We start from the raw sequence: 66,110 nt of genomic DNA, 5'->3' as shown, positions 1-66,110 counted from the left end.
AGTTGTAATTTGTAACCCCAGTTGTGGCCTGTTATGGGAACGAATTGAAGAAACAAGCATTGAAGAATTTTTTTTCAACTTATTTTTATAATATTCGTTAATGAATCATTCGTAAAATTACGAGTACCTTAAAAAATAAATATGCATGGAAGTAGCATCTTGCTTATGCCTCATGAGTGGAAGGAATAGGTTGAAATCCTTATGAGATTTTCCTTTCTGATGACTACTGGTCCCCCTGGCTTGTAGAATTTTTGTTGTGTTATTAATTTTTTGAATCAAACCAATTTGAAAGATAAATATTTCTCCGTGTAGGTACATTGAAACCCTCTAGTAGGAACTTCAACTCTGTGATTGTGTCCTTTGTGAGATGGTAGTTAGCAAGGGGAGTTTAGAAAAAGGAAGAAAATCCGTAGATGTGAATAAGTTGAAAGGTTCACGAGGTTTCAACATTCTAGGATGCATCCAGTGGCAGATGGCTCAAATTCTTTTATGCTTGATTTCCAATTGAACTGTGTTAGCAGGCTAAGAATTGGTACCATGCAGATGTTGATTACGAGACCTTCAAGTTGCTTCAGGTTGCTCGTCTTTTTTGTTTATGATCAGTCTCTCTCTCTCTCTCTCTCTCTCTCTCTCTCTCTCTCTCTCTCTCTCTCTCTCTCTCTTTCTCTCTCTCTCTCTCTTAATACCACTTCATTGATTTTACTTCTTAAATTGATGTATAGAATGACAGCATGATCATGAAGGCTATCAAAAAATACGTGTTTTTTAAGGCACTTCATTCCATCGTTCCCATACTATATTCCATATATCAGCCAGGTCATGTTTCAAATACTTGCAAAAAAATTAGGACAAAGAGCCTGACCTTAGGGCTTCTTTAAGTATACTCTCCCTGCACTTCCAGGTGTTGACGAAGCCTATAATTTTATTGTTATTTTTATCTAGACCATAAACGACCATGCATTTTTCTTGGGATTTGATGCATTCTTGTACTTCCTTCTCTTCCAAACTTGGCATTTTGCTCAGTTTGACAATGGCTGCTGACTCCTACGTCTAAGACCCTTTTTGTCTTTTCTTTCAGCTTGAGAAAGGTCAAAGCTTAGTTACATTTGCAAGGGAAAATCAACTAAAGCTATCGTGCAACCTTCAATTCTAAATGACTTTGATCCTCGGAGATCCAAGCTTTTATTGGCTTCGCGTGTGCTTCCAATGCCCCTTGTAGGTCTTCTCATACTCGGAAGTGTCTGTGCTGATGTAGGAAGCCTGCCATCCGAATATCCAGACTAGAAGCATTGTCTATGCTTCATTTTGGTGCTGCAATGAAGGTCTTCCTGGGAAAGCGACTAACATCAAAGTAAGTACTAATCAGTTATTTTGGTTTTTATGTTGTTTTTTACCTGCTTTGTGGTGTGATGACTAATTTCTTATGTTATATGATTTACCAGTTTCTTTGTATGCTGGAGTTAAATTCATTTATTAATTTGTTTATGCAGGTCTAATAATAGTGGTTTCTTGGTTAATAACGAAATCATGAGAGTGACTTATCGTGGCCATGGATGAAAAATGATTTTAAGCATGCTGAAGTTTGCGATCATTCAGTTCTAAGAGAAAAATCTCTGACAGGAATACTCCGACATTCCAAACACTTTTTATTTTGATCTGTTGGTGATTTTCTTATAGTCATAAATATGTAACCTTAAAGGTTTTTAAGCTACTTGTTTTAGGTTATGTTCGTGATTTAGACGTTATGGCTTTTAAACCATAGTCATTGTGAAATAGATGGATGGTAAATATTATCTACCTTGTAAAAGTAGGTTTTTTTAATGAAATAACTTAGTTGTGGTGCTTTCAAAGTTAATTTCAAGCATAGCAGTTCTAAACATACCCTTAAGGTCCTTGGCATACCTGCATCCATTTCCTACAGAGACTGCTTATTTGCTTACTATATTTTATCTAGGTACACCAATTGCATCCTTATAGGAAAATGTTGGGGAAGGATGGTGGGTGGAGACAAAAATGATGCACATTTGTTGTGCTATATATGTGTTTTTTACTTGGGGTAAAGGTTCGCCAATTAGTGAATAGATCAAAGTATCTATTGTACAGGTTCACTCAAGTGACTGCGGATGTGGAGGAGAGCTCTGGTATCATTGGTGAGAGGAGCAGAGCTGCAATTGAAGCTCTAAGAAGAGCAATTGACGAGAGCCACCATAGGATTGCCATCCTTATGGTGTTGGCCACATGCCAGACTTGGGAAGGCAACTACGGGAGAAGTTCGATCATTTTCCTTCCGGGATTCAATGGATAATAGCTTGGTCCATAAGTAACCGTGATTTGAATGGCAATTCCCTTTCATTTCTGAAGACAATGGCTAATGTTTTAGGTTGGCCATTGAACAGATACTAGACTTCAGCATCATTTTTTCTTCAGTCCTTACACTGGATCTCTGGTTCTAGGAAGTGAGACCTCTTTTTCGGATTTGAAATTTACCGGTATGTTGATAATGCTAATCCGCTGTGGAAATCTCAATTGGTTTTTATAGTCATTCAAATTCACGAGGCCAAAGGTAATCTGCGAATGCCTTTGTAATTATCTTCGTTACCATCTCATATCAAAGGTATCGTGATTTGTTTGTCAAACTAAAATTCTAAAACTGTAAATCTAATTGAATTTATTTGTCTTACCAATTAACATCAAAGTTGACATTTTCTTTCTTCCGTCCGTCCATTGTTTTCTTTTTTCCGGTATAATTTGTTGCTTATAGTCGCATTTAGATTATAGATGTTGTAACCATTGTTGAACATAAATTTGAATCCAAAATCTCTAACAACAAGGGTGGAGTGTCGGCATATTTCTAAGAAGATCATTCATACAAGTCTTAATTAAAAAAATTACACACACATATATATAGAGCTTAAACACAAGTCGATGAACATTACAAACAGAGAACTTCAATATTTGGTCGGTTCGTCTCAGCAATTCCTCATAATTAAAATCCATAATGCTCACAGTCTCAATCTTTTTGTTCCAAGCTATCGATAAGGAAATATACATCTTAAGTCAACATTCTAGAATACTCATTCATTCAAATTAAGATAAGAGATACATGTAAAAACTCAAAACAAAGAAAAAGAGTAACTAAAAGCACAGAAACAGAACCTTAACCTATGCTATAGCTTAATTGTAGGTCATTCAAAGGAACATCCAAAACTAGAAGTCAAACTTAACTACATAATCCTAATAACAAAACCCATGAGGTGTTAGACCAGCTTATTATGCTGAACAGAAGAAGGTGCAGACTAAGGTGAAGAAAATACAGAGCAAGTGTGTTAGCAGTGCAAGCTCGGCTGACAACTCAGCAGATTAGTTAAAGATGGTTGTAAGCATGATGTGCATTGTACTGAAGTTAGTTATTACAGTTAGTCTTTGGATTAGTTAAATGATGTTGCCGTGATTGCATTGTATATAAATAGATGATACTTTGTAATCATAAAGTTAAGTAAAATAAGAATCGAAGTTTGTTAAGAAATAGCTCCATAATTATCAATTTATTTTCTTAGTAACCAAACAGCTTTATTTCGTTTTCTTTCATGGTATCAGAGCCACTCTAATGGCTAGTTCCAGTAGCACAACATCAAATCCAAATCAAATGAATATAAATCAATCATCACATATCTCCTTTTCATTCAGCACTCCGGTCAAATTAGATCGATCAAATTTCATGATTTGGCGAAAGCAAGTTCTTACTACAATAAGAGGAAATCGTCTTGAAGATTTTATTTCTGGAAATCAAATCATACCAGAACAATATATTTCTAATACAGTAGCTGATGGATCAGTACAGAGAATCACGAATCCAGCTTACATCAATTGGCGAGCTCAGGATCAAACTTTGCTTGGATGGATTTTATCCTCCATAAGTGAAGGTATCTTAAATACTGTTCTTAATTGCGAAAATTCATTTGAAGCATGGAGATCAATTGAAAAACAGTTTGGAGTACAATCTGAAGCTAGAGTTATGCAGTTGAGATATGAAATGAATGTCCTTAGAAAAGAGAATATGTATGTTGAGGAGTACTGTTTAAAAGTAAAAGCTGTTGCTGATAAGCTTGCTTGTGCTAGTAGTCCTGTGTCTGAGAAAGATCTGCTAATGCAAATTTTGAATGGCCTAGGACTTGGATTTCTAGATCTTGCTTCAATAATTACTGCTAATAGGATGTCGTATGATGATGCTTGTGCATTACTCTTAACACATGAGGCAAGACTGGAACAAAATCAGAATACTAAAGATCCGTTTAATGCAAACTATGGGATGATGAATGCTAGCTACTCTCAGTTTAGAGGAAATAATAGGAGATGTGGTTATAGTGGATATCAAGGACAATTTAATGCTAGTAATAGGAATCAAAATGGAGGAAGATGAATGTCTTTCAATTCATTTTCAAGAGGATTTCCAGCTGGTGGATATACTGGTAATGCTGGTGGCAGAGGACAGCAAATGAATGCATGTGCTTATAAACCTATGCTTAACAACATGCATAATTTCAATATGAATCATGGTTCAACTTCAATGTCCAATGGAAATGGATCTGATGATAGTGTGCCTATTTGTCAAATTTGTCATAAAGCTAGACATGCAGCTGATGTTTGTTGGCACAGACACTTTGATAGCTATGTTCCTCAACCTAGACAATTTGGAAGGGGCAGAGGACATAAGTCTACTTATATGGCTAACTTTGATCCACAAATTGGCTTTGTTTCACAATTTGAAGATTAATTTGCTACAGAGTATCCTGGTTATCATGGGTATCATCCACCTGATATAAATGCATTAGTAAATCATCACTCATTTGATATGCATTCTGCACCTGGAGCAGCTTATATTGCAAACTTTGAAGGACCAGCTGATGAAGGATGGTATCTTGATAGTGGAGCTACACATCACATCACTAACAACATGGCTAATATGCATATCAGAGATCAATTCACTGGAGCATATCAGCCCATTATTAGAAATGGACAAGGTTTGCCCATAACTCATGTTGGTGATGCATTCTTTCTCTTTAAAAGTTCCAATTCTACACACAAACACTCACCTATAGCACTTAAAGATATTCTATTGGTGCCTTCCATTACCAAAAATTTGTTAAGTATCTCAAAGCTTACCACTAATAACAACTTGTCTGTTGAATTTCTTGGAAATGTTTGTTTTGTGAAGGATTCTCTGAAGGGACAGGTGCTTCTGTAGGGTCTTGCTGAGAAAGGATTATATAAGTTGTTATTGAAATCATCATCATCCTCTTAGTTATCACACTCATCTTTTCTTTTTCACATGTGTTTCAATAAACCTTTGTCTATGCTTTCTTGTTGTTGTTTCAATTCTGTTCCTTCTAGAGTTATTACAGAATCTCAAAAATCATGTAATCAAACTGATGATTCATCTTGTAAAACTTCAGTCAATAAAGTTATTTTACTTCATAGAAAGTTTGGTCATCCCAATCATCAAATGCTAACACATATACTCAAGACAGCAAAATCTATTCATTTACCTACATATCAAAAACAACAAAAGCATCAGTATATCTGTGAGGCCTATCAAATGGGCAAAACACATAAACTTCATTTTCCAATTACTGAAACCAAAACCTCCAAAATTCTAGAACTTATACACACTGATTTATGGGGTCCTTCTCCCATTATTTCTAGAGATGGTTATCAGTATTATTTAAGTGTTGTAGATGACTTTAGCAGGTATACATGGATTTATCCTTTGAAGCTAAAGTCTGAGGCATTAAAAGTCTTTAAGCTCTTTAAACTGCAGGTTGAAAATCAGTTTAGCACAACCATTAAGATGCAATTTGATTGGGGGGGAGAGTATAGACCATTCACTGAGTTTTAAACCAATCTGGTATCATCTTTAGACACCCTTGTCCTTATACTCATCATCAAAATGGGTTAGTTGAAATGAAGCATAGGCATATTGTTGAATTGGATCTGACTCTCTTAGCTCAAGCTCAAATTCCCTTTAAGCTCTGGTGGGATGCATTTCATACTGCTGTATATCACATCAACAGACTTCCATCTCCTGTTTTGCAACTTTTAACCCCATATGAAAAGACATTCAAACACAAACCTGATTATGATTTTCTCAGATGTTTTGGGTGTGCTTGTTATCCTTACTTGAGAGATTACAACAAACATAAATTTGCCTACCATTCTAGTAAGTGCATATTCATTGGTTACAGTCCTTCACATAAGGGCTACAAATGTTTACACTCCTTAGGTCAAGTCTATGTGGCAAGACATGTTACCTTTGATGAATCAGTTTTTCCTTATACCACTGAGTCTATTTTTCATAGTCATGCTAAAGCTGGTTCTCAAACTTCTCATTCCCTTACACCACAGCAAATCCATCATATCTCTTCTTTGTCTGTCAATAACAGCATTGGTAATCTGAACTCTGTAAGATCTGGAAGCAGCAGTTCAAGTCACTCAGATCATCCAGAACAGACAGCAACTGATTAGAATTCACAACAAGCTACCATAAATAACAGGACAATTTCTCATACATGTCCAATAATTGTTGAACCTATGCAAAATATTCCAGAACCTCCACATCACTCTTTACCTATACAAAGTCTGAAATGCAAGTAACGCAACCCAAGAGGGGGGTGAATTGGGTTTTTAAAATTAATGCAATACGATTCGCACAATAAATCAATCTAACGCCTTAATGAAATAGAGAACAATAAATTCAAGTAAGCGTAAAAATAAAAGAGCAAGGGAAGAGAAAAACAAACACGCAGATTTTTACGTGGTTCGGCAATCCCCGCCTACGTCCACGCCTCCAAGCCAACCGAGCTCGAGGATTTCACTATCTAAGCCTCCCAAGGCTTCAAGTTTTTACAATTGACTTCCAAGGTGTCAATGAACCTTTACAACCAAGAGATTATCTCCCCAATCTCTTCACCCCAAGTGTTTCCCACACTTAAACACTCACAATTTGATAAGGAATGAAAATTACAACAAAAACTCTCTTTAAGAGTTGATATGCAACTAATAGCTCAACAATGATTCAATCAATAATGATTTGCGTTTTGGAAGCTCAATATATGTTGTATGATCTTATATTTGCGTGTATTGGTGCTTAAAATGAAGTTTGAGTTGAGTTTTTATAGTGGAAGGCCAAAAACTAGCCGTTATAGGCAAATTCCAGCGCTCAAGCGGTTAGCCGCTTGATTTATCCGGCTAGCCGCTCAGGAACAGTAATATTACCGTTATTTTTGAATTTACTACAGTAACATTGTTCATTGAAATTACACTTTAGCCCAAAACTTTCTATAATTATACTATGGCCCAAAACGTCAGAAAACTTTACAAATATGTCCAATTTCAGAACTTCCCAAAAATAATTTTCTTTCCCAAACTTCCTAAAATTATGATATGGCCCCAAAGATTTTATTGTTTCGCACAAAGGTCCTTTTCAACATAATACCCATATTTTTCAAAGTTCTCAAAACCTTTCACTTTAGTTCAAAATATTCATAAATTATAGTATGGCCCAAAACATTTAAAATATTTGTAAAAACATCCAACTCCGAAATTTGATACTTATTAAAATCAAAGATTTCAAATCTTAACATTTAAGTCCAATTTACTCAAATCCACAAAATACTTTACTTTATAAAAATAAAATATTTTAGTTTATGAAAAGTATTTAATTAAATTAATCTCTTGAGCTTCTCAAATGCTAAATCATGCATCAATTAAATCATACCGGCTTTACAAGAATTTGTCGCAATAATTCGTCCGTTGAGCTCTAAGCTTTATTCTTGATTTCGCCGTTGTCCGTTGAGTGTCTTCAATCTTGATTTCACTTGATTCACTTGCATAAATATTATCCTTAAAAAACTAGTGTAAATGTGAAATACAATATTTATTATTGTTACTTAAGACACATGTTTGTTATCATCAAAATTACATTATGTGTAGCCCTTTAGGCTAACAAAGTCATCATCCTAGCAATAGTTCTTTCTATCCATATACTCAACCAAATACACATCAGATGATAACCAGACGTAAAGCAGGGATTTTCAAGCTCAAAATTTATACTGTTGTGCTTACTCATAAGGAACTAGATATTGTGCAAGAGGCATTGAATGATTCAAAGTGGTTACAAGCTATGAGGGAGGAATACGATGCCTTAATTAAGAATAATACATGGACATTGGTTCCAAGACAAGTTTATCATCATTTGGTTGGGAATAAATGGGTGTATAGAATCAAATATAATACAGATGGAAGTGTAGCTAAGTATAAAACTAGACTTGTTGTAAAGGGTTTTCAACAAGTGGCAGGGGTTAACTATTTTGAGACATTCAATCCAGTTGTGAAGTCAGCTACAGTTAGAGTAATACTCAACCTGGCAGTGATGAATCAGTGGAGAATAAGGCAAGTGGATGTTAATAATGCCTTTTTGAATTGAGAGCTAACAGAAGAAGTATTCATGTTTCAACCTGATGGCTTTATTGATGCTCAGAGATATGATTTTGTATGCAAATTACATAAGTCTCTGTATGGACTCAAGCAAGCTCCTAGAGCCTAGTATGACAAACTTAAAGGGTACTTAATGAGCTGGGGTTTCACTAATACTAGTTCTGATACCTCATTGTTTGTTAGGAGGATTAAGGCATTTATGATCATAGTTCTTATATATGTTGATGACATACTGATCATAGGTCCAAACACTGCAGAGTTGGAAGGTTTCACAACTGAATTCAGCAAAACTTTTGCTCGAAAAGATCTGGGAGTGTTATCTTATTTCCTTAGAATTGAGGTATTATATGATGTAGATTGTATGTACTTGTCACAGAGGAAATATATCAGAGACTTGTTATCGAAGGTAGAAATGGCTGAATGTAAGGGCATTGATATACCCATGAGTATTGGCTCTAAGCTGCAAAAGATAGTTAAGGGGGAACTTGGATACTATCTTGAAGATCCAACTAATTATAGGAGCATAGTTGGAGGAATCCAGTACCTGATACTTACCAGACCTGAGATTGCGTTTGCTGTAAACAAACTCAGCCAGTATGTAGCTGCACCAACACTGCAACATCTAATGGCATGCAAGAGAGTTCTAAGATATCTGAAGGCAACTCAACATTATGGTTTGAAATTTTTCAGAGAAGGAAGCTTAACATTCACTAGTTTTACTGATGCAGATTGGGCATGTGACTTAGATGATAGGAAATCAGTTGGTGCTTAGTGCATTTATTTAGGCAACAATTTGATATCCTCGTCTTGTAAGAAACAATCAGTGATAACCAGATCAAGTGCTGAGAGTGAATATAGAGCCTTGGCATCAGTAAGTGTAGAGCTGACATGGTTGCAATCCTTATTTTCTGAGTTGGGAATAAGTTGTACAGAAAAGCCAATCATATGGTGTGACAACATCAGTGCCACTGAACTAGTAAAGAACCCTGTGTATCATTCAAGAACAAAGCATATCGAAATTGATATGCACTTCATTAGGAATAAAGTGAAGAACAAATTGCAGACATAATGACTAAGCCTCTCTCGTTTGTAAGGTTCAACTACTTGAGGTCCAAACTCAATGTCCATCTTTGTCCTCTGAGTTTGAGGGGGCTGTTAGAGTAGTTCGTTATGCTGAACAGAAGAAGGTGAAGACTAAGATGAAGAAAATACAGAGCAAGTGTGTTAGCAGTGCCAGCTCAGCTGACAACTCAGCAGACTAGTTAAAGATGGTTGTAAGCATGATGTGCATTGTACTGAAGTTAGTTAGCTTTGATTACAGTTAGTCTTTGGATTAGTTAAATGATGTTACCGTGATTGCATTGCATATAAATAGATGATACTTTGTAATAAAAAAGTTAAGTAAAATAAGAAACGAAGTTTGTTAAGAAATATCTCAAGAATTATCAATTCATTTTCTTAGTAACCAAACAGCTTTATTTTGTTTTCTTTCATGAGGATACTAAAGCAGTTGCAGCTTCCTCATCGTCTTTGCTTAAGCTGTAAAAGACAATAATTATTTCTTAAAGATGAGAGGATCAAACTTGTAAAGGTATTACAGTTTATTTTTTTTTTAAACTCATACAAAAGTCTAGCAAAGCTCTGAATGACAGGCGTAGAGTTACATCTTAACATGTAAATCAAGAGTTAATCAAGTCAAATAGCAACTCAAGGTTACAATATCTCTCACAGAATTTTTGTATTGATATTTTGTGCTCTAAATTGGTTATTTCCTAATTTGTTCATGTGCTATACATCTGTAGTTCATAATGAAATTTGTTCTTCTGCAGGCAGTTTTGTTGTATGGCAATCTTGCTGCAGTTTACCAATATAAAATCACATTCAAACTAAATTTTATGCCAACCTTTAGAACAAGCTAACTCAACCACCAAAAATAGTTGCCATTATTTCTGGAGAGTAAGTTGTGTTCATCCCGAAATAACTACCATCGTCACTGAGGAAAACATCCTCACAAGCTGCTAAATAATCTTAAAAGGGGGAAAATGGTTACTAGCTTTTATGCAAAGAGTCAAATATATGGATTAATAGAATGAACCAACAGATTCATTAAAGTTCAAGAATATAGAATAAGACAAATTGCAACACAAATTCAGGTCATAATCCGAATACTCAGGGGCGGAGCTCGGGAGGAAATTTTAGAGGGCCAAATTTAAATTTATAATTTTGATGTTATTAGAAATAATAAATTACAACCAGACCAAATCATCAAAAAACACATAGTAAGTTACTATATGAAAAAAAATAATTTACATTTATAATTCAAGAAGGAAGATGATTACAAAGCAAAAGAGCCTCCACCCATACAAAATTCCAAGTCTTAAAGTACAGAAGCTATTAAAAGAAAACAAAAATTAAACCAAAAACCATCATAACTGTAGAGGGAAAAAGCTTCCTCAAGCAACAAAATATTCTTAACATAAGATACTAAATCCAACAAAATCAGGATCTCCAATATTAAAATGGAACACGACATTCTTTGATATCTTGAAACTCATTGACTATTGGTTCAATACTTAATTTTTCTGCAATTTACCTTTCAATGTACATAATCAATGAATTTGTAAGAAATTCATCCTCCATTTTATTGCGAAGTCTTGTCTTTACTATACGTGTAATACCCTAATTCTCCTAAGGATATTTAAGTCTTTTTAGTTTTAGTGATCATTTTTATCCTAGTATAAATAGAACAAGATATCTTTTCCATTATGGGAGAGGGAGAAAGAGAAAGCGGCTAAGGAAAAAAAAAAGACAGAGAGAAAAAAAAAGATGATGAGAAAATAGAGAAAAGAAAAGAGAAAAAGAAAGTTTTCTTCTTTGTTCTGCCATGAGCAACACATGTGATTAAGTTGCATAATTTGAATTGGGTATTGTTGAGAGAAGATTTGGACTTGGGGGTAAGCTTTAATTCTTAGTTTTTATTAATTTGTTGTGGAGAAGCATGATTGCAATAGAAGTAGAAACCTAAGATTTTGCAGAAATATGCTGACAGTATATTATTACGAAAATCATAGTAATTTGTACAAATTGATTTTGATTTTGATTTTTGGATATGTTAAACTAGACATCTTCTATAATGTTTTGAAACTTGTTTCAAATTGATCGGATAATATTTCAATTAATTATGATTTTTCAAAGTCAAGTCTGAAAACCTGAAAATTTCTGATTTCATTGAATAACGTGAATTACGAAATTATTTTTACCATAGTTAGACTTCTTCAAAAATTATGAAATTTGGATCAATGATTTTTATGTATGTCTAGTATGATTCTGTAAATGTTCATGATTTTATGATGAATCAATAAATTGTTTTGTATTTTTAAACTAAGTGTGTTCAAAACATAAAATTGTTTGACAGCATTGATGATGTCTGAAACATCAATTATTTTCAATAGTTTTTTTAGGAATCAAGTTATGAAATTTTTTATCAATGAACTTTCAATATGTCAGCATATGGTCTGTAAAATTTGAGAGTTTTCCAATAACGGAATAATTTATTAAAAAATCGGAGAATATGGACTGCTCTATTTTGAGGGCCGATTACTGAGGACATTTGAGGTTGAGCTTATGAGATGTTTAAATTGAGATAGTTGAGGACATTAGAGTTTATGATTGAGACTTGATTACATCGAATAAGAAATTTATTGATAATTTTAGGTTGATGATATCAATACGCATTTGTTGCATGAGTATTCTAAGAGATAAGTAAACTAGACCTCAAAACGAATCACAATAAACAATATATATGTTGGACTTGTGTGAAAAGCCTATTTTGATATGTACAAATATGGATCTATATGTCTTTGCCCTATTGTTATGCATATGTATGTGTGATGGTTCATTGGCATGTGCACAAATATGCATTGAGTTTTCTATGAATGAGAAAGTGAATTTTAGCAAATGGAATTTCTGTTTTATAAGATTTTGCATTGGGGGCCATCTCTTGAAGTTGTGTAGGGACCACCTCTTAAGACTATATGGGGGCCACCTCTTTAGGGCCAGAGCACCGTAAAGTGTCATGCATGGTGCAAAGTGCCACGCACAGTGCAAAAAGCCACAATTGCAGAATATGTATTGGCATGTGCACAAATATGCATTGAGTTTTCTATGAATGAGAAAGTGAATTTTAGCAAATGGAATTTCTGTTTTATAAGATTTTGCATTGGGGGCCATCTCTTGAAGTTGTGTGGGGGCCACCTCTTAAGACTATATGGGGGCCACCTCTTTAGGGCCAGAGCACCGCAAAGTGCCATGCATGGTGCAAAGTGCCACGCACAGTGCAAAAAGCCACAATTGCAGAATATGTATTTTATTGAAAGAAAATGAAAAAGTTTGAAAGCGAAAAAAAAAAAAAGAGATTTTTATGAATTTGTTTACAGTATTTCCAAAAGATCATGCCATATCATCCATTTGCATTATTTATAAGTATGTATGTATTTTGGTATAAGAAAAACAAGTTTGCTTACTGGGTCTTATATCATTATAATTTATTATGATTCAGTTTACAAAAGTCAGGATTGATTCGGAATAAGTGAGAAGATGGATTTGAATTGAGGATGGTAGATGGTTTAGTTAAATTTTTAAGTTATTCCACTGGCTTTTGTATTTGAGGCTTGAATTTTATCAGTTGTAAAGAGTTATTTAAATTCATATGTGAGTTGTGGTCAGATTTGCCCTCGGAGTTTGAGTTGGGGTGTTACAATAGGCATAGCCGAAAATGATCATTCCGTAGTTGTAGTAGACACTGGAAGAGTTAGCACAAGAACAATTATTCTATAGACAAGGGGCAATATTGTTGCTTTTCTAGTACTAACCAACCATTGGCTCAAGTCAAAAATAGTCGACAAGCTTTTGAACTTTGGATGTTGAACTACATTGTACTCATAATGCTCAAGTTGAATTTTTAAATTCATTTTATCAACGTCTGTAAAGTCTGCTAGGTAAAACTTGTCAACCAATTGACAAACATCACCAATTCTAAACGACTCCCTACATTTACGAGGATCAAGTGTTGAACTCAGTATAAGCAACTGCACTGCATGTTCATTAAATCGACCACTTAACTCTTGTAATTGGTAATCTATAACAGCATAAAACAAATTTACCCTATAATGTTCAGCAACAGTAAAGTTATCTTCTTGACGCAGAGCTTGACCTTGTCTTGCAACATAATGAGCATTCATTTATGGAATATCTATATTTCTTGCCTCACAAAATGATTTCACTTGATCAAGCAAATTAATCCACCTATCATCTCTAAATTTCTGAATAAGTGCTTTAGTTGATGAAACAAGATGCATAGCATGTAAAACATCTTGAGATTTAGATTGCAAAGCTTGGCAAAGTATATCAGTGATTGCCATAATTTCTTTCATAAGGTGCAAGATAAAGACAAACTCAAAAGTAGTCATTACCTCATATGCAGCATCAGCATCTCCTCATTAGAAAGCATTAGTGCCATCTTCAATGATATTAAGTAGAACAGAATATGTTGCACTGAACATTTTTATTAAATTGGAGACTGATCTGAAGTGAGAACTCCACTGAGTATCCCCAGGCCTTCGTAAAGTGCCAATTTGATTAAACTTTCTCCCAATCTCAAGCTCATCAATGGAAATCATGTACTCAATATCAGCAGCTTGAGCAAGTTTCAGTTCATCATTGCGCTTACAAGAAGCACCAACAATATTCACAACAGAAGTCCGTTTAGTAAAGAAATGATGAATAGGAACAATCTCATAAGATACGGTGACTAAAGCCAATTGCTGTCGATGAGCCAAACAATGAATGTAGTAAGCGTATAGAAAATCTTTCAAAATTAAAGCTTGTAAACAATTCCACTCACCCTGCATGTTACTTGCACCATCAAGTCCAAAAAAAGTTCTTGCTCAAAACCATCTTTGTCGACAAATCTCAAAACTACAACCATCTATTCTTTCTTCGATTCATCGCGTGATTTGTCCACAATTAAACAAAACTTGTGACAAGATATCATCTAGGTCCACTATTAAGTGATATTACTCATACTCAGGGATAATATAACAAATTGTTAGAAAACCTTTTTTAGAAGGACGAAAGTGTAAGGAAACAAAGTACTGAAAATAAATTTACAGTAACCCAGATTCAAACAAATGAAGTAGAAGAAGAACAAACCAAACAGAAAAGCAACACTCGCAAATGAGAAGAATTTTAGATGTTTGTAATATAAGTCTCGAACCCCTGATTCTTTCTCTTGCTATTTTTTTGCTTCGGCTTTTTCTTTCATTTGTTTTGTCATATTCATATGCCGAATGATTCATTACATATTGATCAATCTTTATTATAAATAATAAATAAGGATGATATTTGGGATTAATGAGGATGATAATTGGAATATTGGTCATTCCTCTCATTTTTTTGATAGGGAATCATTTGCTTGTCTAGAACTTTAAGTACATCTTGGTCAAACCAACGATGACATTATGTGATCGACAATCGACAAAATATAAATTATTTCCAGTCGTTCTAGATACATTTTTTAAACATTGGCTTTTTCTTATTTAAATTGTGTATCTCTGTCACTTGCAGTGATTTATCATTCAATGACTGAGTGAAAAGCAATTCAATGATCCAATTAGAATATTTCTTATTTTGTACATAAGCAAAGCATTCAAAGTTGTACTTACCTTACTTTTTCTACCCATCCAGAGGATCCATCCCAAATTCCAGGAATCCTATACCTATATTCCAGTAAAATGATTTCAGGAAATACCAAAATCGCAGATAGTGAACTATATTAGTGACATACCAAATTTTATTGTAGAAATTTTCGGGATCAACGATTGGACCATGCAAATTAGAAATACCTTTTCTTCGTTAAAGGGAGAGATTACTCGATTCATTTCCGTATCCCTCATGATATATATAATAACTCGGGCATCAATTTCAAATGCATATCCCATTTTTGCGCAGCAGGGTTTTGAAAATCCACGAGAAGCAACTGGTCGTATTGTATGCGCCAATTGCCATTTAGCTAATAAGCCCGTGGATATTGAGGTTCCACAGGCGGTACTCCCCGATACTGTATTTGAAGCAGTTGTTAGAATTCCTTATGATATGCAACTAAAACAAGTTCTTGCTAATGGTAAAAGGGGGCTTTGAATGTGGGGGCCGTTCTTATTTTACCAGAGGGGTTTGAATTAGCCCCCCCCCCCCCCCCCCAGATCGTATTTCGCCCGAGATGAAAGAAAAGATAGGCAAGCTATCTTTTCAGACCTATTGACCCACTAAAAAAAATATTCTTATGATAATGCTAGTTCCTGGTCAGAAATATAGTGAAATGACTTTTCCTATTCTTTCCCCGAACCCCGCAAATAATAAAGATGCTTCCTTGATATAATTTGGTTTAGAATTAACCATTGGTTGTAATCATTTCCATTTAAATTAAATCAATGTGAAAGTAATAGCTTGGTTATGATTACTTGGGAACTAAACAATTGAGGAGCTGTAGTTCTTTGGTTTATTTTTCTTCTCCGTGATGCATAAAGGCTCTTTTGCATAACGACGAGTAAGGGACATTGTGTTGAATTGATGAACAATTGAGGGCCAAAAAAAAAAAATGCGGCGATAGTGCCAAGAAAATTGACAAAATGGATCAATGGTATTTACTGTTTAAGGTTTTTAAAGAGAGAAAGTGAACGAAACCATACTTGGGATCAAAACTATTGAGGAGCTGTTAGCCTTTTTGGTTTCCCATTCGTTTCTTTGATGCATAAATACTCTTTTTAGTGACGACGATTAAGGGACATTGTGCGGAATTGACGACCAATTGAGGACCAAAATTGGTAGAAGGTTCTCTGATCATAGGATAACAATAAAGAATTTATTGGCAGTGGGTTATTGAGGCCCACGATTCTTTTGTTTGATCTTTCCGACACTGATATTATTAGAAAACCTTTATTAGAAGGACAAAAGTGTAAAGAAACAAAGTACAGAAAATAAATTCTGCGGTAACTCAGATTCAAACAAATGAAGTAGAAGAGGAACGAACCAAACAGAAAGGCAACACTCGCAAATGAGAAGAATTCTAGATGTTTATAATATAACCCACTGTAGAGGAAGTGCCTCTGTTACAATACTTCAAAGCTTAAATGACGAAAGACTTCTAATCTAATCCAACTTAGACTAAATAAAAAACTAACATCAACCAGAACTCTTAAGGACGAGAAAGCTTTAGATATAAGACTTCTAATCAAATAGAACAACATCAATTAAAATAAAGAAAAAACAGTTTAAACATTAACCAAAAGCACACTTCCCAAGCTTTCCAGTTACTTAATTAATTGTTGGCGCAATGAGTCGACTTAAACGACACTGTCCTTTGCTCAGTGTCATAGCCGATTAAGAAGTTTATCTGCATTATGTTCCCGTAAATTGTATTGGCATCACCACCTCTAAAAGCAGAACACATGAGATCATCTGAAAAATTCTGAAAAATGTTGGAAGGGCTCAATTTCACATCTGCGCCTTTAAAATGAATTGTTACTTCAGGAAGCTCAGGCTGTGAACTAATATTATAACAGAGAATATCAGATAGGCCAGGCTCACCTATTTTGATTTCAATGGGTTGTGCCCTTATCATGTTGGACATTACTAACTTCAAATTTGAGTCATACTCTAGTGGTAATAAAGTACGTTGAACACCAGTATCAACAAAAATGTTTCCAGCATCAATAAAATATTTTCCACCGGACACAAATTCTAGCCTTTGGTTGCCTACACTGATTGCTTCAAGGGTGAGATAATAATGGTCCCTAATAATCAAAGGGGTAGAAACTACCCCGGCACCCGCAACAATTCCACCAAAGTTTATTGTGCTTGAACCTTGATGGGGCAGGCAATAGGAGAATTTACCAGCAATTGATGTTGCCATTTGAGAAATTAATGAAGAACTGCCGGGTCCAAGGCCAATGGTGCCGGTTCGATTTGAACGAGTGTTTGGGCTTTCACTGTTGTTGTGTCCGCAACCAAAGATTATTTTTGGCATTTCAAGGGGCTGTCCGGATGTTGAACCGAAAGTGAGAGTTTCAGTGGCAATATTGCCACTTGAGAACGATCCATGTAAACCTCTTCCATATGCCAAGGAGTAAATGCAATCTCCTTCGGAGCAATTCGTTCCGGCTATGACACATTGGAATGAGAAGCAAGAAATAGAATTGTATGTGGAAGACTTTTTAGGATCAAAGAGTGGAGCCTCTTGCCGGAAACACTGTGATTGTGGGCAAGGCTCACACTGTGTCCATACTAAGTCACTTCCTGTGTCAACTGAACCATATATATCGACAGGAGGACTGCCAATTGATAAATGCATCACATAGATACCATGAACAAAAATTATTTCCGCTTGAAATAATTTGGGATTTTCATCTTGAACTAATTTGGGATTTTCTTTGGTGCAAAAAGAAGGCCAGATAATAGAAAGACAAAGGAAAGCATAAGTAGAGAACGTTTTCAATGCCATGACGTCGAAAAGTTTTCAAAATATCGAGAAGTTTTCAGATGTTTGGCATGATTTTGCAAGTTGTGGTATTTATAGGCATTTTGTCTCTTCATTGAGTATTATTGTCATGAATGCTCGTATTTGTTTTGGGTTCCTGAACCCCTGATTCTTTCTCTTGCTATTTTTTTTGCTACGGCTTTTTCTCTCATTTGCTTTGTCGGATTCATATGCCGAATGATTCATTAAATATTGATCAATTTTTATTATAAAGGATTAATAAGGATGATTTTTGGAATTAATGAGGATGATATTTGGAATATTGATCATTGCTCTCATTTTTTTGATAGGAAATCATTTGCTTGTCTAGAACTTTAAGTATATCTTGGTCAAACCAACGATGACATTATGTGATCGACAAAATATAAAATGAGATTTATACATTTTGTATATATATTGAACAAAATCCAACCTTCACCAACAATTAAAAAAAAATGAAGGATTTAAAATAATTCTCATGCATTATATTGTCCATTCATATTCATACCATGTATCCCAACATCATCGATAAGTATATGTCTTACTCTCAAAATTAAATGTGATGTTCGAACTACTGCAAGATGCTTGCAAGTGAACCCTTAATTTATTCCACTAGTTTCATAAATTCAGAGTAAATTTATTATGAATACGGGCATCTAGAAAACCCAAAAAAATTAGATAATAGCACCATTCAAATGGTAAATTAAGCAAGTATTGGAAAACGACCTGACAAAACTAAACTGCATTTAATTAACTCCATTGGCTTGCGACAGGCTCCACTCACACCGTAATTTTCACGTTATTGTTTTGATTTTTGCATGCTTATCATTTTGATTTTTTCTCCAAATTAAAATATGCATATACATTTACGACAACAACAAAAATTGTTGAAATGGAAATTAATTCTTCTATACAATTTCTTTTTGCAATCCTAGTTAATGCTTGTTCTAATCAATCAATTGTCACTCATCCGAAATAGGAATAGGTTACGTGTCGATGTCTTTTCATTTATTTTTAACATTGCACATGTATTATGTTAATTAACATAAATGAATTTGATATAATTTGATTTAGAATTAACCATTGGTTGTAATCATTTCCATTAAATCAATGTGAAAGTAATAGCTTGGTTAGGTTACATGTCGATGTCTTTTCATTTATTTTTGACATTGCACATGTATTATGTTAATTAACATAAATGAATTCCTTTATATAATTTGATTTAGGATTAACCATTGGATGTAATCATTTCCATTTAAATTAAATCAATGCGAAAGTAATGGCTTGGTTATGAGATGACATAATGGTACATCTTAGTTTAATTATTTATCAAAATAGCATGTGAAGGCCATCTAACAAGGACACCTCCAATTTAAAAAAAAAAAAAAATTGGCAACTTCAACTACAAATGGCATGCATATTAATGTCACATTTCTGGACAAAAATAGCCTTATTTTTCATTAAAAAGAAAAAAAGATTAATGAAATTAATAATAAACATCTTTTGTACTTTGAACAGGTTAACTTCTTAGCTAATAACAACTGTATGCAGTTTGAAGAAACCGTGTTCTACTAATTATATCTTCTACATTTCAAATCTTGGGACAACGTGACCAGGAAAATTGACAAAAGAGATCAATGCTGTTTACTGTTTAGGGCTTTTAAAGAGGCAAGGTGAATAAAACCATATGTAGATGTAGCAGCGCGCCAGCAGCTAAGCTTTTATGCTAATTGATTACTTGGGAACTAAACAACTGACGAGCTGTGGTTCTTTGTTTTCTTTTTCATCTCTGTGATGCATAAAGGCTCTTTTGTGTGACAACGAGTAAGGGATTGAGGACAAAAGTTGGCAAAAGATATTGTGTGATTATAGGATGAAAATTAAAGAATTCTGAGCATTGGCAATGGGGGGTGCATTGAATAACTGTCTCTTCATTGACTTTTATTCTCATTAATCCTCGCATTTGTTAGGTTATGAGCCCCCCGATTCTCTCTCTTTTTATCATTTCGCTTCGGCTTTTTCTCTCATTTGCTTTTTAGGAATTCATGCACGGAATGAGACATGTACCTCCATGCTTCATTAAATATTCAATTATCTTTATTCTAAAGGATTAATGAAAATGATATTTGGAATATTGATCATTGCTCTCATTTTTTTTTATAGAAATCATTGATTTGCTTGTCTAACTTCTTGGTCAAACTAACGACAAAATTATGTGATCGAAAAAATTTAAATGAGATCTATGCATTTTGTATATTGCATAAAATTCCAACCTTCATCAACAAACAATTAGAAAAAAAATGAAATATTTAAAACAATTTTTATGTATTATTGTCCATTGATATTCATACAAAATATCCCAAAGCCATCGAGGCATCGACCAATATATTTCTCACTCCCAAAATATGATGTTTCAACCATGCTTGCAAGTGAAACCTTAATTTATTCCACTAGTTTCATAAATTGAGAGTAACTTTATTATCACATATGGGGCATCTAGAAAACCAAACAAGTTGAATAATAGCATCACTTAAATGATCTATTAGGCAAATATTGGAAAGGACTTTACAAAACTCCAGATGCATTTAATTAGTACGTAATAGAAAGATTAGGCATACATAATCAATTAGAAGTCTTTCTCTCTGGAAATGAAATCTCACTATGGAAGTGTATGGGGGTTGTCATAACCCACATACGCCACTCACATTTGAATCAACAGTGTTTATAAATTCTCTTTCAATGTAGATAATCATACCATTTAATTTAAGTTCCTTTAACGAGAAAATTGATCAAATTCCAAGAATTAGTAGTCAAGTAATTGATAAATTTGTTGCCTTCACAACTTTGTGAGAGAGATGAGAGAGATACTTGAAGGTGAAAAAATTAGGAAAAGTGATAAAGATAGACTTCTAAAAGTAAATTTATTGGCAGAATTTTAAATAGCATTGTGATAATTTTATGAATGTTACGGTGGCAAATTAGTAAACACTATAGTGATATTTACAATATTTATGAGTGGAGATTATTTTAATCATAAATTAGGATTTAAATTAATCTTGGGGATTCATTTAAATAAATGTAAATATTTATATTTTTCTTTTTATCTTCCAGTCACTTTACAAGTAGGGTGATATTATATTAAGCAAAGGAAAAGGTGCAAAAAAATTGAAATTTTTAAAAAGAAACGGAGACTTGGAGCTCCGTGATGTTATAATGTACAGTGTGATTTTGAGGGAGCACCTTGGAAACGGCAAGAGCCACCAATTGCCTTCGATAATGCAATAGCAGCGATAAACAACATTGATGAAAACGCTTACAAGTGATTGGTACGGTTGACAATAATCCAAGCACATGGTCATGCCATCATTTCAGCTAGTTTTACAAGACTGATCATGTGCCAAACAAAATGTCAAAGTCATGGAATGGTTATCGGAATGAGTATAGATGGAAACCGGGTCTGGAGCTTCTTGAATTTATTAGAGCACAAACATAGGTTGAATGCAACGCAGCCGTTAGTTTCTAAACCTGATGGCTTTGGTGGTTGCATGTAGTATACGGTAAAATATGGTATCTAATTAGTTTTGTTAGCTATTGCAACATGGGGTAATGGTGGCTTCATTTGTTGGGTATATGCAACAAAATTTATACCCACTCGAATATGGTGTTTACTTTTGGTTAGCTATGATGGAATCTTCTTATATTATGATTACATTTATCTTATATGCCATTGCTATATCAAACAATTACTCCCTAATATATATATACATATATATATATATATACAATGTGGTAAGATTTTGTTGGATTCTTTTTTTAATAAATGATTGAGTATTCAGATGATTGAGTATTCATATTTTGTTGAAAGGATAGAATATTCAGGAATGTTTGTGCAAGGGAAAGTGGCTTGATAAACCTAGAAGTGGCGCAAAATTAAGCTTCCGACAATTATATTTTACGGGTATATATAGCTTAATTCATGAAATTAGAAAATAATTGTTATTCTTCATGTTAATATTCATTTTTAATTCCACATATTAATGGCAATTAAGTCTTTGTAGCTGTAAAGTAAGGGCATTTTTAAAATTGCGCTTTGTTATATGTTAGTTAAAACATATGTGCGTCATTGTGTAGTTTTATCCACTAGAGCTAAGAAAATTGGCGCCAATCTCCAATCATTTAGACACTAGGGGCGAATGGGTAAAAACACTCAAAAATTGATCAACTTCTTAATGTTATAACATAATAACAGCAAGGATAATTGGTCATTATGAAAATAGTAGGAAAAATTTGACAACCTCCCTTTAATTTAAGTTCCATTAACAAGAAAATTGATCAAACTCAATGAATTAATAGTCAAATGAATGATAAATTTCTTGCTTTTGCAACTTTGTGAGAGGTATGAGAGAGAAATTTGGAGAAGAAGAAATTTGGAAAAGTAATAAAGATAGATTTCTAAAAGTAAATTTATTGGCAGAATTATAAATAGCATTGTGATAATTTCGCTAATACTAGGGTGACGAATTAGTAAAGACTATAATGATATTTACAATATTTGTGAGTGATGGTTTATTTTAATCATAAATTAGGTTTCAAATTAGATGATTTATTTTATTCATAAATTAGGTTTTAAATTAATCTTGGAGATTTATTTAAATAAATGTAAATATTTATATTTTTCTTTGTATCTTCCAGTCACTTCACAATTAGGGTGACACTATATTATGCAAAGGAAAAGGCGCAAAAAAATTGAAAATTCTGAAAAGAAATAGAGACCTTGGAGGTTGGTAATGTTATAATGTACGGTGTGATGTTGACCCAAACAGCTCTTGCCCAACCAAAAACTTGATCCCATGTTTTATTTATGTGGGTTGGCTAATCCGCTGAACATCAAAAGGCTCGTGGCTTTGATCGGGTAGAGACGACATTAATAACTTTTTTACACCCGCTTCATTTCATCATTTATGTTTATATTATAAATTTTAGTTAAATTTTTACTTTTAAAAAATTATAAAAGTTTGGAGTTATAAAAATAAAAATATATAATAAGAAGAAAATAAATTAAGATTTTAAGATTCATATGTATTCTAAAAAAATAGAAAAATAGTTTTAAGGTGAAGTTTTATTGAAATTGATTAATTTTAATATACTGATTTGTTAAAGCTAGCTCTAAAATATAATTAGTAAAAAGAAAAAAAAAGAGTTGGATTTTTTATACCTCTTTAAATTCCTCATAAAACCATTTTTTTATGAAAATATCTCATTAAACAAACAAATAAATTTATTATTTCATAAACACTGGGCCCAATTCCTAATAATAACATATGAATATGTTTCCTTCTCACATTTTAGTAAATTTCATTTGACACCTGATAATTGTATTGCCTGGGTTGTAGTTAACTAAGCATCACCAATCAATTTCGAGAATTCCTCAGTCAACTTCCTCGTACGTTTTACGAATAGCACTCAGTTACCTGCAAGATATAGTTAATTAAATTCCGAAACAGTTCTCCACCAAAAAAAAAATCAGTTATAAAGAAATTAAAATTATAATAATAGTCCGATGTTGAAATCCAGACCATATAAAGAAATTAATAAAATTCCTAACTTCTCGTCACCAATGTCACTATATTGAGAGCACCACTTTTACATCAATTTCCTAATTTCCCTCCACCAATGTTTATTATATTTCATCAATTTGAGATTAGCAACCTACTTGCAATTGTACCATTTTTAAAAAATTTTTTTAAATCATTGTAATTGTTTGTTGGTTTGATGTTAATACTTTTTTTTAATTTATTCATTTGTTTATTTATTTTTGTCACATCATCAAAGGATTTTGATTTATGCACCCTAAAATTTCTATGAAACCTTTCATAAAATATTTTATTACACAATGTCCTTAAATTAAATTACTAATATAGACAAATTACACCTACCTCTTCAATTTTAGAATAAAAAATAAAAAAAGATTAAAATACAGTTTAAAATTTTTTGAAAATGATAAAAGATGGATTTAAAAGTATTTTTAAAGAGCGCAAATACCTCATCCCTCATAAGCAATAGATAAAAAAATAAAAACAGGACAAACAGTCCTAAAAAAGTAATTATAATCGCTCGATCGTCATCAACAATCAATAAAGTACTTTTATAATAAATCAGTGCCATATAACACACACAACATATCACATGCTCATAATGGATTAATTCCTTCTTTTATTAAAATATAGCATCGATTTCTCCAATTGATGGTTATTGCAAAAGTATTGATATGACATAACAGAAATAACCATTTAACAAATTCACGGGGATCGTGGATGGCCATTGTCAAGATCTCCACGAAATAAGAGGTAGTGATCATTATAATGATCGTTATACTCCTTGATCGCACATTCTTCACTTGTAAGTCCCGAGCAATCATCATTTTTCACCCATAATGTAGCTTTGTCCTCCTTGTCAAAATTTTGTTTTTTTTTTTTATGCGAATACCACTCTAATGGTGGGGGGTTAGACGGGACCCCTACCTGTCATTTAGAACATATAAAGAAAATTATATGAGGAGGAGGACATAAACTAAAACCTTGAACCAAGATAAATAAATATAACAGTAAAAGATATGATTTAGGCATAGCCTAATATGAGAGGAAAAAGACTAATGCAAATGGTGATAATATCTCTTACGATAGTTGCGGCCGGCAAGTAATTTAATGCTCTTTTTCGAATGACCGACAATACTAAAATCAGGGCTATAGTCAATTCTTTAGAATTCTCAGGAGCAGACAGAAAATGATCATTATTCGCCAAATGTTCATCAGAACTATCATCATTATTAGTATGAGAATTGCAATGCCTAAATTTTGTGTTGGATGCTCGATGAAGATGTGGATTATACTCACCAGGTTCTCGGATCCTAGAATCATGAGTCGTGACATCCTAGCCAATTGGCTCCTGAATGGGAGTAGATTTTGTAGCGTTAGCACGGTTCTCCGTAGATAAGACAATCGGAGACCCCGCATCTACAATCTGCTTAATGATGGAAAGGTCAGGTTGTGGAGTATCTAGGGGTTGTGGAGTATCTAGGGGTTGTGGAGTATCTGACGGCAGAACTTCTGACTGCTTATTATCTAATCTGGTCTGTCAATTCCCATTAGGCCGCTGGGGACGAAGCCCTAGATTGGCCACGTAACACGTCTCAATGGTATGGCCAAGGTGCTTGCAGGAAGCACAGTAGAGTGGGATTTTCTCAAAAATTACACTTTGCCAAAATCCATAATCTCCCACACCGATTCGTGTCCGAGGCAGTAGAGGTTGAGTGACATCATACTCCACTAACACCCTACCTATAGAAAGGTGATCTAAAGAGGCAGTAGCTTGGTCAATTCATAACGGTTTACCAATAGCTGATGCAATAGAAAATAATGCTTCCTTACAATGCATGAAGTGGACAGGCAAGTAAGGAAATGAAATCCATACTGGAACTATAAGAGACTCCTCGGAACATCGAAAATAGGTGGTCCATTTAAAAATTATCATGGCACTCCCATTGATGTACCATGTCTGCCTAACCCATAGGCGTGAGTAGTCCTCCTCAACATCCAATTGAATTAACACATGTCGATTATCTAAAAGGGACACCTTGGAAGTTTCCTTCAATCGCAAAGTATTAAAAAATTTACGAATTAATTCTATACTGGGTCTATTGTAAGAAAATTTACCTACTAATGTCAGCTTGAAAGGAATGGCTATCGCTTGAATTTCCGCAGTGGAAAATTGCACGTTAGGCTTTCCCTCGAACAAAGTGACGGTCTTGATCGGAATCGTTGAGCTGGTTGAGCCATTCATAATATCCACCAAAGATTTTTTAGTGGGTTTATTTTAATTTAGATTTGGGACAAATTTCAACACCAAGGCATAAAAAATTGTGCGGACGTGGGCTGAGTGGTATTTTGGATTAACAGATCTTTTAGGGGGTTATTTAATAAAAGTGTAGAGGGCATTCGAGAGGGCTGGGTGTTGGCATTTATTTAGGAAATGGATTGGACTTGCGTTTGACTAGTGGGAAAAGCTAGTGGGGTATAGGAGGTGCTAGTGGGAGACACACATGGGGAACACAAATCATGTGCTGCCGAAAGTGTCTCATGAGCATGGGAATTTCCACACGCGTGCAGACTTTTGAGCTGGTGTTGGCTGGATGTTTTTTGACCTTGGCTGGGTTCGGTGATAGTTGCATGCAATTGTTTTACGGTTGACAGCTGCAGCTGGTCGTGAGCACTTTCCCGTGTGCTTGCTTGTGATTTGGATGGGACTTTTTTTCGTGAGGGAGTTGTTTGTGTAGGTGGTGATTGTGGTTGGCTGGTGTTGGATGTTTGTTGACCTTGGCTGTGTTCGGTGATGGTTGTATACAGCTGGTTGTGAGCATTTTCCCATGTGCTAGCTTGTGGTTTGCATGAGAGTTTTTGTCGTGAAGGAGTTGTTTGTGTATGTGGTGATTGTGGCTGGCTGGTGGTTGTATCTTGAACCAAATCTTGAGACAAATGGCCATGGGGTGTGGGCTGGTTTTGATGGTGCATATGGGCTGTGACAGCAGGATGATCTCCCGAATGGTGTGTGGTTTGTGTTGGTTGCGGGCTAGAGGCTAGTGACTGGTTGGCTTGAGATGAAAACCCATTCACCAAGTCTGGTGATGAAAGCTTGGAGTTGGCTGTTGAAAGGATGACAATGGCGGTTGGAGTTAGTTGTTGAAGGGATGACGATGGTGGTGTATTTACGGAATTTGGGGGTTGTTGGGGTTGGGCTGGCGATTGACTCTTGTATTTTGAGCGAGTTTGCCGTTGGGACGTTCTAAAAAAAGGATGTTCATTTTTAGAAATGATGGGAGGAGCCGGTGGTGCTGGTTGCCATTATCGTCAACCGGTGAGATGAGAACCGGCTTGTTTCGAGCACTACTTTCTTCCCCTTCTTCTAGTGAATGGAGGGGTGATTTTGTTACCTCATGGCAGCAATCATAGTCATTGATGCCAATTTCTTTTTGTTTATTTACGGCATTAGGTGGGATTGAAGGTTGCTAAAGTTTCGAGAGGATAACGGCAGTGGACGTTGGTGGTTGGTTTGCATGGGGTTGGATTTGAGATGGAGGGTCTGAATGAGAGTGGTTTGGTTTGATTCGTGGTGATGGCAACTGGATGTCTGGCAATGGGTCATGGGTGAATTTTGGGTGTCATCAAAAAGATTTCTTAGGAGGATTCAAACTCCTGATAATTCGTTCTTCTGCAGAGAGGGTGTAGACCAATGATGGCTGGTTGCCATCACCGGCAGCCGGAGAGGCCATTAATGTCGTTTAAGGCTTTTGGGGAGGGGGGGAAGGGGGGAGACATGTGGCTTTTAGGCCTTTATTTGGACATTTATGATTGGCCTAATCTTACTGCACATTTCTTTAAAAAAAAGTTATATAATTTTTAAAAACAATTAGACAATAGACATTTAAAAGAAAAATTAATTTGAGTCGAAGATGTGCAGAAGCTTTGTTTTTTTTTATTAAAAAGATTATTAATTATTTCTCATCCTTAATATTTCTTTCTGGAAAATCTCCACTACAATGACTCAATTACCAGTGTCCAACGACTTCCATCGATTATTGAGCGCTACTTGAACTAACCAAAACACATGCACAATGCACACACAAGTGTTTCGGTTTAATGGCTTCGATCATTATTGTTGTTCATATCATGTAACATAAAAGAAAAGAGAAGGAAGTAAAAGTATTTTAACCTAAGCCTGTGATTGCCAACAACTTCTTCAATCTTTATAAACTTTCTCGACGATCCGGTTCCGTATCATTAATCGGGATAAAATTTTGTCCAAAATTTTGACCAATTTCAAATCAATTTTAGAAGATTAATTCCGACTCCCATAACATCCGGGACAGAATTTCGAAACACGATCGGTAGTCGGTGCGAAAATCATAAAGTTTTGGTGTTGTTTTTACTTTTACTAGACAAGCTAGTGATTAATATTGATGGACTTGAACAACAATAAAATTACACAGGTGACTGCAAACCTTCAAAAGTACCAAAAAGTCATTAAGTTGTTGCAGTCTTGTTGTGAGAAATGCAACAACAAAACTGGTTGTGCTTCAGTATCTGGCCTTCTAAAGCTTATATGAAATTGATGGATGATGCTGCATTGAAATCACAATAATGATGTTGCTTTCTGCTCATATATTTCCTTAAGGAAGAAAATGTCACAATAAACAATTGATGTAATATTCACTTTTTTTCAATTTAATACACATGTCGTAAAAATGCAGCTTTTATGGCAAAGAGGCAGCATTGTAGAGTTGGTTTTACCAATTCTCTCAACAACAAAAAAGGAGGTGATAGAAAGAGTTATGAGTTTACTTATTAGTTATATCAAGTAAATAAATATATATATATATATAACTAAAGAAACAAAGCATCTGTATTCCAAATGTTGGGCAAATGAAAGTTATTGTATTATATGGACTTTACCCCATTTAATAAGAATATTTCATAAATAAATGATGAAGTGGACACAGGCACGTTTTTCCAAGTGGGTATTGACATGGTTCATTTCTCTTCAGATATTGGCAGATCAATAAAAATTATATGATATGAGAATTTGTAACAAAAAGTGAACCAAGATGGAAGAGGAGAACAGAGAAGAAATATTGCAGTAAGCTTTAACTTTCCACGACTTTATTCCATTCATTCCGGACTACATAAATAGTCTCTAGACTTAACGTATTAAGCTAGAAAATAGAACGATAACAGCAAAATTATCTGGGAAATAACTAAGTTGTGCTGATTTTCAGCACCCAAAGCTTATTCAATAGAAACCACTAAGGTCCTCAACTAAGAAAGTATTAACAAAGTTGACCAAGTCTTAATGATGATCAAATCTTCCACTCTCCCTCTCCTGCCTCAACTAAGAGAGTATTAACAAAGTTGACCAAGTCTTAATGATGATCAAATCTTCCACTCTTCCTCTCGTGCTGTGAAGACATGCATGCAATTCCCATGCATATTCATAATGACCGCATATCATTCCCCACTACAACAAACAACAGCATTACCGACTAGATATTCGAAGGGCTTCATTTACCTTCGGTAATAATTACTTTTTATAAAGGCAAGGAAGAGTCGTCAGATATATACATTAAAAAGCGATTAGCTTTTTTTATTAGAGGTGGCTCATCAGAGCGAGCTAAACAGGAATGAAATGGGGTTGAGTAACACCAAATATGTCTTGCAAAAAAAAAACAATTAGCTTTTTCAAGAGCAAATTACCCTTGCTAATAAAGAATAAATTGGTTTGAAAAATAGATGAGTAATACCGAAAGTACATTTTTGTGGTAAAGTTCAGAGCAAGATAAAGATCCTAAGTGCATGGGTTTTGCCTAACTAAAAGCTTGAACATAATTTTAGCGACTAATTAAATTATTATAAATTGAACTTTTAATAATATCTTACTTTTATTAGCTTAAAAAAATAGATAAGAACACATATATTTCCAGCAATTAAAAATAACTTATTTATGTTAGTCCCAGTGGAAGAGAGTTTGTATAATGCTTTTGAGAATGGCGTTACAGCTGATAAGGTAAGTTCGGTATTTAGTTGATCTGGTGATCTGTTTTTCCATAAAAAAATGTCCGATGTGGTCAATTGATATGCATGCATATGCAAGTAACTTCTGACATTCTTAATAATTTGCCCCCTTACACCTCTTTTTAAGTCCCAGACTCCCAGCCATCCTCATCTCAACATGCTTTTTACATCAACCTAGAATTTTTTTTTTTTTGGGTGAAGAAGGTTTTTTGCATAGCTTACATACTGTTTCTGATATTCTTGCAGCCAAAATAGTTTTTTCTTTCAAAGTCGCGTTTTTTTTTCAATTACTTTTGTAGTCATTCTGACTCATCTAACTCCATGATTGTTTGTTTTGCAGATCCTTAGTTTTCTTCAGCAAAATGCACATCCTCGGGTTGATGACAGAATACTGTCTGTACCAGAAAACATCTGTGATCGGGTCATAATTCTTTCCTGCATTCAGATGTATCGCATGTATCAATGCTTCCTGACCTTCCATAGTAAATTTCTCGATATTTTCTACATAATATATTTCAATTAACGAAGATGATTATTTATTTTCTAATGTTTCAAATTCTGCTATTTCCTTGACAGATAAGATTGTGGGAATCAAATTTTAATAGGGATGAAATGACCCGACCGCATTATTATGATGAGTTTCCCTCGAGGGTAGTCTGAGCATTTCAATTGGATTGATTTCTTATCTCACATCTTTCAGGGATTACATTTTAAAGTTATGTCATAAATCTTGTAGGATGTCTTTGAGGCTGCTTGTGATTATGCAAGAGATCAAAGTGGTTTGCAATGGGAGGATTCAAAGAAATGCGTCTAGTTGTTAAGGCAGAAATTCACATACACATAAGAGAGTTCCTTCGTGGTCAAAACAAGTAGAATGATATGTTTTCTTGGCCATGCAGAACTTACTGAACAAAAAGGATGACAAACCATGTGTTGCTTGGGATCATTGCATGGTAGGGTTGTCATAATTTGGAGATTTTCTTGCCCGATTCATAGCTGCATTGAAGCTACTATAGGCATTTTCCAGATTCATTGCAAACCAGATGGAAAAATAAGAAATCAAAGATTCTTTCTACCTAAAATAAACGAAGGCGGGGCTGAAGTCCATGAAAAGTCATCCAATCCCTACATTGAGGGATGATGTACGATTGTACACTAGAAAATACGAAAGGTGGAAATTGTTGTCTTATCTTCTCTGTATATTTAATCTTTAATTCAACTTAATATGACTGAAATATGAATAATGGAAGTTTATAGAATTTTGATGGCAAGTTTTTTTGTAAAAATTTGTATCGATTTGACCAAAATTCAATTTTGTAAGTCGGCCTTTAATTTTTTTTTTTTTTTACTTGACTTGAACAACTTTATTTGGTTATAGTGTTAGAACTCCTCATTATATTAAAGTATTATAATACCAATGTTCATCAATTGCACCACATAGTATCATAATGTGGTCAACACAAAATCTTATGCAGTCGAATCTGCATAAACTAAACTCAACGAAGGGTCGGGTTTACGCAAGTTTTGTAACTGTTTTGTGATACAAAAAAAATTATTTTTTGCCTTTCATTCTCACCCTCGTTCTTAGATTGGCTCAAGCAGTTCTTTCCATCATTCTCTCTATGCAGTGGTTCAACAAACGCTAACTACTTAACGCTCCACCACCACCCCATTTGCCTTTAACGTGCGACGCTAACTCCATTGTCACCTCATTGCGTGACACCCACCTACCACGCGACACTAGCTCCACTGCCACCCCACCATGCAACACCTAATCTACTACCACTCCATCGTGTAATACCACTGTTGCCCCTCATTGGCAATGTTATAATAATTATAGTAGTAGTAATAATAACAATAATAGTATTATACAAGATTATCGAGGTGTGTTTTTGGCTACTTTTGGATCCTTTCTTGGCCGCTAACCGATACTTTACGCTGAGCTCATGGTTGTGTGCGAGAGCTTGGAGCTTGCTGCTCAGCTTGGTTATCCTATGCTTTAGGTGGAGTTGGATTCAGCTATGGTCATTTCTTGGATACATTCTCGGGGTCCTGGTAATTGAGATTATACTTACTTTCTGCGTCGGATGTGTTCTTTCACATCATCTTCGCTTATTCTGGTCAGTCATGTGTTTTGTGAGGCTACCTCTGCTGCTGATTTTTTGGCTAATTAGGCATGTTCTCACCATGTCAATAGGCGCTTCTCTTGTTCCCAGGATCTTCCCGCTGGCTTATTTAGTATTCTTCATTTGGATGCTCAGTTTGTTCCTCATGTCAAGTGTTAGCATTGATGGTTTTCTTTTCTTTTATTCTTTCTTGGCTCTTCATGTGTATTTTCATTTTCTTTTGAAGGTTTTGATCTATGTTCCCCTCTTTACGTATTCATTTCAATTTTTTATATTTATATTACAAGTAGGGGTCCTACCTAACCTCTCACTTTCTGCTAATTTTTCTTTTTTTAAAAAATATATATGTTTGTCCATCACAATCAGACATTCGCAGCTACTGTAATTGAGCATTTTTTTTAATTTTTGAGCAAAAGGATTCATCGTCTTTTACAATGCTATTGTAATTCATTTTTTATTCCCCAGCCCCTGTGAGTTCTTGCAATAGAAAATGATCGCTTTTAGATCCTCACAGCGATAATAAGAGTTCGTAGCACTATAACAGCTATCATGAATCGGTGAAGATGTCACTGAAGTTGATGATTTGTCTTTGTGCCTATCTTCGTCTTTGCCTTCGCTTTAGGCTTTGGATTTTTCACACTGAAACATGTCATCCAATACAGCCTTCAAGACTTTACTTTGATTTTCTCATCATATTTATTATTTTTGCAATTATTAACTGCTTTTATGATGAGAATGGTGCAATTGTTGATGATATTTTATTTGGAATAGAAAATCAATTCAAGAGTTGATGGTGCGTTTATGTTAGAAAAAACAAACACAGAGTGAGTTGACAATTTAAATTGCAATTAATTAAAACAAAATATAAACCAGCAATCGGAAACAGCAAATGAAGAACAGAAGAGAAATGAAAACGGAATAAGAAATATAAACCTGAGGCCTGCACAAGACAGTTTCCTTAAAACAGATTTACCACCTCTTCGGAGTGCTTAAGGTCTGCTAGTATCTGTTTCCTAGGATACAACGGGTACGAATTTCCAGTCAAGCACAAGCTGGAAATTCTGGCGAACCACAACAAGTAACTCGATCAGAGAAAGACGAAGAAGGATGAAAGAACCACAACATTTTTATAATCATGTTAGGATGTAACAGCTGATGTGTATTGAATTTCCGAATTCAATATGTTTTATTTAATTGCTATAACAGCTAAATCAATTCAATGAATTGATTTCAAAATTGAATTAAAAAATGTGAACAACAGTAAAAAATAATTGTAAAATCTGTTACACATTCTTTGAATTCAAAACACCAAACTGTTACAATAAAAAATTAAAAAGGAAATTAAAAACGTGCCAAGCTTGCATGGATGATTTTGGCCTAACATTCGCGTACGCAGGATGTGCGGGCGCACACGAGTTCAACCACATCGGTCTTAGATTTGCCCCCCCCCCCCCGCGCACGCGCATGTGGAGAGAGCCTCTATCCTTATAATCCTTACCCATGCATGGTTAAGTGTTTATATATATACACTAATTCCTAGGCTTCTTTTTCCCATGTGGGATAAGCCTCATTTCCTTTCAAATTTCTAACTTCAAGGGTGAACTTTGAGAGATAATTTCTCATTCACCCAAGCACCATTTTGAGAAAATAAGATTATACTCTTGAAGTATCAATGGAGTAGAATACGAACCTCACAATATTTTCCACTTTCGTTAAGTGGGACCCACTCAAAGTGTGCCCTCAAAATAGCATGTTATGCTATTTTTCCAACAGTTTACTTAATGGAATGAGAATGGGGTGAAATATGAATGGGCTGGGAATGAGTTGGAATGGGAATAAAATTCTAATGTTTACTTGGCAAAAATAAATGGGAATGAGAATGTGCTGGAATGTCATTGATGTGTTTACTTAGCAAAATAAATGAAAATGAGAAATGGGAATGAGAATCAGTTTACCAAAATACTTATAGTATTAAATAATGTAATTTTCATTAACTAGATACATGTATAAATATTATTATAAAAATGATATTAATTAAGAAATAAAATTAATAATAACAAATGTTAATAATGATAATATTAATAAAAATAATATTAATAATAATTAATAATAACTAAAATAATAAATTTAATAATAATAATAATAATTATGACATTTAAAATAATAAAATTAATTGTGATTTGAACAAGGGTAATTCAAAAAATATAAAAAAAAATTATAAGGATACAAAGGTCGGTTCAGGGAATGGGAATTCTCATTCCCAACCCCCCATGGGAATGAGATTCTCATTCCTTATTCTCAAATTGTGTTGGGCCCATACATTTTATTCTCATTCTCAAATTACATTTTGCTAAGTAAACATGAGTTTCATTCTCATTACTTAAACCCTCAAGTAAACACAACATGACTGTTAAAGAGTGAAAACATTTTTTCTTTCTTCGGTATTATCTATTTTGGCAACGTTATGATCCTTCTTAGTAATAAATCATAATAATAATAATAGTAGTAGTAGTAATAATAACAATAATAGTAATAATAATGAGTTGTAATAAATTTAACATACTCACAGTTACTTGTCTATTATATGCAATTTCCATTGTAGTAAAGATTAAAATCGAATTTGATTGTACCATTTTGATATAAAAAAAAATGATTTATACCATAAGAGGTGTGTGATTTTAATAGATCTTTTGTGTTGAATTGTACTAGTAGTGACTACTTGCAATTGCGTTAGGGAGGGAGCTTTTGCTTTTGACCCCCCCTCAAAATCCTGACAACATTTATTTTAAATTTTATTTTCTAAAATACCTCCTTTTAGTTTTTAAAATATAAATTTATATAATAAAATTAATCATATTTCTATAAAGTTCTTTACTCTAAAAAATTATTTTTTAAGTTTTTATTCGTAAATTATATTCAAAACTTAAAATCTTAAAATATTTTTTTCCTATTATATAGTTCATAACTCTAATTTTTTTTAAAAAGCTATTTTTATTAAAATTTAAGTATACATTATAAAATAGGGTAGATGTGAAATATTTATTAAAAAATAATTAATTTCAGTGTTTAACTTAATTTCTGTACAAAAAATTGGAATCGAATCAAATCTGCTCGGTTGTTTTGATAATTTGAATGAGATTTGGGTTTTATATGAGTTTTTAGGGGTGTCAAAAAATGTGGGCTCAATTTTTCATACCGGCCAACCCAATCGTTTTAAATAGGCTTTAATTGGGTCCAGTCGTCCAGAGCGCGAGAAAACGTGGATCTCTACGCATCAATAGATGAATATACCGAGACAATTTTAGGAATTGATGAAATTGTCCTTGTGATTGAAAGTTAGTGTTTTAGTCTTTCAGATAACAAACGTAACACGTGAAAAACCGTTGTTGCACTTGCCAGTTGCCACGTAATTAGGGATGGCAAATGGGTACCGTCCGCAATGGATTTATTATTATCAAACTTAAACTCGCACAAAATTTAAATTATTAAACTCACCCGCAATCCACAACAAGTTTTAATTTTTTTAAGAAAACTCACTTGCTGTAGGTTTTGACAATTGCCACATTCGCAATGATATTCGACGGATTTTTTGCTTGTTTGTATATTTAAAATCACAAATATTCAATATATAAATCTATAATAATAACCTCGAATTCCACATAACATATTCAATTTTAAATTTAACCAATATAAATGAAAAATTAAAATTTCAACATAAATTCAATACAAACTCTCAAATTTAAATATAAAATATACAAATCCTTAAAAAAACACAAAGTAGTATTTAAAAATAATAATTATATTTCAAATTACCATTCAACATAAGATCAAAGAGAAGCTTTTCATTGCATTCACCATCATTAGCACCCATCCAACATGTTGTCTACAATAATGATTACGATTAATATTTTTCAAAGAATAATACTTTCAAATATTAATCCAAAAAATCATAATAATAAAATAATTCATGCATTAAGTTAAAAGAAAATAGATCACACAAAAATATTTTGGTTATTTGACATTTTACATAATTACATTATTTTCTTTATATATTTTTTAAATTTAAATTTTTTTAATTAAAATTAAATTAAAAATATTTAAAAAAAATATTACAGGTCTAATGAATATCTATGTGAATATTTACTAAATATTAAGTTAATACCAAACATACCTACATCTAAATGTAGATTTTAATTTATAATATTAAATTCACTCGTAACCAGTAAAATTATCTATAACGGACAGATTTTAACAGACGGATTTAAACGGGTTTGCGGGCACAATTACCATCCTAAGTCACGTAACTGAACAAACAAAGCGGCCTTCCGATCACTCTTCATTTCCAAATGAAAACCTTAATTTTTGTAAACTCAATTGGCAATTACACAAATCCATTGATTATTTCATCTCCGAATTTTCTCACTCATTTTCGATTATTTTCTCGAAAAAATAAAACACTCCTTCCCTTTTCCCGCTCGAAATGTTTTTACGATCCCAAAACTCTAGATTTATCTCCCATCAAAGCTGTTGCATCGCCCGAGTCCATGAGTTAGGGTGGGTTGGAGGATTTGAGACTCAGTGACACGGGTGAGTCAACTCCGTTGCGTGATTTTTTAATTTCCATTGGAATAGATGATAGAAAGTATGTCTTTATGTTTATTTTAGGGCTTCTATGTGCCTTTTCCATTTCTAGGGTCAGGGTGTCGTCTATAATTGTGTTTCCAGCTACAGTTTTGGCTTTTGCAATTGGGTTTTTCATTTGGGTTCGTTCATGGTAGCAGCTTCAGTGAAGTATGTGCAAGTAAGAGAAGATTGAAAGAGGGAATTTTTAGGCCTAATAGTGAGAAATTGAGGAATTTATTGGATTACTTTGAACGTTTTGAAGGTAAAGTTGTAACTTGAGAGTGATATACAAAGAGCTATTGGTTGTTGTAAAGTTACAGTTGGTGATTTGGAAAAGTATTTCAATGTAATAGGATCAATAAACGTATCAGCTTCAAATGCTAGAAATGCCATTGAGGTTTGTGTTGTTAACGTGGGGAATTGTAATAATGTGTTACCTGATTACCAAAAATCAGGTAAAAAGAGGAAAGAAATTGGGGATGTTGGTTTAGATTGGGTGCAATTTATTGGGGTCTTGTCTGGAGAAAAAGTTGTTAATTCAAAGCCTAACAGAGTTAAAGATAATATAAAGCATGAGAATGATCAAAGTCAAGTAAATAATTCAAGTCCTGGAGATGAGCAAAGGTTTCTTTCTGATGATGAAGGCATTGGCAATTCGCAGTTTTCTCGAGATTCTCTAAATAAGTTTTCTTTGAATCAAGACAGGGATACAGGAATAAAGCTGGATTTGCTGGATGAAAGAATGAGGGTGATGGGTTCAGGTGACAAAGAATTTATGGAGACCAATGAGTATAGTTACCAGAATAAAAGATTGCAATTCACAAATAATCACCATGACTCTGTATATATGGGTCATACAAATGTAAGTGAAACATGGGAATCTGGTGATAATTTGCTTGACTCTGTAGGTTTTAGAGTCAGTTGGAACCATATGGAAAGTGAAGATTCCTTTGTACAAGAGCACATACTCAGAAAGTATAGTTTATAGGTCTTCCTGCAACTGAGAGAAGGATGAGAATCAGATTTACGGTTCCATGTTAAGAGAAGACAAGGTGAATCCTGAGGATGATTCCCATCTGACTGATCACTTGCGTGCTCGTGAGAGTGAGATCAGTTCCTCTTCGTCTTCTAAATTTATTGATGATGTGATGTTTGATAGGTATCTCAGGGAAGCCAGTGATCTTCTGAAACACGCAAAAGAGTGTATGAGGAGTGGTTGGGATGAGGAGTGTGCAGAGATGATATGGCACAAGTCTGCCAGGTTACTCTCTCAGCCCATAGCTATGCAGCACGAGTTTGTTAGCTGTGGACCAATTGAGCAACGCATATCTTGTTCGTGGAGAACTAAAGCTACATTTTAGCTGCAAGCTGAGAAGACTCCTTTTGGAAGGTGATGTCTTATCTGTTGAGGAACAGAAAAGAATACTCAAGGGGTTAGATTATCAGTTTGTGAATAAAGATAAGCTTCTTGTCGATGCTTGTGAAGAGTGTGAAGAACTCCTTGTGAAGGCAGGTAGAAAATATATGTTGGCTCTGTCGATTGATGGGAATGACGTGAGAGCCCTATATAACTGGGGTCTTGCACTCTTCTTCCTTGTGCAACTAATTGGATATTGGACCAGTAAGCATCCAACCCAATGTACTCAGATTGTTTATATCATCTCTATAGAAGTTTCTTCTATTCAGTGCACTCAGTTTAGGCCACAGAATTTTCTTTTGCTTTCAGTGCCCGTCAAGTGAACTTCTAGCAATTTTGGGCTCAGTGGCTTAAAGATTTCAGGGTCTATTTTTGTCATTGATTTGAAAAGATAATTTAATATCTATCTCATAATTTGGTTGATATAAAGCTTCTTTGAGTGGATTGGAAAGTAGTTAAGATACATTTGAACTCATTTCTAATCTTTCAAATTTCAGGAAACAGCTTTTGATGCTGACAAAATATTCTTGGCTGCAATTGATAATTTTGATGCTATGATGTTGAAAGGAAATATTTATGCACCCGATGGTATGTTTAATTTCTTTCTCTGTCTATCAGAAACAAGTACTAAAGTTTCTATATGAAGTGTATAATTGTTATGCTATCAGTTCCTTTTCCATATTTATTCCCTGTTTACATCTTGAATGAATATAACTGTTGAGGTATGAAATTCCAGTTGACATTTAAACGTTTATCGGTTACAGCTCTGTTCAGATGGGCTGTGGCGTTGCAGCAAAGATCTTGTTTACGGCCAAGAAATAGTAAAGAGAAGGTGAAGTTTCTGCAGCAGGCTAGGGGACTACATGAAGAACTTCACATGAACTCTGACAATTTCCAAGTAAGAGAAGCGTTGTCGTCTTGCATGTCAGAACTTAACTATGGTGACTTCTTTTGGTGGTTCCTGACAATAGAGTAATCTAGTCTTCTGGTTAATTGTCTCATTACTTCACTCTTGTGTTCTCTTAACTATAGTCAGAACTTAACTATAGTCATACTGCCCCTGTTCTGTTTTCATTCTTTATTGTTCTTGTTTACCCTGTACACTCCAATAAATGTAGCAGAACTATGATGGATGTTTTTCTGCCATCTATTGTGTTTTTTTACTCTGAAAATTTATAAATTCATAATAAATGAAAGAAGATGAGTAATCTTTTCTTTGGCACATGAAACTTGTGTTAATTCATTTGATCTCTCATGGCACATGGCTTCTTTCTCTTAGGTTTATTTGATTCAAGGTGTTTCCTTGCCAGAAACAGTATATTATTATGGTATTTTGCTTGCTGATATGATTACCACAATTTTGCTCATTTTAACATTGGCATCAACAAATATTTGACCTTTTGTGATGTATGTTGTATGAACTAGTATGAACTATAAGCTATGTTTCATTTTCCCCGTTAAAATTGTCATTAATTGATCAATGTACACCATATGCATATTTACGTCAATGTTATTGCTGCTTCCATTTATTCAGATCCGAAACAGTCCCGGTTCAAAATCCACACCCCATATTCAAACAACAATTTTTGACTTTATCATAGTGGACAAACTTTTACAGAGCAATTAATCAATGTACACAATACCTCTATTTTTTTTCAACACTTTGGTATTCCATGTGTTTATCAAATAGAACTGTCAAACTGACCAGTGTGACCTCACCGCCCTAGACAATTGTTGCTTTTAAGCTTGAATCTGCACAGGACAGAAGTTTGGATTCTCAGCTTTTGCCATGGACCTCAAACGATCTTGGATAACCCTCAAATTGTGTTACCATTACCCGAAGACCGTTAATTATAACAGCTTTCTCCTCATCTGAATCATTTTGTGATAGCCAAATTTCAAAGGGGCTCTGTTCCTTGTCCATCTGGTCTGTGAGCTTCAACTTTAACTGCATCAAGCACTGACTACAGTTTAACTTCCAAACCATCACTAGCTTGGTGCAGCACTAACAATTGAAGAAAATAATCCAAAGAGGATACCATATGGACTTAAAAGCATAGGCCACATAAAAGGAAAGTTGAGTTCAAATCCAAAGAGGATACCATATGAATGAACATTAGAAATGAATGATATTTACTGAAGAGGGTATACAGGAGTTCATAAGCAAAATGCTATGAAATTGAAACACTAATTACCAGGAATGGTTAATCTATGCCAACTACAGAAGGAACGTCCACAACATTCAGCTCAATCTTCTTGCTAGTGATGGGTTGTAAATGGAAGTTTCAAGACACTTAGAACAACATCTACCAGATAAGAGCGCTTCCATATGCCATACATACCGAGATTGCAGAGAAATGTGTTGCATATGAGTTAACATTTCTGAAACCTTTAAAATTCAAATTCAATTACACAGCACTCAATCAAATTCCATGTAACGTCTCTTTTGCACTCTTTTTTTATAGAATTCAAACACATTATTAATCATTTTTTAAATTTCATTGCTATCTGAGTCTTAATCTGCTGAGTTTATTACATCTGTAATTTTATAAATATCTCGTTTATTAGACTCAAGACTGATTTTTATTTTTTTCTGTAAGAATTGTAGCTTTGTTTTATTATAGCTTTATCTTCAATAATCTCATCTGAACAATTTTTAAGCTTTCTTTTTCTTCAATTATTAAAGAATACACTTACGGTGCCAAGAATTTGCTGTGTCTATAGGCGACCAGGTTCACCCAAATTTGTACGCCATGTTATTTGAAGTTTACCAAGAACGTTACTTTCTTGAACTTTCACTTGTGAAGAAGAACCATGTGACAACATTTTTAACTGATATAGATAGTTGTGAATCCCTCTACCAGATCTGATGAGTACTGGTACCATAGATGTCTCTCTGCCAGAATATGATAAATCAATAAAAAGAAAAGCACGAGAGATCGGATTTTGTAAATAACAAATGTACATGAAAATTTGGATTAAAAAATATTTAATAATGAAAAGAAACACAGAACACAATCTTCAATTCAAAATACCCAGTATAATTTATCTGGACATACCTACTTTGAGCATTGTAATCAGAATGGGGTCCATCAGCTTTAAACATTGTTGCACTCCAATTCTGGGCAGTCTCAAACTCAACTTGGTCCATATAAAGATTTAATTTTGTATGATTCTCAAAGCATGCCTCTAAAAATGAAATTATTAGAAATGAAATTATTCTCACCTTAAAGGATAGGAGGATCCTCTGCCTATCCGTTTGAATTTCTGCCTATTTAACGGAAATAATTAATTTTTTATTTTTTTTAATTTAAGCTAAACATGTCCTTCATTTGAAATGAAATTATTTGGGGAAAAAAAAAAACACTTACCCTAAGAACAACATCTCTGACTTCTAAAGTAGAACTGTTGTTGATACTAATGTAGCTACAAAACGTCTCTCCCAAATAACAATTGTTAATTTAACAAAAAGGAAAACGAATAATTATAATTTTTATTTTTTAAATAAAGAAAATTAGGAAAGAAAAAGAAAAAGAGAATAGGGACCCGAAGGCTTGGGGGAGCCGGGGAGGACGAGGAGGCCGGAGAGGCCGATGGAATCAGCGGAGTCGTGGAGGGGGAATCTAGAGCGATAGGTGAGATCGAGCGAATTGCGTGGGATATACCTGGTTTCCCTCAAAATACCCAAAATATACTTCCATCTATTAAAATCGCTAACTTTACACATATATACTTAAAAAGATCAGGGAAAATACAAAAATAACCTTAATAAAAGCCAACAAAACAGAATCGATTCCCACCCAAAATCACAAAGTCGAGTAAACAAAAACAAGAGAGAAAACTCCTTGAAGAACAAGTGGCTCCCTACCCATTCTGCACTTCAGCTATCACCACCGCCTCAACCGTGTCACCACCACCTTGTCTTGCCTCCGTCATTGGTTACTAGGTAAGTAATTTTCATTTTCTTCTTTCTCCTACAAATATTCAAAGAAAACTTTTAGGGTTTTTGCTGAAAATAGTAAGTGATTTAGTGAATTGGGTATAATTTATGGGATTACTGAAAATGGAAAGAATTAGAAGTATAACATGAACAATGTAATACAATATATCACGAAGAGACATACAAAAACAAATGTCAGACAATATATTTTTATTTGAAGAACTTCAAATTTATTTTATTTCCTCTATGGATTTTGTATTCTTATTTTTGTTTGAGTGCAACAATGTGGTTAAAGAAAAGTTGATTAAAAAATCATGTGAGTTAGTTTTCCCAATTTTTGCTTTGCGGTTGGAGAAAGGATGTGTTTAGTTTTGAAACATTATGATTCAATTTTAAAGGTTATTTGATTGTGTTCATTGGATCTGCCTTTTATTGATTATTGTTTTGAATTTTGTTTTAAACATATTGTTCTGGAAATTTGTGAAATTAAGGATTGTAGTGTAAGAATCTATATGTGTTGTGTTCTAAAATCAGGGTTAGAGTTCAATTATGAGCTGGAAAATAGTTGTTGGCATGTTATTAGCCTAATAACATTTGAATTGTTTACTATCAAGCTTCGTATGATTAGTTTATAACCCATTTAACCTCTAGATAAAACTTTTTGCTTGATCCTATAGGTTCTGGACTATATACAAAAAAAAAACCATGCCATCCGATGATAATTTAGATAACGACGATCAGAATGCGGTTTTAGTAAAAGTGTCTAATATGTCATCATTAAAGGCACTTTCACTTATAAAGCAACGTCTCACAGCGCAACAATATGAAGTATTTAAGGAAACATGCTTTGGTCATTTTGTGTACCTTCAAGATCTAAAATTCGCTGGCCAAATTGTTCATGCATTATTATTACGGTATCTGAGATCAACTGATAAGGCAATGTACTTCAAAATAGGACAAAAAGAGTGCAGATTTTCTATGCTTGCGTTTGCCTTAATTACGAGATTGAAATGCCATAAAGAACATGATCTTCTAGTACATGAGAAAGACAATGCTGATAATATATGTGATGTGTTCATGGGGGGCAATCATGAATTTACTCAAAAATAATTACAGAAAGCTTTTTCAATAGCCCAGTCCAATGATGATACCTTGATGGTCAAGTTCGCCATGCTATATTTCTTGGAGTCTGTGTTGCTAGGAAAGGAGCCCAAGAATAAGATTGATGACCTCCATATTCGTTTATTAGACAACTTTAAAGAATTTAATAATTATCCATGGGGTCGCTTGTCATTCGAGGCAACAATGTTAAGCTTGAAGAACACAGTTACAACAATGTTAAACAAAATTCTAAATTTGATTGTATTTATCCATAATACAGCCACTTGCACATGATCACCAAACCGCAGAGATTGCTCATGTAAATGCCGATAAAATTGATGTTGAGGTTGGTAAATTTAAATTTAGTTCGTGTTGAATTTAGTTACTAACAATTATGTACAAAATTCTAAATTTGATTGTATTTATCGGTAATACAGCCATTTGCACATGATCATCAAACCACAAGGGCTGCTCATGTAGATGCCGATAAAATTGATGTTGAGGTTGGTAAATTTAAATTTAGTTCATGTTGAAATTAGTTACTAGCAATTATATACAAAATTCTAAATTTTGTTTTATTTACCTGTAATACAGCCACCTGTACATGGTGTAATTAACATTACTGATGAAATTTTTAGCAAATCTCACGACAAAAAAGGATGCAAAGAACAAGATTGTGTTCCATTAGAACAACATTATCTGAGAAAAAAGAGAAAAAAATCAGTATATGTTAGCACACCTTACACTGACCCTTATAAGAAGTCACGAAAGGATGCAGTAACTGAAGCAAAAGGTCCAATAAACTTTGATGATTGGATGCGTGATGGCAATATGGAGCCATAAGTTTCTTTTATTCTTTTTATTTTAGGGTTAATTATATTTATTTCTTCTTTTATTTTTATTTTAGGATTAATTATATTTATTCAAGTTGCTATGTAATAATATTTCTTATTTTTTATGGTAATTTGACAATAAGGTGGCCCGTCCATGACGCAGATAAAGACTTCTTCCGTCTATTATGCAAACCAAGATCATGGATATCTAGCGCAGTAATAATTTTTGTTAGGTACTTTAATGAATATGTTAAACAATGCATATAATAACTATTGTTTATTATCTACAACATTGTCATATATTGTGGAAGCAATTTGTAAGACTCTTCAGGTGAACCTCGAACAATTTGTATTGCACATTCCCTTGCTCTCCATGCTTTGTGATAACTTATATCGTAACCATATTGTTGCTGAAAATCCTGTCTAATGTCTACAGCCCTATATGAAGAAGATGAACCATCATACTTAAACTGAATATTTTGGGCAATTAGTTTCGCAAAAGCTTGGCGATGATCTTTCTTCGAGACATCATGGGAACAAGAATGTACATGGAAATACTTCCTAATTTCGAACATACCACAATTATTGACCTTAACAGCACGAAGACGCCATTTACAGTTTTTATCCACGCAAGTGACAACAAGTAGATTCTTACCAGACTTAAATGTTTTATATTCAAAATTTCTTGTTATAGCATATGCACTGAGCTTGCCTTGCAAGACTTCTTTGGAGGAAAATTGTTGTCTTTCCATAAATCCATCGCTATCATCACCAACTTCATTTGATACTAAATTATCAACACTAAGGAACGAATCATTTGTGCTTATTGAATTATTACTAGCCAGCAAACCAAGTCTCGGCAAATAGTTGTTACTACACCGTGGCTGAATTATGGTCAACACCGGTGGACTATCAGTTCTTACTTTAATATTCGGTAGTGTCATGTCTTCGGCATCAAGATGGACAATTCGTGCTTCAATATCCGGTACCATTCTGTCTTCGACATCAAGATGGACCTCAGTTGGATGAGGAATAAAACTATCATCTTATATTCTAACTCTGTCAACTTCAAGTTGGGAAGCTGATAAATCAACAGTTGGATAATAGTGACTCTCCTCCCAAGAAAGGTGTCTTGCAGGTGGACTATTCTCTGCCCTTATATCGCCATTAGGCTCGATAATATTTACCCTACGTTCATAAGTGATGCAAAGAAGATTTCTGAAACCGCTATTAGCTTCTTCAAAAAAAAATTCTACATCACAATCATTCAAAATTTCCATAGATGGGAAAGGCTCTGACGATGTTTTGAACTTGAACTTCATGCTAATAACAAATTTAGAAAGGTCAATAGAAATCACTTCTGCCACTTTTTCGGCAAGTTGCTCAAGTGTAGTTAAATGTGGCACTTTAATACCCCGTATCTGAGTACCGGTAAATCTATATTCACCATTTTCCTGAGTCCATTCACCATTATACAATATAGGAACACGTACAGTTGTCATTAACGAGTGAAGACACTGCCATCATTAGAGAAAATTTAGTAAAAAAAATATGGATTAAGTGACTTACTCGACCTTATTACTCGACTTGTTCATAACTTGACGTTTACTCGACTTATTTTTAAAAATTACTCGACTTAATACTCGACATTCAACACACTAACTCGACTTCTTACTTGACTTACTCAACTCATTTTTTACTCATCAAAATACTCGACTAACCCGACTTCTAACTCGACTTCTTTAAAAATTTACATAACTTTTACTTTAATTGTAATAAATTACTCAACTTTTACTTGATTTGTTATAAATATTACTCAACTTAATACTTGATATATTCAACTTGATCAAGTGACTTTTTGTTGAACATTATTACTCACCTCTTACCCAATGTGTTAAATAACTTACTTGACATTTACTGGACTTAATATTTGACTTATTAAATACACTTACTTGACTTTATTACGTGAATTTTTACTCAACATTATTACGTAGCTGTTACCCGACGTGTTCAAAAACTTACTTGACATTTACCTGACTTATTTAAAACATTACTTAACTTAATACTCGACTTATTCAATGCATTTACTTTTTGCTCGACTGAATGCTCAACTTACCAGACTTCATATCCGACTTTGTACTCGACTAGATACTCGACTTATTCAATTGCCTTCACTTCTTACTCGACTAAATGCTCAACTTACCAGACTTCATACCCGACTTTATACTCGACTAGATACTCGACTTATTCAATTGCTTTCACTTCTTACTCAACTGAATGCTCAACTTACCAGACTCCACACTCGACTTCTTTAAAAATATTAATACTCGACTCAATAAACTTACCCGACTTAATACTCGACCTCTTTAAAAATTACATAAATCTTACTCTACTTGTTCAAAAAATTTACTTGACTTTTACTTATTATTTGACCCTTAATACTCGACTTATTTAATATGCTTACTCGACTCATTTAATATTCTTACTCGACTTCTTACCCGACTATATACTCGACTTATTTAATATGCTTACTCGACTTATTTAATATTCTTACTCGACTCATTTAATATTCTTACTCGACTTCTTACCCGACCATATACTCAACTTATTTAATATGCTTACTCGACTCATTTAATATTCATACTCGACTTCTTACCCGACCATACTCGACTTACTTATCTCCAATTCTTACTCGACTAAATTCTCGATTTACCCGACTTCGTACCCGACTTCTTCCTGCACTGATTCTTCAATCACTCATAACTTAAATGTAGTATTAAATCCCTACATTCTATGAAATAGTGTGTGTGTACAAGCACAAAAAATGAATAATGTACTACTAAAATTCATAAATCATTAGCAAGTACACTTATAATGAAATGAAATCAAAACCTAACCATATAAATAGAATGTATTTCAAACATACCTTGATAATGTACCTTCTTAATTGTTTATTTTTATCAAAACCCTTTGTATTGGAGCTAAAGTCAAGTAAGGAAACTGTCAAATAATGAAATGGAGAGATAGAAGGAAGCTATAAAAGAGGAAAAATGGTGATAAGAGAAGAAAATAAAGAGGGAAATTTTGAGAAGAAAAATAGAGAATGGTGAGAGAAGCCCAAAAAAGAGAAGCCATGGAGGGAAGAAAGATGTGAATTCTTAGTTTTTTTAAGGTTATTTTTTACTTTTCCTATCTTCATGAGGTATATGTATGTAATAGGGTATAAATTTAGCATTTAAGGGTAAATTGATGATATTTAAATAAAATACCCGGTGAGATCGGAGGATTTATTAGTGTTGACGTGGCTAGATATGAGTGGAGGGAGGTTGAAGCGGCGATTGGATAGTCGAAGATGTCCTCGCCGACGAAGAGATCGGTGGGGTCTACGCAAAGTGGAGGCCTCATTGCTCTGAAGGCTAGCGAGTGTGTTCCTGGCGTTGAGCTCAGCCTCAGTCCTCTCCTCACTCAACCACTCTTTATTCAATCTCAGTGAATTGACGATGATAATCAATTGAAGTCGTTGATTACAGTCAGCTTAAGAGGAAGAGGAGAAATTCATACTCACACCAGACGCAACTCCTCTGCCCCGCCCAGCATTAGCCGATTTTGTTTCAAAATTCAAATTCTTATATATATCAACGTAAATTGATTTGCTCTGACCAAAATACCCCCAGACGCTGTACTTTCCTATTTAAAAAGCAAAGCTGGGCGCCTCTGTTATCTATCATCCTTCGATCACCGTCATTTTCTCGGTCAATTTTCAAATGAACCCTGGCTGATTTGGTACTTATTTTCAGAGTCTAGATATACTGAAAGTCGAAGCAAATTGATAGTAATAACGATTAATATCCTACTGCCAACTTTACTGCATCTTCTTCTATCCAAGAAAAAGGGAAAAAACGAGGAGGTTCGTAAACGTTCGATATCCACATATTGTCATTTGTACACTAAGGAATATGTAGATAAACAAAGATCTTTGCATCCTTAGCATGTCAAGCTACAGCTTCGTATGCTTGCATAGCTTCTCCAGGGCACTCCCCTCCCCTTACCCATCGGTTGTTTTTATTTTATATATAGTTCCATTCCGTTCATTAAATTAACATCATACTCGTACATAAGAAATTAGAATATTAACAATCTTCAAATAATTTTATGATGATCATTGGAGAATGTGTGCTGGAAAGAAATTGCAGTAAGGGTAGTCTTGGAAAAATATAAACTTTTATTTGATAGCTTAGTTGGTTTAATTGATTAAATTAAAAACAATTCTTTGATTTAAATTATACTAAATGTAGTACAAATATATGTTTTTATACTCAAAAAGATATCTAGTTCGGGAGAAATTCTAGAATATTTTTAAGGTATCATGTCAGTCATGCAACAAATAAAAAATATTATTACATGTGTGCATTTATTTTAAGAATGTGTATGCAATTGGTAGTTATATAAAATTCAAAAACACATATCATACATGTATTTAATTGGTTGTGCTACCTTGATGTATGATGTATTGTAGAACTTCTTCTGATTCAGATGTTATACAGATAATGGAACATTTTACCAAACCCATACACATTAATTAAACAGAGGATAAATTTTTACCCTCATCCATTAAAACAATAAAAATTGAAACTCGTTTATTGTGGATACCTATTCAGATTGGATATCCAAGAATAAAATTGACATCCCTAGTTGCCAACAAATATCTCAAACAACCTTCTGCCACTATTAGCCACTCACCGCGTCATCTATCATTGGTAATAGGGCCGGCTTTAAAATATATGGGCCTTAAGTGAATTTTTTATGATAATTTCAATACTCAACAAAATATAAAAATGTTCAAAATTCATTCCATCTTTAATTCTTGAAGTTCAACAACAACAACAACAACAACAACAACAACAACAACAACAACAACAACAATAATAATAATAATAATAAAAAGATCCTCAAAGTTTCAAAAATAAAACCTAAAAAAATAGAGTTAAGAAGATAATTTAATTTATTCCACTAAAACCATTATAAAATAAACAAACAAAATAGAGTTAGAGCAATTCTCAACCCCTCTGTGTTTATTTCTCTTGTTTGCAGAACTTTTCCAATTAAGCAGCCCGCTGCTACTTCTATTCCCTTTTCTTTAATTTTTCCTTTAAAAGAGAACTTATTTTCTTCTGCTTCCTCTAAAGATATTGACTTGCATCTTCGAATTAATTCCTCGGTCTCCATTTTAATAGACCAGAATGCTCACCCACCTTTTTTTAATGCAATTATGACATTCGAACTACTGTAATGAAGACTTAAGCTTTAAAGGAACTTTAGAAAAGATTAACAAAACACTCAATAAGAGTGAGTTAATGAGCCATTCAGGCTCAGCTACGCTCCTACTCTCTAAGCTTTCTCAAGAAGAGAGAGCTTTTGAGAGAGAAGAGTTTTGGGGTTTATTTTGTATTGTGATACAAGTGCAATATAGAATAAAAATTTATAAATAATAAATAATATAAGGTGCCAACTAAAATATTCATGTGGATGCAGTAGAAATTAACTTAATATTTATAAAAAAAAATTTAAATAAAAATAAGTGAAAGAGATTATATGAAAATTTACAATAGTGCTGGTACAAAAGATAAAAGTAGTGGTACGGTACCACTGTGGTACCGTAGCTGGATCCACAACTATATACATTTTTATATTTGCTAATAATAACATATTACATACTTAAAGATAATGTAAATAAAAAAAGAGCATCGGGATGCAGCACGAAGTTTAGTGACATAATAAAACCGAAATCGTCAACTCGTTCCCGTCGATCTTGTGTGTACTAAAAGACAAAATTTGATTTATGAAATTATGGGTTTCCATACGCATAGGCATTAAAGGACTGAAGTTGAAAAAGAAAAATGATATTACTAACAAAATGTCATCAAGACAAAAAAAATAATTGTATTGTAATATGAATAATATTGTCTTTTATGTGTTACAATGATATTGCAATATAAATAATACCTTATTTTCTGTTTTAGTAATTGTACCTTGATAGTAGGGGTGGCAAAAAAGCCCGGGCCGGCCCAGGCCCGACCAAGCCCAGCCCAGGCCCGACCAAGCCCAGCCCAGTACAGGCCCGCGGGTCTAAAGCCCGGCCCGCAGGGGGTGGGCCTGGATATGGGCCTAAAAATTATAAAGCCTGCATATGTTGGGCCTGGACAAGGACTTAGCAAAAAAACCTGGACTTGGCCCAGGCTTTCTAAATTTATGAATAAAAAATAAATTTAATTTAAATAAAAAAGAAAAAAAATCAAAATATTAAATTAGTTTAATTTTTTATATTAGTATTTGTTATTTTATTAGGTTGTATTACTAATATTTAATGTATTTGACTATTATTCTATTTATATATTATATTATTATCTTTAAGTTAAATATTTTATAATTAATTTAAAAAGTCCGAGCCCGGTCCAGGTCCGCCTAGGCCCAGCCCGAGTTCGGCCCGTCCAACTTAGACGGACTTTTGAAGGGCCTGAACATTGTTTAACTAATGTGAACTTGGGCCTGGGCTTTGAAAAGCCCGGCCCAAACCCGCAATTTGCCATCCCTACTTGATAGCGTTCAAATATTGCAAAAAAACGTCAACATCATTTCTGGCGAGGAAATTGGATCTAAAAGAAAATTCACGTGGTGGAAAGATCTGGACAAGCAATATCAATATGGGTTCTGGCAACTCTGTCTTCTTATGCTCGATATTTTTTCTTGGCAGGCGCTAATATGAGTCGTCTGTTACTAATGAAAATTAATTTTTTTAACATATTCCTGCATCTTGTTACCGTGCGTCATCTGCACTTAACTTTATATTATGGGTCCGATTATAGTAGAATTATTTTACAATAGAATATTAATGATGACCGTATAATTATAAAAATAAATATTAAATCTAATTAAATTTATTATTATAATATAAATACCATCACTAGTGTTATTTGGTGGAGTAATTCCACAATAACCACTATCTTATATTATTTATAATAAATTTAACTTTTTTTAATAGTAATATAATAATAATAACTATTATTATTTGTTTCGTAACATAAATTGAACGAAAGCAAAAGTTATATTTACAATAAAAAATGTTACTAGTTAATAATGAATAAATTATTACTAATAACCAAAAAAATATATATGAGGGGTCGATGCACGGTTCAGTTACTGATCAGGAGGTGCCGTAGTAGCACCAAGAAACTTGCGGAGTATTTAATCCTAAATAATAATAAAAAAAAATAATAAAGATAATACAATTAATCGTTAATGAAGCATGCAAATCCTACTTACACGTATATGAAAAGGATTTTGCTATGTTACATTGAATGTACCATACACAATCAATAAGAACCACACAATTATGTGGGTCCCATAATTTATGTGGTTCTTGTGAGTTGTGTATGGTACATTCAATGTAACATAGGGACTCCCATATGAAAAATGTGCGGATGCCCTTCAACCACTTGTTGCTTGCTAATTAAAAATTTCTCAACCTAGCAAATTCCATTAATTAAAGTTATGTTGATTAAATTTCGCAGATCCTGAATTTATCAAAGCTTGTTATCAAATTGATATTTGTTTTTCTTGGTATAACATGTAGAACAGCTGAGCACACCAGAAAAATGGAAGTGAACTTAAATAATATTTTTTTTTTGAAATAATTAACTTAAATAATTTGGTTGTGTTATTATTGCCTACTAGCTTAGCTGGAAACTGGAAAGGCCGTGATATGATCTGACCAGATGAAGAATACTTTTATCGAAATCAATTCCAGTCAGTCGAAGACTTGCAAAGTTGGTCTACGTTATTCTAAAGGCAGCGGGGCTTTCATTTTCGTTGCATTTAAAAACTTTGAAAATAAATAGAATTATAAAACATCTCATGATCTTCGCCCCCGCTGGACCATAAAAAATAAAAATAAAAATAATTCCCATTAAACAGCAGTTATCATAATTCACGCAACTCAAAAGTAAACGACCTTATAATACGCGAGGAAGGTCATGAAAAAGAAGGAAGATGTCGGTTGCTGACATTTTGTATATATATGGTTACAGTTATGTACTTTCCCAATGTTCCTATGATGTAGCATTGCGTGTTGAACAAATTTTGACAGATATGGCTCCACAAAAACAATTTTTATCCACACATCAACTACAAACTTTGATTCTTGATTGATTCAATCAAAGAGCCCTTTCGCTACGTTAACCGTAACATACATCTACACAATAACGGTATCCATAATGAGATTTATTATTATTATTGGGTGTGGCGTATGTTACGATTAACATAGCGTAGTACTGGCCTTCAATCAAAAGAATGAAAATTGTTCTCCTTTTTATTTCGCACTCCCTTGGCTTCTTTTTTTTCAGTTATCATTTTTTTTTAATTTTATATCTAGTTCCATTCCATTTGTTAATTAACATCATATTCGTACATAAGAAGTTAGAATATTAATAATCTTCAGATGATTTTACGATGGCCATTGGAGGATGCACGCTGGAAAGAAAAATGGAAAAAAAGATGGCGTAAACTTTTATTTGATAGCTTAATTGGTTTAATTGATTAAATTAAGAAAAAATTTCTTAGGTTTAAATTACACGGAATGTAGTACAAATATACTTCTTTATACTCAAAAGGGATCAGGTTCCGATATTATTTAGATAATATTTTATCAAACTCTTATCCATTAGTTGAACACAGGATAAATTTCTACCCGCATTTATTAAAATAGAAAAATTGAACTCTTTTGTTACAGATGCCTCTTCGAATTGAATTTCCTAAAATAAAATTGATATTCCTCGTCACCAGCAAATATCTCAACAATCTTCTGCCACTGCCAGCCACTCATCGCGTCATCTAGCATGGTGATTTTGGCAGCCAAACGCAAATTTAGTATTGTTGAAATTCCCATTATCAACCAATGGAGCAAAGTTTCTAACTTTAAAAAATTTGAACTTCTATTTTTAGTGATATTTGTACTTGAGTCAATGACTAGGATTCTGGTAGTACAAAACTTAATGTTGGCAAATACCAAAATACTACAGTGATCACGTGCCTGATAGTGGGTGGTGGTGGTCCCCTCAGGCTCAGAGCATTTTACTTTTATTGATAAATTTTAAAACAAATATTAAGTTTTTATAATAAATATTAAAGTATAAAATATTACTGCTAATAACATATTACATACATGCGTAACTAGAAAGTAATTGGGATATTAATAAAGAAATTGTAAATAAAAAAAAGGAGTATAGGGATGCAGCACGAAGTCGAACGATACAATAACCGAAGTAGTCAACTCGTTCACGGTCCATCTTGTTTGTACTAAAAGGCAAATTATGATGCATGATATTTTGGGTTTCCACTTGCTTATAGGACGACAATTGTAAAAGAAAAATGATGTTACAAACAAAATATCATCATTACATAAGGTAATAGCATGAATAATAGTCTTTTGATGTGTTTGCAGGACTTGGTTATGTGTATAAAGCAACCAATTATTGAATCCGAATATAATATTGCACCTTTTATTTAAGTGGATTTATTGATTGATTGCAACTGTAGTATGATATTACAGTTATAATATAGCCGGATCCCTGTAATATAAATTGAATATTATTTTCTCTATTTTTAATAATATGTTAATAGTGTTCAAATATTGAAAGATAGAGGAATAAAAACGCCAACATCACTTTTGGCGAGACACCTGGATCTAAAAGAAAATTCACGTGGTAGAAAAATGTGGACAACCATTTGCGTTCTGGCACTTCTGTCTTTTTATGCACAATCAATTTTTTTTTTCTTTATTCTTTCCATTTCCAGGTCATGTTGCTTTCCATTCATTTTTTAAAGTCATCTCTTACCAATGAAAATTATTTTTTTTAACATGTTCCTGCGTCTTGTTGCGGTGCTTCATGTGCACTTAACTTTATATTATTTATAGCAAGTTCAGTTTTTTTTTTCCCTTCAGAAGTTATATTTACAATAATAAAAAAAAGAGTTATTACTATAAAAAAAAGAAGAGGAATCGATGCACGGGTTCAATTATTGATCCTGAGGTGTCGTAGCCTTAAGAACCTTGTGGAGTATATAATCCTAAATAGTAAAAGCAAAATAGAAATTAATTAGACTGGACAAGATATGACCCAGAATCCAACAGGTCCCCTGCCAAGTCTTTTATCATTTGGATTTTGGAGGCAGCTTATTAATGAAGGAGCATACGAACCTTACTTACACGTAGGGGTGGGCATAAACCCACAATCCATGGGTTTATCCAAACTCAAACTAAATTAAATGGTTTGGGTTGGATAAATCATTAAAATAGGTTAGACGTGGGTTTTATGTAGAAAATCATTTAATTATGATTTGGGTATGGTTTACCCATGGGTTATGGATAAAACCCCAACACTTAAATTTTCAAATGAAATAAATGAAAACAAAATAAATTAACACAAATAAGTGAAAGACCACCATTAAATTTTTTACGCCGTGATCAATTGTCAACAGTTTGAAAATGAAAATAACAGTAAAAATAAATTTAAATTAAATAAATATTGTTGTAAATAACATAAATTTTTTTTCTTATTTACAAAAATAATTCCTCCCACATGGAAAGATCATCATAGAAAGAGCAAGAGACTATTAATGATCAATAATAACTCGGCTTGGACTGGGTCCGATATGCTAGATGTCGAGTAATTTTTGGTTAATAATTGAATGTAATGCCCATATTAAGTATTAAAACAAGAAATATATATTTTGATATGAGTAGAAAAATTAATAATAAAATTTTTTCTTGTAATTATTTATTTTGTGAACATTTTCTTATAATAAATATTTTGTAATATTTTAAAATTAAATGTAAAAAGTATAGGTAAAATATTTTATTATTTATCTTATAATAAATTTTTATTTGTCAATCAAGTTTTCTTATAATAATTTTTTTTATCATTTGACTAATAATTTTCTTATATATTTATTATAAGAAAATTTTCAAAAAATAAATAAGTATAAAAAAATTTTATTATTAATTTTTTTGTTCATATCAAAACAAATATTTCTTATTTTTAATGCTTTATTTTTTATTTAGTTTCTATTCATGTGATTTATTTAATTTAGAATAAATATAAATAAAAGAGTAGTTGAAAATAAGGGTAATATTGTAAACTTATATTATTAGAGGAGTTTTTGGCCATTATAAAAGCAGAAGGGGGAAAAATAATATATGTTGATTACTGTAGGGGGGAAACTGGCAATCTCCCTAAAATTAAACATATAAGTAGACAACATAACGCAAAACTACCAAAACGATAAATAAAAACAAATATTGCATAATTAAATAAATAACAAAGTGGCAAAATTTATTATTAGATTGTTAATGTCATGTTTGTGAAAGTTTATTATTAAAGTGTACGTTCTTATTTATTGAGAAATAATAATTTTTGTGATTAAACTTTATTTTGATTTTCTAGTATTCTTTAATTTAAGGATTAAGTTATTGTAAAATTTATAATTTTTATCCACTATATTTTTTATATTTTAATATCAATTTAATAATTAATAACAATTAATAATTATTATAATTTTGATATAATTAAATTTTATTAAAATAAAAATTATTTTGATAATAAAATTCAAACCAAACCCAAACCAAACTCAAATGGTTTGGTTTGGTTTGGGTTAAAAATATTTGGGTTGGTTTGGGTTGGATCCAAATTTTTATGGTTTGATTTGGATTGACTTAAAATCCAACCCAAACCAACCCATGCCCACCCCTACTTACACGTATGGAAAAAAATGTGCGGATGCCCTTCAACCTCTGGTTGCCTACTGATTAAAAATTTCTCAACCTAGCCAATTCCCATTAATTGAAGTTATGTTAATTAATTTCGTAGATCCCGAATTTATTAAAGCTTGTTGTCAAATTGATTTTTGTTTTTCTTAATATAACATGTAGTAATGAACTTAAATATTTATTCATTTTTTTTTTGGAAGTAATGAACTTTTAAATAATTTGGTTCTGTTATTGCCTATTAGCTTAGCTGGAAACTGGAAAGGCCATGACATGATCTGACCACATCAAGAAGGCTTTTATCGAAATCAATCAAGTCAGTCAAAAGATAAAAACTATCAATCCACTCCACCTCTTTTTTTTTTACCTTTATATTTAAAATAAAATAAATAATATTTAATAAAATAAAATAAATAATATTTAATAAAATAAAATAAAATAAAAAATATCATATTTATTTAAATAATATTATTATATTATTTATTAAAAAAATAATAATAAACATACTTATTTTATTAAATTTAATAAAATAAAATAAATAATAATATATTTATTTAAAAAAATATTAGTATGTTATTTTATAAATTAAATTTATTAAAATAATAATATTAAACATATTTAAATATAATATTATTATATTTAGTTAAAAATAATAATTTACATTGATTTTAAGTTAAAATTACTTAAAAATAATATTATCATACTCATAGAGAATTAATAATATTACTATATTATATATTTATTTGAAAATATAATATTATTATATTTATTTAATTAATAATAATAAATATTTTATTTTAAGAAAATATTAATTTTGTACTATATTATCAATAATAATGTTTCATTTGTGTTGCTATTATTAATAATTTTTTATTTACATAATTCAAATTAAAATTAATAAAAAATTATGATTTACATAATTAAGAATAATAATAATAATTTATAATTTATAAATATAATAAAATAAATATTTTATTTTTTAAATATATTTTTTATTAATTTTGTAATTAAAAATTATAATTCTTTAAATAAGGATAAAATTATAATTTAAAATCATTTACTTCCAATCCAAAATAATTTCATACTCCAACTTTAGTGTAAGTAAACAACATACTCCCACTCTCATTCCACATTCCTAATTTTAAGATTCTCACTCTTCAAGATTTCTATTCCAATCCAAAATGTAAATACTACCTTAAAAAGTTGCTCCCGTTATTCCAAAGGCAGCGGGATTTTCATTTTCATTGCATTGAAAAACTTTGAAAATAAATAAAATTATAGAACATCTCGTGATATTCGCCTCAGTTGACCACAAAAAATAAAAATATCAATTATAGATAAGATTTGATATAAATTAATTTCAATAATTATGTAATTATAAATTTAATTAGAATATCATATAATATGTTGTATCTCATATAATTAAAAAAAAATTTAGTCAATCAACGAATTGCAAAGTTGGTCTACGTTATTCCAATGGCCGCAGGGGCTTTCATTTTCATTGCATTTAAAAACTTTGAAAATAAATGGAATTATAAAACATCTGATGATCTCCGCCTCAGTTGACCACAAAAAATAAAAATAAAAATAATTCCCATTAAATAGCAGTTATCGTAATTCACGCAACTCAAAAACGACCTTTGAATATTTAAATCCCGAATTTGTATCCAATAATATTTATTTATTTATTTTTAAATAATCTTCTTCTTTGCCTTCTTCTTTGCATGCGTTGATAATAATGTATTCCTAAAATTTAATTATACACACACACACACACACTGTTATATGATATCGTTTATCTAAATTATATTCAACTATGACGAAGAGACAAGAAATATATACATATTATGAGAACGTTTTAAATATCGCCATATGTGTATTTAAAGGCATATTGTGTTGTGTCCTAAAGTCAGCTCCCCGGATTTAAATCTAGGACATATTTATAACGTTGTAAACTATTAATTTTTTTCTTAATACACCTCTTGTACTTTAATAAAGTCCAGGTTTTCCGAATTGAAAAATTTTCATTGTATCCTCTATATATAGAGAGGGAGAGCTTTTTAAGTTTGGATGCCTAAATATGAATTTCGCAAAGATTCGATATTATTACTATTACACTGTATGGTATAATTAATTAAGCAAAAACATTATAACACTATACAGTATAATAGCGAATTCACATGAAATCTGAATCTAGTCATCCCCGCTTAGGAATTATTATATATTTATAAAGTGGGCTTCTAATCAAAGATCCTTAATCATATTTAAATTATGGATGAGCTAAAAAATAAGAAAATAATACATATTTCACGACATTATAAGATAAAATACATTGCATTGGAGTTTATGTAAGTTTGTCTTTTAACTATCTCTTATTGAAAATTATTATATATATATAAAATAATTTTTTGATTTATTTTTTTATTATCTTCTTCTTCGCGTGCATTGATAAAAATGTACTGATAAAATTTAATTACCTATATGTACACACACACACACTCACTTATATAATAATTACATACAATGATACATATATAAAATGTCGTTTATGGAAATCATCCTCAACTATGACTCGGAGACAAGAAATATATAATTATCATAATAACTTTTTAAATCTCACCGAGAAACTACTGCTCTAGTATTTAACAATATATATGTATATTTAAAGGCACTTCTGTCCTAAAGTCAGCTTCAAAAAAGTCTTGCACGTATTTATAACATTGCAAACTATATATATATTTTTTTAATTTTACTAATACACCTCCTATACTTTAATAAAGCCCATAATTTCCGAGTTGAAAAATCTTCATTGTAAATATAATGCTTCACAAGTGTGGATGACAAAATGTGAATTTTGTGCATATTCGCTACTACATCATATGGTGTTATGATTAATTAAATAAAAACATTATAACACTATATAGTGCAATAGTGAATTTACGTGAAATCTATATTCAAGCACCCGCACCTGAGAATTATTATATATATATATACAAAGTGGGCTTTCAATCAAGGATCTTTGATCATATTAAAGTTATAAATGAGCTAAAAGAACACGCATATTTTAATACATTAGAAGACAAAATGCACTGCATTGAAATATACTTTTGTTTTTCTTTTAGCTCATATATATATATATATATATATATACAAACACACACATACCCCTAAAATTTAGAGAAATTGTCAAGTAAACTCCCAAGTTTTATCATAATATCCTTTAAATATAATAAATAAAAAACTAACTTTAAATTTTTTTAATAAATACAAATATCATACAAATAATATAATACGCCTATTGGACAAATAATATTGAATAATTTTAAATACGTACATTATTGTATTTATTTTAATAATATATTTGTATTTATTATAAAGACTTTAAATAAATCTTTCGGTTAAATAAATTTCACACTTAACACAATATCTCACGTATTACTACTATTAAAATTATTATTTTATTTAATATTCAAAATAATTTAAATTTTAATATATTTATTTCAATGTTATGTTTCTATTTATTATTACATTTACTTTAAAAATATGTCTAATAAATTGTAACAAGTACAATATTTTTTAAATATTAAAATTATTTTTAAAATGTTTATGTTATTCTATTTATTTGAATATTATATTTTTATTTATTTATAAAGTATTAGAGTCAATGTTTTTGAGTTAGCAGAATAAAGAAGTATTGTGATAAAAAGAGAATTCTTAATTTCTTTTATTAAAAATTTAACAACTTTCGTGATTATTTTCCCACATCGTAAAGGTCTAGTCATCGTTTTTCCATACATATATATATAGAGACACAGATACACACACATAAAAGACAAAGCATAAGGACCCAGAGAGTTTAGATAATACCACAAAGATAGAGAAAGATAGAGAGAGATGGAGGGCAGTCTTAGCAATGGAAGCTGCAAGTCTTTATTCAAGATGCCGGAGATCAAGTTCACGAAGCTGTTCATTAACGGAGAATTTGTTGATTCTGTTTCAGGTTTTTAACTTCTCACTCATCTTGAACTCTTAATTTATTAATCTTTTGTTCCATATTCAACTCTTAATTTATTAATCGTTTGTTCCATAGCTTCACTTAATTTGCTTAGTTTGATTTAAATTATTTTCCTTCCGCAACCACCGCCGCCGGGCCGACCGCCACAGTCGTCTAGTTCGGAGATATTTTGTTAGTAATATCAATATCAATATCAATTTGTAGCTTTCACATGTGCCACGAATACACACACACACACACACATATATATATATATATACACATCTGTCGGGTTTCTTTTTTACATTCACTCATTATTTGAGCGATAAACCCAAATAAAAAATTACAGGCACTGTCATCTTCACTTTTAGCAGCGTCTGTCTGCATTAACTCCCCTGTTACGATCTCTCTCTCTTTTTTTTTTTTGATTTTTTAAATTTTTAATTACTGTTTACAAGTTTGTGAGCGCAACATAAAGTTTGTGGGGAGTTTATAAGGCCGGTCCCCTGCCGGCTTCTCTGGACTTGGGAATTATCATTACTGTTCTAGAAGATATTTTATAATATTTTTTTCCCCTCTTTTTGCTTCATCTAAATCAACTCTTCCCACTTGACTAATTAGATAATCTTCTACAACAATAATAATACAAGCGTAAACAGTTGTACAAAATACCCTTGCATGTATTGAGTCTGCTGCATACCTGACATGAAGAAATAAGTTGGAGAAAAGTAATACATGCTCAACATAATTGTTGTTATAATTACTTTAACAGTAGTGGTACACATCTCAAATTTTTTATCTTAAAAAATTATCTTAAATGATGTATCATTAATTGAGTGGTTGATAATTTTTTATAAGATATAAGTAAATTAATTATATTATCTCACTAACCAATTGATAAATAACACATCATTTGAGATAACTTTTTAAGATAAAAAATTTAGGATGTGTAGCATTACTTTTACTTTAAATTTTTAAACAATGAGTTGTTAGCTCAGTTTGTACCTTATTGGTTGTTGCATATAAAAAAATTTGATCGTTTTATTATTGAGACGTAGTTTTCTATAATAATAAATAAATCCATAAAAAAAATTGACATGAACAAGGCTACAACTTTTAAGAAATCATCAGTTCGAAATTTTCATTTATTCATTGGATATTTAATTAATTTAATTAGTGGAATCCCCCTATTAGTTGTAGATCTCTTAGGGATATTACTTAAAAAATATAGCATTATTCTTTACGACTAGAACGCCTTTTTTTCTTTGGATTCTTTTACTGCCTGCGCGTTATGTTTCTGTTACTATTACTGTTTGAATGGAAAGAAAAAGACGGTTTCCTAAGACGTTCGTCCATTTGGAATTTTCAGCTCAACTGCTCTCTCTCTCTCTCTCTTTGCTCATTCGCTCTTTATTTATTTATTTTCCCTTGCTTCAATAATTAAAACGATAATTGTCGGAATTCCTGGAGATTATTTACTTATATTGACCTCATTTCTACACGACCTCGCAAATCACAATCAGGGTCACCTGTCAGTCTGTCACATCTTTAGGAGTTAAATTGTAGGACGCAATTTTGGCTCACAACTCTTTTCTTTTCTGTTTTCTTTCTCTTTTTTTTTTTTTGTTTTTTTCCCAATCATGAAAGGGCCTATAGCTTTAACTTTTTTCAATTAACGCATTTGCCTTTTTGGTCTTTTCAAGGGAAAGCCCATCTAAGCCCGAGAACTGTCTTTGTATTTTTTTAGTGCCAATATCACAATCAAGATCTACAGATATTTATAATTTATAGTACTTAGGGATTAGCTTAAATTAATTCTATTACGATATAATTTAGGTTTCCGTTTTTGTATTAAGTTATATTTATTGTACTAATACTCGAGAGATATATATTTGCATTATCCATGTTTGTAACAAAAAGTATCAACCCCTACCCTATTAGACGGAGGAAGCCACTTAGGATTTCAAAAAAAAATAAAAATTTCTTAAAATATTTTTAGAAAAAATTTAAGTTGGAAAGTCAGCTTTCATAATTGTTCCCTTTTGATTTTTTCAAAATTTTAATTATATTTTGCAAATGCAATTAGTGCCTTCAACATTTTATTTGTGTTTTAGCTTCCACTATTTATCCGGAAAACATACTATTTGACTTTCATGAATTATTTGTATGATTTTATGTTTTAAGTCAATCAGATTCTCTCTGACATCTACTAAACTTTTAAATATCTCTTGTCATTTATTTTTTTATTAATAGTATATATGTAAGATTTAACTTCTTTATTTTATAAAAGAATTATTCTTTAAAAAAAATGGGTTTCACTGCAATTCACTTTCTCATACATCTTTTTCTTGAATAATGTTAGATTTATGACGTCTAAATGTAAAAATCGCACTTTTGAGTGAGTTTAAATGTAAAAATTATATTTTTGAGTGAACTAACCCAATTTAAATAGTATTACAATCAAATATTGAGCTAATTTTGTACTGAATACTAAATCGATAATCATGATTTGATTTTTATTTTAAATTTTTCATTTTTCTCGGCTAAAAATTATTGGTTCAGCGCTGGACAAAAAATCAACACTTGATCATTGTCCTTCTAGGTAATAGTAATTGCTTAATTGCTCTGCCGTCGGGGTCAAGAAAAGCACTATTCATAAAAAATAATGCTATATTCTACTTATTGAAAGGTCACTGGCAGTTTTCTTTGACGATTTCCAAATGAATGCATGCGTGATAATAATTGACTAGATTATAAATATGGATGAATTGACACACCATATGTAATAAATACGTCATCATCATTCAAATATATATTTACATATTTTATTTTGCTTGATTTAATTATTTCTAAATTATAAACAAATAATTTTGAGGTGCAAACAATTAATTTCTATTTTTCAAATAGGGAAAACGTTTGAAACAATTGATCCAAGGACAGGAGAAGCAATAGCAAGAATTGCTGAAGGAGACAAGGAGGATGTTGATCTTGCCGTCAAGGCAGCACGTCAGGCGTTTGATCACGGTCCATGGCCACGTTTTTCTGGAGCCGTGAGTACTTTCTATTGTTCAACAATTTCAAAATTGCTGTTAGAACAATGCCACTGCATGCTTATTAGTTAATTTATACCCACTTCATAATATTGATCAGGAAAGGAGAGGGATAATGTTGAAGTTTGCGGACTTAATTGAAGAACACGCAGAGGTATTAGCGGTGCTGGAAGCTCTTGATGCTGGCAAATTGCACAGTTGGGCCAAAATGGGCGACATTCCAGGAGCTGCTAATACCCTTCGTTACTATGCTGGTGCAGCTGATAAAATACACGGAGAGGTTCTAAAAATGTCTCGGGCGTTACAGGGCTACACGTTGCGTGAGCCAATTGGCGTTGTTGGACACATCATTCCCTGGAATTTTCCTACCACCATGTTTTTCATGAAGGTTAGCCCTGCGTTAGCCGCTGGGTGCACAATGATTGTCAAGCCTGCTGAGCAAACTCCCCTTATTGCTCTTTATTTTGCCCATCTTGCCAAGCTGGTAAGTGCCTTCGATTCATTCAGATACATTGATCAATAAACTCTAAATGCCATTGACACTTATGGCTAATCATATCACTCAGGCTGGAGTACCTGATGGAGTGCTTAATGTTGTACCTGGATTTGGACCAACTGCTGGTGCTGCCATCGCCTCCCATATGGACATTGATAAAGTAACATCCAATTAAAAAGAGTATATTGCACAAACTGCTAGCTTCAATAAGTTCATGTGACTATTGGATGTCCAATTCTGCGGTCTTGGGCTTTTTCAGGTTAGTTTTACAGGGTCTACGGATGTCGGACGTCAAGTGATGCAGGCCGCAGCAACAAGCAACTTGAAGCCAGTTTCACTAGAATTAGGTGGCAAGTCACCTCTCTTGATTTTTGATGATGTTGATGTAAACACAGCTGCAGACATGGCGCTTCTGGGCATCCTGTTTAACAAGGTGAAATATCACTTTTTTTTTTCGTGGTTCAATTCTTACGATTAACTATTTGGATCCATAATCCAGTATGTTCTAACATTCTTTATGCTAATTTTCAGGGAGAAATTTGTGTGGCAAGTTCTCGTGTTTATGTCCAGGAAGGAATTTATGATGAATTTGAAAAGAAGTTGGTCGAAAAGGCAAAAGCTTGGGTAGTTGGTGATCCTTTTGATCCTGCAGTTCGTCAAGGACCCCAGGTATTAATTTGTTAAAGCTTAAGACTTTGGTCTTTGACCCTCTTTGATATTGGGATTGAAAAAGTATAGTTTGCTACCATGCTAATGTGTTTGGCAAATAATTTTTATTAGTTTAAAGGTTAAGTTGATTTTTCCCATATTTATACTATTAAAATCCCATAATATCACTATATTTTTGTTAAATTTATTATATAAAAATCATAGTCACCACACACTATCAACTTTATTGATTTTTTCTTTTTTTCACAACAGTTTTAAGTTTCAAACACCTCAATGTCAAAATGAACCTCAAAATAAGTCAGTAGAACACCATAAATGCAATGCCTCACAAACATTCAAAAGTCATTTGTAATCAACTTTGTGAAAACAAAGAACTAGTCGTGTAGAACATAATTTATATGATTCGACCATATGAAACAGGTCGATAAGAAGCAGTTCGATAGAATTCTTTCGTACATTGAGCATGGCAAGAGGGAAGGAGCCACATTGTTAACAGGGGGTAAGCCTATCGGCAAGAAGGGGTATTATATTGAGCCTACAATTTTCACAAATGTTACGGTAAACCTTTCTAACAAGTATTGGAGAATCTTGATTGCATTGTCATAGTTGAATTTTTTTTTCTTTGGTTATTAATCTTACAACTTTTACAGGAAGACATGCTGATAGCAAAGAATGAAATTTTCGGACCTGTGATGGCATTGATGAAATTCAAGTGAGTATCAGTCGCTAGTCTTTTCTTCTTCCACATACGTATTTACATGACCGTCTTCTCAAAAACAGAAAATAGGATATCATGAACATTTCTTGACGAGCGATTGCAGGACTGTTGAGGAGGCAATTAAGAGTGCAAATAATACCAGATATGGCCTAGCAGCAGGCATTATGACAAAGGACTTGAATGTGGCTAATACCGTCTCTAGATCAATTCGAGCAGGCATTATATGGATCAATTGTTATTTTGCTTTTGACAGCGACTGCCCTTACGGAGGATACAAGATGAGTGGATTTGGTAGAGACTGTGGACTGGAATCTCTACATAACTATCTGCAGGTCAAGTCCGTTGTGACTCCCATTTTCAATTCTCCTTGGCTGTGAACACTTACACACACAGGTTTGAAAAAATAAGTGGTGGCTGATTAAAGTTGCAAGACTTTCTGAGTTTGGGGTTTGCAAATTATTCTCATTTAAAGGCTCTCATAAGATACAAGGGTTTTTGTATTACATCTTCGTGCAATAATATTAATACTACATTGATATTTAGAAGCTGAAACCTTGTGAATTTAGTTGCTGTAATGGGGATCTACGACAGGCAACAATTTGATATAGTGTTGAAAAAATAAATTGAGAGAATTTCTTATCCCCAACTAAGCAGATCTAGAGATGGCAAATAAATCCAAATCCGGACTGCATCCGCAGAGATTTGAAAAATTCAGATTGAAAAAATCTGAATCATAATATAAAAAAAAAAAAGGATCTAAACGTAGAAATTGAAGATCCACATGAATTAGGATTCATGTGCATGTTGAAAATCAGATGTCCGAATTTGTATATTTTTTAAAAATAAATTAAATAAAAATAAAATTTATATAAGAAAATACAAACCCTAAGCTAAAAGCACATGTACCATAAACATTTCGTGAAATTAGACTCACATTAGATGGAAGAAACCCCAGCAAATTCTATAATCAATGGGCATTGGCATTAACAATGGTACTTATATATACAAACACAAAACTTCTGGAAAAAGGAGTATCAAAACTAAAAAAAGAAGAATCTATATTTATCTACATATGGAAAAAGATATGATCGTTAGTACTCCCCCTTAAGTTAGAGCGTGAAGAACAACAACGCCCAACTTGCGCACATGATGAAGAGAAAGATCATGACCAAGTGGTTTGGTGAAGATGTCTACAATCTACATAAAGTGTTAATGTGCAAGGGCAGCAACAATTTGGATTGCACTCGTTCCCACACAAAATGACAATCTAACTCAATATGTTTTGTATGCTTATGAAAGACTGGATTCTCAGCAATGTATAATGCTGATTGATTTTCACAATAAACATACATAAGAGCAGCATGAGATAACCAAAGATCAGCGAACAAAACCTTAAGCCATTGTAACTCACATGAAAGGTCGGCCATGGAACAATAATTAGCTTCAGCTGTAGAGCGAGAAACAACATTCGATTTCTTTGTTTTCCAAGAAATAGAACTGTTTCCAAGAAAAGTACAATATTCAGATCGACGAGTAATAGGACAAGTACCCCAATCAGATACGCAAATCACTAGTGGAAGACAACAAGATACCTTTTCCTGGTGATCCTTTTAAATATCGAAGCACCCTTAATGCTGCAT

At 32.8% G+C, this 66,110-nt stretch overlaps 2 protein-coding genes and 2 long non-coding RNA genes across 4 annotated transcripts; 2 read left to right on the top strand and 2 right to left on the bottom strand.

Annotated features, from left to right (window-relative positions):
- Positions 1–16,867: 16,867 nt before the first annotated feature.
- On the bottom strand, positions 16,868–18,049 carry LOC102624600 (aspartic proteinase CDR1-like). Its single transcript, XM_006476034.4, has one exon. It carries the CDS (start codon positions 18,047–18,049, stop codon positions 16,868–16,870), a length of 1,182 nt encoding a protein of 393 aa, XP_006476097.4.
- Positions 18,050–24,188: 6,139 nt separating this feature from the next.
- Positions 24,189–27,411, bottom strand: LOC112497908 (uncharacterized). The gene is made up of 2 exons (XR_003064969.2): positions 25,777–27,411; positions 24,189–24,585 (listed from the first exon to the last, which is right to left on the bottom strand). It is a non-coding gene; the product is annotated as an uncharacterized LOC112497908 (long non-coding RNA).
- An 8,693-nt stretch (positions 27,412–36,104) lies between these two features.
- LOC102615904 (uncharacterized) lies at positions 36,105–38,997 on the top strand. The gene is made up of 3 exons (XR_370409.4): positions 36,105–38,055; positions 38,349–38,439; positions 38,616–38,997. It is a non-coding gene; the product is annotated as an uncharacterized LOC102615904 (long non-coding RNA).
- A 20,366-nt stretch (positions 38,998–59,363) lies between these two features.
- Positions 59,364–65,015, top strand: LOC102616973 (aldehyde dehydrogenase family 2 member C4-like). The gene is made up of 9 exons (XM_006475642.4): positions 59,364–59,543; positions 62,445–62,587; positions 62,688–63,071; positions 63,154–63,243; positions 63,343–63,516; positions 63,615–63,752; positions 64,173–64,310; positions 64,403–64,464; positions 64,574–65,015. The coding sequence occupies exons 1-9, from the start codon at positions 59,438–59,440 to the stop codon at positions 64,845–64,847; spliced, it is 1,509 nt and encodes a 502-aa protein (XP_006475705.1). The 5' UTR covers positions 59,364–59,437; the 3' UTR covers positions 64,848–65,015.
- The last annotated feature ends 1,095 nt before the right edge of the window (positions 65,016–66,110 follow it).

Source organism: Citrus sinensis, chromosome 1 (assembly GCF_022201045.2).
Source record: "Citrus sinensis cultivar Valencia sweet orange chromosome 1, DVS_A1.0, whole genome shotgun sequence".
Classification (NCBI taxonomy): domain Eukaryota; kingdom Viridiplantae; phylum Streptophyta; class Magnoliopsida; order Sapindales; family Rutaceae; genus Citrus; species Citrus sinensis.
The sequence above is the reverse complement of the archived record's forward strand: the minus strand, read 5'-3'. Positions and strand labels throughout refer to the sequence as shown.

What these genes read in the sequence shown, in the direction of transcription:
- LOC102624600 (XM_006476034.4), bottom strand. Translation starts at nt 18,049, where the DNA reads ATGGCATTGAAAACGTTCTCTACTTATGCTTTCCTTTGTCTTTCTATT.
- LOC102616973 (XM_006475642.4), top strand. Translation starts at nt 59,438, where the DNA reads ATGGAGGGCAGTCTTAGCAATGGAAGCTGCAAGTCTTTATTCAAGATG. An exon ending in CCCATATGGACATTGATAAA is followed by an intron (nt 63,244 to 63,342) that starts GTAACATCCAAT and finishes GGGCTTTTTCAG; the next exon opens with GTTAGTTTTACAGGGTCTAC. An exon ending in CAGTTCGTCAAGGACCCCAG is followed by an intron (nt 63,753 to 64,172) that starts GTATTAATTTGT and finishes CATATGAAACAG; the next exon opens with GTCGATAAGAAGCAGTTCGA.